The following is a 68,538-nucleotide window of genomic DNA, read 5'->3' as shown; positions in this document are numbered from 1 at the left end:
AGGACTGCTGATGCTTTCCGCAATCCTAATGCCCCCTCTCACAGTGCGTTCCTAGATAAGTGACCCGGCCCATAGTCCACCTGGCCCCAGTGCCTGTGGGGCTGGAGGGGACCTGGCGGGGGTGTTTTGGCTTTCTACCCTGAAGCTAGAAGACAGAAGTGCAAGGGACAGGAAAAAACGCAGGGCTGTGCAAGAGAGGAGGAGAAAGCATTTTTTGAGACAGTCAGACGTAAAGGAGAGATCCTGCAGGAGACAGGTGACATCACGGGACAGATAAGACACTGAGGAACCTGGAAGGCGCGCAGAAGGCCACGCAGAGGGCCGCGGCCTCACCGGTTGTAGTCTCGGGCCACGAGCAGCAGGTTCTCCCGGAGAACGCGCAGGTCCTCGGCGCGCTCTGCCACATTCATCACATAGTGGGGCGTCTCAAAGAGCAGCCGCTCCCAGTAGTCAATCTCCACGAAGAGAATCAGCAGGGACCTCGGGGGAAAAACAGCGAGGCCACTCACGGGACTGCTGGAGGGCCTGGCTGCGGCCCCAGGCGCAGACACAGATGAGAAATGAAGCAGAACATCCTGGTAAAGAAGGCTGAGGGACTCCCTGCCAAACCGCCACAACAGCGGGAAGTGCGGTGCTGTGTGTTTAGGGCATGAGCCCTCAGAGGCAGACAGGGAGCAGAGTGCCCAGGGGCAAGGAGCAGAGCAGACATCCTCAGCTGGGGATGGAGACCCCTGAGAGGCCGCTCCGTCCACACCGTGGGGCTCTCTGAGGCCCAGGCTGGTGGCTCCAAGTGTCTCAGGAGGGAAGGTTGTGGAAACAGCGCCCCACCTGTGCCCACCCCGACTCTGCACACTTAACCAAGTGCTCTTGTAACCCCAGCAGAAGATGGAAGGCTTCTTGTCCGGAGAAATGTACAGAGACAGACAGATGGAGGGTCTTGGACTGGGGACCCCAGGCCCGGCTGAAGAAGGGGGTGTACTAAGAGAAAGGGACATTTAGGGTCACACGCACACTGAATGTTAAGACCCCCCCAGGCTTCTTTTCCCAGCCACTGGGACCAACACCCTCCAGGACAAGGCCCGGAGGACTGTTTTCCATGGCCTCTGGCCAGCCTGAGGGGTGAGCCCCAAGGACAGTCACCGCAGGGGTCCCCTAGAAGCAGCCCACAGCTGACGAGCCCCACAACCTGCTCAGCAGTGTTTCGGGTCCACTTTCCATCTCCCTGCCCTTGAAGATGGACAACCAAGGATCACAAAACATCGGTCTCTGTCCTTTCAAGCACAGAAGGCAGGAGCCAAAACAACCAAAGAGAAGAAAAGCAAATGCAAGGAGAGATGAGGGGATGGGCCGCATAGAAAGGAGGCAGAAAGGAGGCCATCTGCACCAAGTAAGACCAGACAAAAAAGGAGCATCCATGACCCAAAACTCAGAAGAGCTCCTGGAAGTTAAGAGGAGAGACATTAACGAACAAACAAGCCCATTAACAATGAAATCGACAGAAATCTCTCGGAAAGCAGAGAAAAAGACGCAGAGATGGAAGGCAGAGGAATTTGCATGAAAAAAAGAACAGAAAACTCCCCAGTAGTAATCTTTATATTTATTATATGTTGGAAGGATTGTACGCAGGGCGGCGTCGGGTTGGATATTAAAACGGATCTCAGCTGTTTCTTGTTCCTCTCTTAGAGGCAGTACCAGAGGAATCGGACTTGCGCACGTGGCCCCCGCATCCGGCGAGCTCTCCCCCTTTCCTCCCAGCTGTCATGCCCACCTCTGAGATCAGCCCCTCAGACCCCCCTGCTCCTGAACCCCGCCATCTGTCACTTCCGCGGCCCTCCTGCCACTCCTCACCGGCTCCTTGGCATAAGCCACTTGGCGGAACCCCAGCCTGGCTCAGTCTGCTGCCACGTGCCTGCCCTGTGCGCCCATGCAGGGGGCCCAGCAGGGCGGGGCCACATCGATGAGCACCCTGAGGGCTCCCCAGGCTGCCTTCCGTCCTGTTCTCCTGGCCACCGCCAGCAGCACCTCCCCTCTCTCTCGGACCCATCCCTCCTCGTCTCTGTAGAAAGCCCACCTCCTACACCCCAGGGAGACTCCACATACTTCTTGCTGTCAAACCCAGAAGGCTGGGGACTTGAGGCCCACCCAAAGCTTCTGCCATTTAGGACAGAAGAGGCCCTCCCCACCCCCAAGGCCAAGGCCTCCTCCAGGGCTCCGCGTCCTGACACGGAACATGGCAGCCCCTCCAGCTGTCCTCAGCCTGCAGTTCCTCCCATCAACAGTCAAGGAAGGCCAAGGTTCTACCATCTTGAAAAAAACAAACCAAACCTAGCCCCCCAGGACTCCGTAACCCCCTGTGGGCCCTGTGCCCCGTACTCCCATCGACCACGTACCTTCCATGTAGAGCTGTCATCGCAAACTCTGCGCCCTGAGGGCTGCCCCCTTCACCTCCACAACTGCCCTCATCAAGTCTCCACAGGACACCTTGTCCCCAAGCCCCGCAGGCCTCCTCAGGCCTGGCCCTCTGTCCTCTCACCCTGGAAAGCTCCCTGCCTTGCCTGCCCAGGACGCACTCCATAGGTACGTGTGCTTCTGAACCTAGCACCCACTACCACCACCACCCACTACCACCTCCTTGGGCTTTTAGAGGCAAAGCCAAGTTCGGAAACTCCACTTTCTCCAAGGCACCTGTGACCCTAGCGCAATGTGAAACGGCAACTGGATACTGGCCTAAAGTTGATCGAGAGAGCACGCGGCTCTTTCCACCTGTCCCAAAGAGCGAAGGCACCGGGGAATTGCCACCACGTGCGGGAGCCCGGCGTGACTGCGGTGTCCGATCTCTCAAGCAAGGCCAGAACGCAGAACTAGTTTCCAATATAAAAACCAGTAACCAGTTAAACATTCTCAGGGAAGAAAAGAGATCCATGACCATGAAAACCATAAAAATAAAATACCCAAATTAACCAATTAACAAGTGATGTTTATATATAACATTTGCATGCAAATTTATAGATGTGTGTGTGTATATATATATATATATATATAGTGACATCTCTTGCTCATTGGTCAATGTATATGGAAAAATGACTTATAGACATTTTATATGGATTTAAATACATTGAAAGAAAAAGTGTTATTTTTGGGTAGAAAGACTCAAACCTTAAAGATGTTCATTCTTCTTCAGTTAACCTATAAATTTAACCCAATCCTTATTCCCATAAAAATAGGAACAGAACTATTTTGGGCACTAAACAGATTGATTCCAAAGTTCTTATGGGAAATAAATATTAAAAATATCCCCCAAAAACTCGGCAAAGGGAGAGGAATGAGGTCAATAATTGAAGCAGTTTGGTTCCTTCACATGAACAGACAGACATACCAGCGCAGAAAAGCGAATCCCAAAATAGACACGACTCTCCGTGGGAATTTGTTATGTTATATAAATGAGATCGGGTCAGCGGGCTAGCCATCTGGGATTAAAACACACAACCCAGCCGCATGTGCAGCTCTCTCCCTATATCAAACTAAGTTTCAAATAGATCAGACATCTATATGTAATGAATAAAATCATGAAATGCCAGAAGAAAATATAGAATATTTTCAAAATTAAAAAAAAAAAAAAGGCTTGACTAAAAAATCAGGTGATTGGCAAAATCGGTGTGGTTTCTTTTTTTATTGTTCTTTTTCTTTTGTCTTTTTTTCTTCTTTTCTTTTATTTTTTTTTAAGGAAAGTGTATTTTTTTATCACAGCCCAAAGCCCCCACAATCTGGAGGTGTTCTCACGAAAGTCCGTGTTCTGAATATTACTGAAATGCTACTTGGAAGCACAATGAGAAGAAAATTCCAGAAGATTCTGTGTCTGATCTACAGGCAATGTCTGAAATAACAAGAAGAAATGATCTTGCATTTGAGGTGTTGCAAAGGGTCATAATTTCACCTTCCCTGGAGAGGAAAATCCCAGTGAGGGAAATTATTTTCAAGTGAATAGGCCTCTCTTACACGTGAGCGAACAGTGCATTACCAGGCGTGGAAGGAAACCCTCCAAAGAGAGAGAGAGGCCAAAGCCAGGGAAAATTCCTTTTGCCATAGGATTCCAAATCCAGTCAAACGTCCAACAAGGGGAGGGCAGAAGACAACCGTGGCCAATCACATGAGAACTCAAAAGATTTCCCTGCCACACACCATTTCTGGGAAAGCTACTGAGAAATACACTCCACCAAAATGAGGGCCTAACCCAAGAAAGAGGAAGACAAAGGAGGCTCCAGGTGCAGGGGAAAGTTCCAGGCTTCGTAGCAAGCCTTGAAACCAAGCAGCCCTACTGACTCAGGAGGAAAGGGAGTTCGAGCAGGGGACAGCCCTAAGAAAAACAGGAAGCCAGTCAGAGAGTGAGGACAAACGTGATGGTTCTGGGAGAATTAACGTCAGCAAACTGCTAGCAAAAATAACAAGATTATCGGTCCTGAAAACAGCAAACATCAGACAAGCCAAGGAAAGAAGCATCACCAGGAAATCCCTCCGTCCAGCTGCAAACAAGACTAACAAGGTCACGTTAAGCTAAGCACTAGATACGGACTTAACCCCAAACCTGGTGTGAGAGCTATGCCCGCCAGAGAGTGGGGTCTGAGCATTTCTTCAGACTAGAGGCCCCGAACCAGTCCCTGATCAGCACCGCGGCCAGCCCACGTGGGCAAGTGTGCTCCCCAGCACCCCACTCGAATATCTCTTCATTTGGTCATTTTGGCAAGGTCTGCAAAGTAACTGAAGGCCTGTCGTCAGGTTTTAACGTGTTGGCCGACAGGATGGACTTGGATGATGCCATCTTGATGTTGAGCTGAGCTCAGACATCCTGGGAGGAACTCTTTCCACAGGGTTGTGGCTCTGATGGGGCCAGAAGTGTGTCAATTAATGTCCAGAATGCACATTTTATTTTACTGACAGATGGAATCTCTTTTTTTAGAGACTTATTTATTTGAGAGAGGGAGGGAGGGAGGAAGCAAGCACCGGCACAGGCAGGAGCAGTGCATTCTGCTGAGCACGGAACCCCACACGGGGCTCGATCTCACGACCCTGAGATCGTGACCCGAGCTGAAGTTAAGAGCCGGGCACACGAGCCACCCAGGCACCCCAACAAAAAAAATTTCCTTAAAAAAAAAAAAAAATCAGAGGTGCCTGGGTGCTCAGTGGGTTGAGTCTCTGCCTTCGGCTCAGGTCATGATCCCAGGGTCCTGGGATCGAGCCCCGCATCCGGCTCTCTGCTCAGCGGGGAGCCTGCTTCCCCCTCTCTCTCTGCCTGTCTCTCTGCCTACTTGTGATCTCTGTGTGTCAAATAAATAAATAAATAATCTTAAAAAAAATCAGCCTGGGAAATTATTTTGTAAGGTGTTTCCTCATTGATCCTCAGAGGCAGGAAAGGGAAGCCCACGGAGTTTAGGATGACAGTCTGGAGTGAACTGACCCCACAGAGAAAGCCCCTATATGGGTGGGGGACAAGGAGGGAGTGCAGGCCCTACAGACAGAAGACGGACAGGAGTATGTCCCCATGTCCCCTCTCCTGCTGGGGGTGGGGGGACGCATGGCGGCACAGGGTGGTGTGGGACACAGGGACCACACGGCTGTCCTCAGCCAGGGGAGAGACGACATCTGGAACACATTTGTGCCACAGGCAGTCGGTGAAGCCGGTCTGGCCGTGGAATATGGTAAAAGCCCATTGGGACTTCAGAGCCCCAATGTTTGGGATAGAAGGTGGGATAAGAAAGCCCCTTGTGAGATAAAACAGACTCTATCAGGGCCCGGAAGGCTCCGAACTCAGGGGGAGTCGGGTAATTCGGAGAACACTCAGGACACTTGAGAAGCAAGCATATTTCGAGATGTTATCAAGACCCCTGAGCACAGAAGAGTCAGCTGATAAAGCCATCGGCACCTCCCCGGTAGCACTTTGTACAACGGACATTTACATTTCTTTACGGGTGGGATGAGCCCAGGCTTGGCAGAGTCCTTCCCTGGGATCATGGTTGGGTTTTTTGTTTTGTTTTGTTTTTCCCTTCCCCACACAGAATTTCCCTGGCAGAGGCGGCTGCCTTATCTTGAAACCACAAAAATGTAAAGAAGCTTACAGCAGATCCTTCTAGTAAACAACCCCAGAGGGACAGAAACACTCCCCTGCAACAAGCATCTGGCCATTGTTTGGGTTTCACTTAAACCCGGGCCATAACTATTTGGCCCAGAGCTGCCTTGCTAGGCTGTGCTGTAAAGATTATGCAACCAGTATGTCAAGTTATTTCACATGCTTCTTGACAGGAAAGGTCTCCTACGCCTCTCAAATCTCCATGGGCATCCTGCCCCAACGTTGGGCAAATGCACCACGGTGCGGGGACAGGGCACAAGGTCCAGGCAGCCCGCGCTGGACATCCTTCAGGACAGAACACTCAGGAGCCGTGCAGACATGTGCAACCCTTGTAAGTCCATGGGTTTGGAGTGGACTGAGCCACAGTACAAACCACGGCACAGCAGACACCACGGAAGCCACCATGGCCTTCCTTCTCCCAGCACAGAAGGGGGCCCGCCCCTCCCCCACACGCTGGTGCGGGTGACCGTGACAAAAGCGAGTTGCAACAGTCCGGGTTACAGCGTGCGCGCGGCGGCTAGTTTGGCTTCTCTGTGACCCACAGGACCTCCAGGGAGCAGGACGGGTGCTGGAGTTTCACTGTTTCCTGTGTATACGTCCACGTCCTTTTTTCTTTCTTTCTTTCTTTTTTTTAATAGTGAGCAGGCACTATTTTTAGTTTAAATTTAAAAATACCCACTAAAGGGTTTTTTGTTTTTTTTTTTAAATCAAAGACAAAAAAATGTATGAAGTAGGAGCGTCAAGGACGGGGGGGGGGGGGGGGGGCGGGGAGGATAAACCAAACCACCAAGCGTGGTTATCGCTGGGGAGACTTTCTTCTCTTTCCTGTGTTTTGCAAGTTTTCTAAAACCGTCCATACTTGTATGATGGGAAATTAATCATCGTGAAAGCACTTTGGATACACAGTGTACGTGGCATGCTATTTGTGTAGCTATCCACGCCTGTCGCTGGACTAGGGTCCCCAAGAAACTAGTGACGCAGACTCCTTGGAGAGAAACTGAGTCACAGCCGGGGAGCCCGACTGTCGCCTCTCTACCCTGGTGTAACTTCGGAGTTCTATAACATGGGCCTTAGATCACCCTTTGTAAAAGGTTAAACTGTTGTAAAAATTACCATTATTTTTTTTTAAATGATGATACAGGGGCGCCTGGGTGGTTCAGTGGGTTAAAGCCTCTGCCTTCAGCTCAGGTCATGATCCCAGGGTCCTGGGATCGAGCCCCACAGCGGGCTCTCTGCTTGGCGGGGAGCCTGCTTCCTCCTCTCTCTCTGCCTACCTGTGATCTCTGTCTGTCAAATAAATAAATAAAATCTTTTTTAAAAGTTAAAAAAAAAAAAAAAGATGATGCAGAGCATTTACAGAGCGACCCTATCACCTTGCCAAATCTGCTGGGAACGTTCTTGTGTTCCCATAGCTTTTCGAGGCAGTTCCTTTGGAGGGAAATCAGGTTTGTGGACTGTTTGGGCTGCGTGAGGACTTCCACACACGGCATTGTGCCTCGTGACAAGCTCAGAGAAGGATTTTTTGATAAAAAAGGATAAGGATAAGGAAACTGGGCTTAGAGGAATTCCGCCGCACCCCGAGGTCACACGGTGAGGCCTGAGGACCCCAGGGTTCACACTTAGCCCCAAGGACTGGGAGGAGGCACAGGCTGCCCCAGGCCACCTCTCAGCCCGCTGGCAGCTGACAGTGACACTGACGCGCTCTGCCTCTTGCTGGACCCCTGTCTCCTCTCAACTTAAGATGTAAATGCAGACCGATGGTGCTAACCGTTCTGTCGCTGGGATACAACCCTCTGATTCCAGAGGAACAAGGCAGCTTCTGGGCTGTGCACGTTCATGTCAGTGTCACTACAAGTGCGTCTGTCCGTCCGTCTGTCCCGGGGTCACTCCAAGCACAGCACCTTGGGGAGCACCCTGCTTGGGGGGACAGTATGTCTTGCACAATGTCCCAGCGAGGGTAATACCGGCCTCATCTTCTGTCCCCCCAAACTCAGAGTGTTGACTTACGGAGCCGTTAGGATGGGCTGCAGCTTGGCCATCCCTCCAGAACCCATGGGCCTTGTCAGGGCCACTCTCTTACACGCTGCCCTGCCAAGGATGGATCTCCGTCCTCCGACGTCTCCGTCCTTCTCACTAAGGCCTCCGCCTCCCCTGACATGCGGCACTGCTCCTGCACCCCGGTCCCCCCCACCCCATGAGGTATCCTCCTGCCCTGGTACCCCCTGTCCCCTGGCCTCCATCTCCCCCCAGGCCTTTTCTAGCAAAGCCTCTCAAGACGGCCTAGGAGTCGAAGCCAACAGGAAGAGCCCAGGAGCCCGGGAGGCAGCTCGTCTTCCAGGGCCCGGCTGATGACGACGGAGAGCCAAAAGCAATCAAGTGGAAAGTGATTTCCTTCCAATTAGGAAAAACTGTCACCAGACGGCGTGCAATCTCTGTAGACAGATGTCTTACAGAGCGCCTTCATTCGTTTTCTCTTCTGCATCTCACAGCAAGCGGAAGCGCGGCCGAGGGCCAGGGCTCTGCCATCCGCACACTCCCGGCACCTACCTCAGGTCCCAGCGTAGGGAAGGTCCTCGCGGCGCAAATACAGGAATCAGTCACGCAGTAAGGGACTGGAACGGGAAATTTTCCTACCTGGAAAGCTATGGGAGACAGCGTGACCCGCCAACCCTGCCAGGTCCTTGCCTGCGGCCGGGGTGACTTAGCTGGGCCGCCGAGGCCATCTAGTGGCTGCACACCTACATCACGGGCCGGTGTGGCCCTGGGATGGGTTATTTTGGAGAACCAAGGGCGGAGGAATCAGAGGCCAGAGGTGGTGGTGTTCCCCCTCCGTGGCACACGAGAGTTGGAAACCAGAAGGGCACGTGGAACTAAGAGACAGCAGTTGAGCTCTGGAGTGAGCAGGGGACGCGCTCAGTGGGGCAAGGAGTCCCACTGGGTCTCGTACTTGTCAAAGTTGATGTCTAGCATGCCCGGCTTCTCCTGGCTGACTCGTAACAGCGGTGTGTCCAGCCGCCGGATGCAGTCCTTGTCCACTGTTAGCGTCCAGTCTTGGAAGGTTTTCCGGACCAGTTCGTCGATGGCCTGAACCATCTGCTGGTAGGTGTGCGCGCTCTCCTCTCCACTTCCGATGTGGGGCAGGAAGTGGGCACTGGAAAGACACTGAGGGGAGGGACAACGGGTGGCCGGAGCCCACGAGCCACCGTCCCCCGCCATCCGGTCTCGCACACCACGCACCCACCAGGCCTGCGGCTCGCCAGGGAGGCCCGCTCTGACCACTCAGGGGGATCACGGGGCCACACAACAGGGTGAGAGGAGGACACCAGGGCATGAGAGAGAGGGAGTCACAGCATGAAGGGAAGCAGAGGTTCAGCTCAGCAAAAGTTGGCAAAGAAAGGACATTACAGGATGTGAGGGTTGGAGAGGGATGAGGCTGAAATCCAGTATGAGCCCTTGGTCACCACGGTCCAAGCTCAGACACCGGGAAGACACCTTATTCTCACCCAGAACCAATTACATGACGCCAGGCCCCTCGGTAGCCTGCAAACTACATTCCCCAAAAGGCCTTTCAGGGGCATTTTCTCCTATTTCCTTGTGCGGTTCTTGTAGCAGGACAAGGTCCTCGCAGGGCCTGTCTAGCTCTCTTGGTGGCCCAGCTTCCCGGAGGCCCACCCTACTCCTCTCCCCACCTCAATGGCTAAGGCCTGCCATGACCCGTGTCCGCCAACCACACCCGCCATCATGAGCCTCGGAAGCCGTGGCCCCCTCCCCGCCGGCACTGGCGCTCCCCTCCCCCGGCCCCTAGGGAAGACTCTTGGAGAAACTGGGGAGGGGCACGCCCCACCCCTGCAGGCCTGTGGCGCAGTGTGCGACCTCCCCGGGCTCCCCAGAGCTCACGTTCATGACCCTGTCGATGCGATGCCGTAGGATCCGCATCCAGTACGCCTGCCCCGAGTACTGGGCCCTGTAGGGCTCCAGGTACAGCCACTTCTTGCTCAGCTCGCGGTTCACCAAGGCCAGCTCGCTGTTGAACAGCATGTAGAGATCTACCGCCTTCTTGTCGTAGGTGCGCTTGATGGCCTGAGGAAGGGGAGGGGCCTGACCACGCGGCCTGGGGGTCCCACCCCTCCCCAGGCCCCGCAAGGAGGCTTGCTCCCTAGCCATCAGGACAGGGACACTCGGGGAGCAGAGGATGCCGGGAAGGGCACGCAGGGGGCTGGGACTGAAGGGCGCACAGGGGGCGCGGGTGGAGGCGGCCGGTGGGGGGGGGGCGGCCAGGAGGGTGGCAGCACCTCCCGCGTGGCCAGCCTGTGGAAGGTGTCCAGCAGCAGCACTCCCTGCTCCACGTCCCGGACTAACTCAAAGGCAGAGGTGATCAGGTTCTGAGTCATCACCTCCAGGTCCTTGATTCCATTACGAAACCTGCACCGGCAGAGGAGTGTGGGGACTGGCGGCACCGCTGTGGGCCCTGAGGACAACCCACCCGCCCGGCCCCCAAATAAGAATCCCCGGTGCCCACTGAGGGCGACCCCCCCCACCCCGTGCCAGGCACACGGAGCGTTAGGTGCGTTCGTCTGCGCCCCAGAATGACACAGTGTCACGGGTTCCATCGCTGGCTTTGTTAGACAAGGCAACGGGCCTGACAGAGGGACGGGCTGCCGGAAGTCACCTAGCAGCACACAACCCAGAGGGACTCCAGCCCGGACCCTGCGTCTGAGCAGTGGCTCCTTCCTGCCTGGCTTTGCCACCTGCACATGCTGCTTGGCGCTCACCCCCATGCCTCCCTTCCTGTGCCCTGCCCAGCCACCCTGGCTCCCCCAACCTGTTGTAGTCCTCGTGCCAGGACGTGTTCTTCACGTCCAGGATGCCCCCACGGACAGCCCGCAGCATATTGAGATACTTGTGAAAGATGTCCTCGATCTCCAGCAAGTTCCGTGTGATCTGGGGCCCCTGGGCCCCGAAGAAACAGGGGAGCGGAGCCTGCTGGCCGTCCTCCCAGCGGGCAAAGTGGTACTGGCAGTCGCACACCTAAAACAAGGCCCACATGAGGGGGACACTGCTCCCTCTTCTGACCTTGTCAGGCCTGGGCACTCCGGCCGGCTTGGAGTGTCTAAAACACCAGGGACGGGGCACCTGGGTGGCTCATTGGGTAAGCCTGTGCCTTTGGCTCAGGTCATGATCTCAGGGTCCTGGGATCAAGCCCCGAATCGGGCTCTCTGCTCAGCGGGGAGCCTGCTTCCTCCTCTCTCTCTCTGCCTGCCTCTCTGCCTACTTGTGATCTCTTCTCTCTCTGTCAAATACATAAATAAAATCTTTTTAAAAATAAATAAATACACCACCAGGGAGGACCACCAGGAGCAAGGAGCTGCGGGAGGAGCTTTGGCCGACGAATGAACGGCGAGATACCAGGGCCCTGAGACCAGCAACAGTCTACACAGTCCTGGGAAAGAGCCTGCGGGGCTTGCGCCCCTCCCGCCCAGCCGCCCGCCGGGTCCAGAGCCCCCTGGGACTCTGCTCTGCCTCCCCCGGGTCTGCCCACCTCAGTGAGGTCCTTGCAGCGCTGCACAAAGGCGTCCACCTGGGCAAATATGCTGGTCTGATCCAGCACCCAGCCCCGGCTGGAGAACCTGCGTTCGTAGAAAGAAGGACTGAATGCAGGCGGAGGGACGCCAGGGACCAGCCTCCCTATGCAAAGCTAGAACCAGGATTCCAGGGAGGGGGGGCTTAGAAAAAGGGGCCCCGAGATGCAGCTCTCCTGCAGAACTGAGGAAAAAAGGCAAGATGAGCAGACAAGCATCTCGTTCGGGAAGGTTTGCACGTGACGGAATTTCGGGGAGGACGGTTACGAGAAGCCCCAGAACGGAGGGCCAGGAGCTAGGACAGCTGTACCCAGAGAGGAAACGGGGACCAGGTCTAGGGAAGCGGAATCCGTAGGCTTTTGAAAAGCGCAAGGGAGAGGGGCCACTCTGGCCTCAGGAGGAACCGTGGGGGTTAGAGACCCAGCCGGGGTGGGCAGGGACCACGTCTCACTGGGTATGCATCTGCACGGCCCGCAGGTAGTGATCTTTCCAGGCCTGACAGCAAGTGATACAGCCCTGCAGGTCCTCCCTGCTGGAAGTGACATAGCCCTCGAAGATGCGGTCCAGAGAGATGGCGTGGCAGCACAAGCGAATGATCTCGTTGCTCATCTGCAGGAGGGACGGACAGCCCCCGCTCGCAGTCCGAGTCTCCCCGCCGGCCTCAGGCCTCGGGTCTCAGCCTCCCAGGCTTGATTATGCTCCTGATACCCAGCAGGTGTGGGTGGCGGTGGGGGGGACCCCCTGGGGCTCTACCTGCACCCCCCAACTCAGCCCAGCTCACTTCCCAGCGAGCACTCAGCCTGGGATCCGTCCTCCCCGCCTCCCCCACCGCGCTTCCCCCCTTCTCGAAGGCCGTCTTCCCACCTTGGCTACTCCATCCCAAACTGAGCTGTGCGGCCCAGGCCCCAACCTGTAGCACACTAGGGTGGGAGAAGCAGGCAGAAGCCCATGGTCTCTGTCTGACCCCTGAGCCCTCCTCGCCCCTTTCACCGCATGCTTCCTACTGAGTGAACTCCCGGGTCTCCAGCAAATCCACTCATGCCCCCCACGCCCCCTACCCCGCGCACACACACACCTTCCGGAAGAGGGAGGTCAGCCTCTCCCGAGTGTTGTAGTGCGGAGAGTTGACCCAGATGATGCGGATGAGATTGATGAGCTTGGGGAGTTTACTGCAGATGTCTCTGGGCCGCATGTAGGCCAGCTCCTGGTAGGGCTCCTTCAGGATCGACAAGAACGTCAGGTTCGACTGCGCTTGCCGGGAACCATCCTGGCGGTGAGGAAGGACGGGGAGAGCAGACTTGGCCGTGGGCAAGAACCGGTTCAAAGCAAGCACCGCTGACCCGGGGGGAGAGGGGGGGACCCGCCCTGAGCGGCCTCTCTTGAAACCTAGGAGCAAGCATCTCAGCTCTGCAGGGCCACCAGACCGGGGCGCCCAGCTGTCTGCCCTCACTCGAGAGCTAGTTCCCACCACAGTGTCCCTGTGACTCTTCTCACAGTGAGCCTGTCCCCCCGTTAGACCCCATTATCTCGGGCTTTGTGTCCACTCCTCCGGTTCCCCAGCCAATGTCAGAATCCCACATGAGGTCTGTACTCACCAGCACCCCCGCTCACCTCGTTTCATCCAGCGCCCTTACCCTGTTCTCCACCAGGCTTCTAGACTTCTCCACCTGCCGTGGCTCAGCTCCCTTACCCCCGAGCACCACATCCCACGGGGGGAGAGAAGCCCTCCACGCCCACATTCCACAGAGCACCCTGCCTGCTGCTGTCCCCAACACTAACATAATCAGCTTGTCGTACTTGACTGAATTTATTTTTTTGTTGATATTTTATATGATGATATGCCAATCCATTCTTTTTGTTTTGTTTTGTTTTAAGATTCCATCTATTCATTTGACAGAGAGAGAAAGAGAAAGCAGAAGCAGGGGGACAGCAGAGGGAGAGGGAGAAGCAGGCTGTCCGCCAAGCAGCGAGCCTGATGCGGGGCTCAATCCCAGGACCGCGGGATCATGAGGCAAGCCGAAGACAGACACCCAACCGACTGAGCCCCCCAGGTGCCCCTCGAATCTGTGTTTTGTGTATTTATCTTAACAGTTCTCTTGGCTGACCACTGTGGGCTCCCCTTTGACCCCGTGCCATCTGGGGGTCCTGCTTTGTGCAAGCCTGGTTTTCTGAGCTGGACAGTAAGGGCTGGGCTCACAGAGGATGCTCTGTGTGGGTTGGAGTCTCCCTACCTACTCTGTGAGCTCCCTGGGACCCTGCGTCCCACCACGTTTGTACCCTCCCCAAGTGCAGGTCCAAACACTGGGGGTCCGCCTCCACTGTGGAGGACTCCGCTGGCTCCCTCTGCTTGCACCCGACTAACGACTGTCCCCACCGCTATCCCCCCAGCGCTAAGCCTCCGTCCTTAGGCCCGCTCACGCACCTGGATCTGCTGGGCCAGCTTCATAAAGGGCGCAAGGTAGGAGGACTTGGCAAGACGCAGGATGGACTCGATATGCTTCACGCCGTCCTTCACCAGCTGCTTACTGATGCCGGACAGGTCCATGCACCGGTTGCGCCAGAACTCAATCTCCTCCAGCGGACCTAAATTTTCTCCCGTCTCCACAGACTCCTGGGCATTGAGCACCTCCTTTATCTGCCGGGTCCAGTGGATCATGGAGGCTGCGGGGGAGAACACAAAACCCCTTACACTTCTCTGTGCTGCTCCCCAGTTGTGTCCTTCCCTCTGCCACCGACTGACTGACGACGCAGCCCTCCTAACCCGGCCTCTTTCTCTGCGTCGGGCCCTCTCCTCTCCCGGAGCACCCGCGACACCCTGGCACTGCCGGCCACTCACTCTCCAGCCGCTGTACCAGCTCCTTGTCCTTCACCACCACCTCGGGCGCCACGTTCATGGCCTCCGCAGGAATATAGAGCACGGTGTGCCCCTCCAGTTTGTACCGAGTATCTAAGGACAGGACAGGACCGCGGAAGTTCACAGAGGGGGGTGAGTTCATGCCACCCCAGCCGCAATCACAGCTAATGGACTGGGGCCCTGCTAGGATGGTGGATTTCAGGAGACCCACCAAAAGAAACGATGACTCAGCGTTTTTCGGGGCCCGGGGTGGGAGGTGGCTATCAAGAGGGAAAATGACAGAAGGCAAGAGGGAACCCTCATTGAGGTAAAATAAGAGATGATTGCAAAATAAGGTCAAAGAGCTGTACCATGTCCTCCACATTCTCTGGTGTGACACACGCCTTCCCCCCCCGGAACCCCCCCCCCCCCCGCCAGCATCTCCCCTTACCCCACGTGTACTCTTGGAAATATCCAACTCTATTTTGGGGCAGGTCTGGCCCACTTTCTACAGCAGAAAACTGCATCTGTACTGGAAGGCAGTTTCTGCTCCCTGAGCCACTCGTTCAACAAGCACATACGGGTGCCTTCTCCATGCCACGGCGCACGGTCCCCCGGGATGACGCTCCCACCCGCCTCCTTCACCCTCCTGTCAGCGCAACACCGGAGAGAAACGAGGCCCTCAAGGTTTTCTGCTCACCTGTCAGGCAGGCCAAGAATCTGTGCAGATGAGAAGCAAAATGATTCCGGATGCTCTCGGGCCAGGTCGTGTTTGTAAAGATCTGGGGGGCAAAGACCCCACTAAGCAGCCGCAGCAGGGCTGGGATGTAGGAGCCCCGCACAGTCCCAAACTGCACAGTTGCCTCAAAGTTCTCTGGCATGATGGGAACCGGTGCGCAGCGAATGAAGTAGACAATCTGGTTCTGGGTCTGCGTGGAAGACAGTAGACGGGAGATTGGTCTCCAGCCCCCGCATGGCACACAGCAGAATCTGGGATGCCCGTCGGGAACGCCTGGCTGAGTCCTTTATCCCATCCCCTTAGCCTATCCTGATCTTTCCCCAAATGGAATGCGAGGGGCTTCCTGTTTCTTTCGGGGACACAGCGGAGTCCATACCCAGACCAGCGGGGAGGAAATGCAGAGAGCACGCCTTGAAGGTAGGGACTGTGTGTTCTGCCCTGCTTGACTCCAGGACCTCGCACGGTTGACGGGACGTGTTAGATGCTCAGTGAATGTTGGGCGGGTTGGATAGAAGGAAAAGAATAGAATGGAGGAAGCCCTTTTAGCCGTAGGAAGGGCAGAAACGAGAAAGAAAGGAGGTCAGAGGCGGCTGTCCAGGGTCTCCCATTTCGGCGGCACACCCCTGCTGCCCAATGTCTCATTCACCCCTCGGTCTGGTTTCTGGTGACTCTGTGTGGCTGGTGCTGATGTTCACATTCAGACATGGTGTGACCTTCCTGTTATGCCCTTAAAGTTCCTGACTTCTACATGCCTAGAAAAGCCATTCCTCCTGAAGATCAGATTCACTTCTCATGTGTGCCTGCTTTTGTACTGGTTCTTTATAATGTGTGTGATTTTTAATAATGAAAATAAAGCACAAAGAAGAAATTTAATAATCACCCATATTCCCACTACCCAGAGTTAAATTTTGGCATTTCGAGGTGTTTTTTTTTAAAAGCTTAACACCATTATTTCTGTTAAAATGATATACATATGTAATGCCATATGATTTTACTCAGGGGTGGTATTTAAGAAACAAAACAAACGAGGAAAGGGAAAAAGTGTGAGAGAGAAACCAAGAAACAGACTCTTGGGGCGCCTGGCCAGCTCAGTGAGAAGAGCGGCGAGTCTTGGTCTCAGGGTCGTGAGTTCGAGCCCCACACTGGGTGTAGAGAGTACTCAAAAATAAAATCTTTAAAGTCTTACTGTTTAGGGGCGCCTGGGTGGCTCAGTTTTTAAGCATCTGCCTTCAACTCAGGTCATGATCCCAAATTCCTGGGATCGAGCCCTGCATCGGGCTCCCTGCTTCAGCCAGAAGCCTGCTTCTCCCTCTCCCACTCCCTCTGCCTGTGTTCCCTCTTACTGTGTCTCTCTGTCAAATAAATAAATAAAATCTTAAAAAAAAAAAAAAAGAAAGGAAGGTGAAGTAAGGCCTTAGCATTTAAAAATGATGCCTTAGGGGCGCCTGGGTGGCTCAGACATTACGTGTCTGCCTTTGGCTCAGGTCCTGATCCCAGCATCCTGGGATCGAGCCCTGCATCAGGCTCCCTGCTCAGCGGAAAGCCTACTTCTCCCTCTCCCACTCTCCCTACTTGTGTTCCCTCTCTTGTTGGGTCTCTCTCTGTCAAATAAATAAAATCTTTAAAAATAAAAATAAATAAAACAAAAATGAAGTCTTGTCATTTAAAACATGACGTACATGTATTATAAATAACTGAAATACAGAAGAGTGTGACAGCTAAACTGTCATCTACAATTCCACCACCCGGACACACTGCTGTTCTCTTTACAGAAAATGTTATTCTAGACATCTTTCTACAGACCAACACGAACAGAACAAATTAAAGGTCATTGCAGAAAGGATCATGCTATTTTTTATTAAAAGTATTAGATTTAGGGATGCCTGGGTGGCTCAGTAGGTTAAGCCTCTGCCTTCAGCTCAGGTCATGATCCCAGAGCCCCAGGATCAAGTCCCACATCAGGCTCCCAGCTCCGTGGGGAGTCTGCTTCTCTCTCTGACCTTCTCACCTCTCATGCTCTCTCTCTCTCTCTCTCAAATAAATAAAACCTTTTTTTTAAAAAATATTAGATTTAATTTTACTTGGTTTATTTTTTTCCTTTCTTTTTAAGATTGTATTCTTTATTTGACAGTGAGAGCCCGTCCATGAGTAGGGGGAGCAGCAGGCAAAGGCAGAGGGAGCAGGAGACTCCCCGTTGAGTGGGGAGCCCAGTGTGGGACTCGATCCCAGGACCCTGAGCCAAAGGCAGATGCTCCGCCGACTGAGCCACCCAGGCGTCCCTACTTGGATTTAATAGAATAAAGACTCTGGTGTGAATAAAACACAGGCATCACCGAGCTTCAATAAGTGTTTCTTCACCCACGAGAGAGACTTCTTTCTGAAAGACCTTTTTCTAAAATCATATGAGATTATTAAAACTATTGAGGTTCAGGGCACCTGGATGGCTCATTCGGTTGAGCATCCAACCCTTGGTTTCAGCTCAGGTCACGAGCTCAGGATCCTGAGATCAAGCCCCGTAGTGGGGTCTGCACTCCTCCCAGAATCCACTTCTTCCCCCTCTGCCCCTCCCCCTACTTGCATACTCTAAATAAAATAAATAAAAACCTTTAAGAATTTTTGAGGTTCATTTTCCACTGCCTTTCAACGTGAGGTCCTAGTGACTGGCTGTTTTGAGAAACAAGGACACCAGCACCTCACCCCAGGTCTCCTGCTCAGCCCTGCTCTGTGCGTGTTATTTTGTTATATTTACCCTCTCCAGCGGCGGCATTTGCATGCCACAGCATAACTGCAATGCCCGTGGTCATTTAGTGCTGGTGTTTACTTAAATGAATTGAATGCTCGTAGATTCTCTATTCCCCAGTTCTTTATTTGGTTCATTTTTTTTTTTTTTTTAGATTTTATTTTTAAGTCGTCTCTCCACCCAACGTGGGGCTCAAATTCACAACCCTGAGATAAAGAGTTACGCAATCTTCCAACGGAGCTGGGCAGCCCCCCATCCCCCCACCCCCGTTTGGTTCATGGCTAACCATGGCTAGTTCATGAAGGGACTAGATTTCCACGGATTACTTCATTTCTGTTTTATACGGCAGGGTTCTTTCAAGGTTGAAAAGGACGACGCACTTGTTACCTTCGTATTTGACCATCCCGGCTGGGAATGAAAACGTCGGGGGCCCACTGCCCCTCCTGGAGAACTCTGCGAGGCTGTTCTCCCGGGAGATCGGAGAAGTCTGCTACCAGCCTCCTCTCAGTAGACCATTTGTATTTTTGACTAGAGGGCTAAATAACTCTTTCCCAAATTTTTATTTTGGAAATAATTCCAACTCACAGAAAAATTGCAAGAAAAGTGCAGTGAACAACATTCCCGTCATCTGGATGCACCGACTGTTCACGTTTTGCCCTACATGTGCTCCAGGGCGACTCTCTTACTCTCTCCCTCTCCCCACCAAGCTATTAGAGAGTGAGATGTCGAGCCACACTGCACCCTTAAATATGTTAGCACACGGCCCCCCGAAATGAGGATCTTCTCCAATATACCCCACACTGTCATTACCACACTCAGAAAATTAAACTTCCTATAATGCCTTACACGATACACCAGACATACTCAGCTCTCCCAGCGGTCCAGATAATGTCGTCTACAGCTGTTCTCTGCCACCCCGGACCCAACCCAGGATCGCACGTGGTCATCTGTCCTCAGTCCCCTCTAATTCTGCAGTCCCCGAGCCTTTGTCTTTCCTCTGTGGCATTGATCTTTCCAACGGTTCAGGCTGGTTGTTTTCCAAAATGTCCCTCGATTTGGATTCCTCTGATTGTTCCCTCATTATTCGATTCAAGTTGAATATTCTTGGCAGGAATGCCACGTTGGTGATGTTCCTAAAGAATTAATTTCCTTGGAGTTTAGCGCTTGCCTAAGATGTGTGTTGGCATGACACGTCGCAAAACAAATTTCGCGGAAGGAAGTACCTGCTTTCAAGCCCGCGATTCAGCCCCTACTGCGGGTCTGGGACATTCTTTGTATCTTACCTTGAAACTTACATTGTTTCCTTCCTCCCGGCTCTGTGTTAGATCACCCTGTCTCGTTAACTTTTCCCTAATTATGTTGTCATTGGCTTTCTCTTCCCCGCGCCCTGTAATTATCTCGAGCCTCCCTTTTGCAGCAACTCACACTTGCAGCAACAGCCGGTCAGTGCCTTGCTGTTTCTAACCCACGCGTTTGCGAGCGTGCAGCTTTATTTCCTAAGATCTACAATCTCCCTTTTCTCTCTCTCATATGGCAGCATTTCGTCTCTCTGTGTTTGAAAAATTGAATTCACACTCTTAGTAAGTCGTACTGGAACCTGGTGCTGGTGGATTTCCTTCTGCTCCCCTGTTCTCTGCCTGCTTTGTTCCAGGTTTTTGCCCTCCATGTAAGACGCTTCCCGTTGCCATGTAATTTCTGTCCTCATGCTTGAGCAGCTCCGCGAATCCGTCCTGCTCTGCTCTGCCGTCTGCTGGGTGACTCCTTGATGTCCTGCTCTGAGAGCCCAGTTCCTTCTCCCCACCTCGAAGTGAAAGGGAAAGGACTAGGTCTTTTACGTCCTGTTCACTTCTCTCTAGCCTAAGAGAAATACATGACGGGATGGGCAGGGGGTTAAGGCACATCTCAGACAGTGTAAAATCTTTGTTAAAAATACCTGGGCTCCTTCTCCCTTTCCAGAGTTGTTCAATGTCCAGCTGAAGTTCCCATCTTGCTGGGGGTCCACCATTTCCATGGGGAGGACGGTGTCCCTAACTCAGTGCACAGACCTTTCATTGGTCACCCCCTTTTTAAGTTGATTAGATTAGATCACGCTTCTTCTCTACTCTTGGGCGTGTCCTTCTCTTTCTCTTTCTTCTTCCTCCCCTTCCTCTTCCTCCTCCTCCTTCTCTTCTTCTTCTTCTGGTTTTACTTCTTGCCCATTTTATCAAGAGTAATAATTTTTTAAGGAACTTTCAATGGGCCGTCTTATCCCAAAAGTACACCCGGAAGTCCGCGATCTTAAGTATATTTCAGCACACCAAATAAATTTTCTTCAGCTTCATTAAGGTAGAATTGACAAATAAAAAGCTGTATATATTTAAGGGGTACAACTTGATGTTTTGAAATACATAAACATTGTGAAAGGATCACCACAATCAAGCTAATTCATATGTCCAGCATTTCACGAGGTCCCATTGTCTTTTCCTGTGTGTGTGTGTGTGTGTGTGTGTGTGTGTGCAGTGAGAACACTTAAGATTCACCCTCTCAGTAAACATCATGTATAACACTGTATTATTTTTTCCCTAGATTCCACATATAAGTGAGATCCTACAGCATTTGTCTTTCTGACTTATGTCACGTAGCATAATGGCCTCGAGTTCCATCAGGTTTTTGCAAACGGCAAGATTTTCCTTCTCGTTGCTGAATACTATTCCACTGCATGTGGACAGAATTTTGTTCATCCTTCCATCCATCGACAGACACCCGGGCTGTCCCCATGCCTTGGCTGTTGTAAATAGCGCTGCTGTGAACTTCTTGAGGCAGTCATTTCATTTCCTTTGGCCGTGTACCCAGAGGTGGATGGCTGGATCACAGGGTGGTTCTATTTTTAAATTTTTGAGGAATGTCCACACCATTTTCCGTAGTGGCGGCACCAGCTTACAATCCCTCCGACAGCGCACGAGGGTTCCCCCTTCTCCGCATCTTCTCCGACATGCGTTATCTCTTGTGTTTTTGATGCCAGCCATTCTAACAGGTGGGAGATGGCATCTCGCTGTGATTTTGATTTGCATTTCCCTGATGAGTGATCTGGAACGCTTTCTCCAATACCCGTTGGCCATTTCTGTGTCTTCTTCGAAAAAAAGTCCCTTCAATCCTTCTGCTCATTTTTTGATCAGATTGTTTGCTCTTTTTGCCACTGAGTTGTAAGAGTTTTTTTTTAATATATATTTTGGATATATATTATCAGATTGGATATATATTATCCTTACCAGAGCTAGGATTCATACTTATTTTCTCCCATGCTTTATGTTGCCTTTTCATTTTATGGATGGAAGAAGCCTTGCTAGGCAGAAGCTTTTTAATTTGATGTGGTCCCACTTGTTTGGTTTTGCTTGGTTGCCTTTGGTTTTGGTGTCAGAAATTCCACACCCTCTGACCAACATCTCCTTGTTTCCCCCTCACCCCAGCTAAATAGATTTTTAATGGAAAACAAACTCCCAGTCCTATTCATTGAATAATCCATTCTTCCCCACAGATTTTTAAATGGAATTTTTATAGAAAATGATTACATATATGCGTCTATATTTGTGTCTTTAATGTTGTACCTATGATATATATTCCTGGCCCAGGACAACTCTGTTTTATTTTTATTTTATCTTATATTAATTTTATTTTATGGAGGCTCCATGCCCAACACAGGGCTTGAACTCATGACCCTGAGATGGACTCACATGTTCCACCAACTGAGCCTGCCAGGCGCCCAGCTCTGTTTTAATCACTACAGTTAAATACGAGATTTTCATATTCACAGCTCTCCTTCAGTACTTTCCTTCTTCATCGTGTTCTTTTGTCCTTTTCCTGCATTTTTCTGGATGTATCTTAAAATCTTTACACAAGAGATCTGGGGACTGTGGCACTTTGATTGGAGTTGCGTTAAAATGGTGCATTTGTTTGGACAGAATGATCTTTATAATCAAGATTCCCACTTAGAAACAGGATATGGCTCACTGTGTAGTCAGATTTTCTGACAAGGCCTGCCACACAGTTGCTTTCTTTCATATAAATCCTACACATTTTTGCAAATTTTTGTTCCTTTTATGAATGGGATCTTTTTTTGTTTCTCTTTTTTCCCATGTCATCTTATAGCTGATGATTGCCCATGGAGAGGAAAAAGCGACAGTCTGTTTTTGCTCTTGTTTAATCTGGAACATTCCACAAGTCGTGTCACCGCACTGGGCCACACTCGCGTTCTTTATCGTTTCGACTTTTGTACGTGTGCTGCCAATAAAAACAATGCAAAATCCTCTCTCTTTTCCAACACTTTATTTCAAAAACACCAAACATGTAGGAGAGTTATGAGAATTTAACAATAACGACCTGTACCCCTGCCACCCAGAGCCTACTGCGAATGTTCGACTATACACCTATCCATTAACCGTCTCCCTCCTGGTGGTTTACCCCTCGCTAGCAGATCTTCCACATCGTCAACGGTTATCTACCTAGTCTGTGCAGCCCTTCGCTAGCTCCCCGGAGCGAGGCCGGACCGCTAGCCTAACATATGAGGCTGTCCACACACTGCCCCCCCCCAACCATTTCAGGATCATATCCCAAAGCTCTTCTTCGCACATAAAGTGTTCTTTACCAGAACAGCTCTTATCAGACTCGCTGAAGCCCTATTTACCTTTCCTCTCCAGCTGAAATGTCGCCTCCGTCGCCGAGCCCCTGCAAGCTGTCTGCTGGCTCTCTCAGTTGCCCCCATCAACCTCCTATAAAGCCCTGCCCATGGCATCATAACACAGTCAATATTCTGTACATGTCCATCTTCTCCACTAGACCATGAGATCACCAAAACCAAAACCCTCCTTATTTCTCCTCTGTATCCCACTGCCAAGCCGGGTTCCTGACACACCATGAGGCTCAACAGACCTCCAGTCCAGGAGCTAAGACTCCAAGATGACGGAGATAGGCACGACCCTCAGCTCTCTGGCAGGCCGCCTCAGGGTCGGGGAGCGGGTTACCCACCTGCACAGGCATGCCCAGATCTAGCTTCAGCCCCATATAGGGGTCGATGTAGATGGTGAGGATGACCTCTGAAGGATCCTGGGCAAAGTGTTCCAGAATGGCATCGTGCTCGGCTGTCCAGACGGCATCCGCTAGTCCCGTCAGCACAGCTCGGGACCGGAAAAGGGGCTTCTACAGAAGGAGAGCAGAGAGCCGAGGCAGGTACAGCTGTTAGGATGAGTCATTTCTCCCACTCACAAGTGCCCATGAGGACATGGGAGACGGAGACGGGAAGTCAGAGGGGTCGGGAACAGTGAACAGAAGGCTGACAATGAACTGAGTGATAGGCTTCAAGCTTCTAAAGAAACAAAACAATCATATTCCCTTGCTTCTGCAAGTAAAACTAGACGAGATCACTAGAGGGAAAGTGGGGGAGAGTATCTTCCTGAGAGATCTCCTTTATGCCTGTGGTTGTAAAAACACATCGTCAAGCAATCCTCAACCTCAAAGTAAAACTAAGTCAAGGGAACCTGTAGGATATTAGCCTAAAGCAAGCAACCAGGAGCAAAGATGGCATGCCACAAAAAAAGATAAGGCCGCAGCCTCTCTGGGGTACCGAAGTAAAAGGAGATATCCCGGGAAAGCCAACTGGCATAGGAGAGAAGAAGAAGGGAGGGGAAAAGACAAGACTGGGAAATATCAAAGAACACATCAATTCAATGAAAAATAAATTATAACTGATAACTTGGAAAAATTTCATCTGTAGAGCTCCACTAATAAATTCAGGAAACTTGGGGCACCTGGCTGGCTCAGTCAGAGGAACACAGGGCTCTTGATCTCAGGGTCGTGAGTTCAAGCCCCACTTGGATATAGAGATTACTAAAGAAAATAAATAAGCTTTAAATATTTTAGGAAACTAGAAGATGCGAAGATGAACGGGGGGAGTCACCTTGTCCTTCTCCCAGTTCTCCTGGAAGATGAGAAGGAAGTCTCTTTCACTTAACATTTCCAAGTCAAGAAAACTTGGTGCTCTAAGAAGGCCCCACATAAACACGCAGACAAGCCTATGAGGTGTGAGTCATGTCACGTCATTGAACTCAGAAAGCGAAAGTATGAAAAAACGTCCAATTTCACTTGAAATCAAAGAAATACAATTAAAAATAGCAAAGATAGGGCGTTTATGGCTACACTGCTAACACGCAGACCTGGAAAACGCTTGTAGCTCGTGTGAGGCCAGAATGTGCAATTCATCTGGAAGACAGCCGAGCGGCACACACTGAACTAGCCCCAGTGTGACTCCAGGTGGGGAGACAAAGAAGCAAAAGCTTCGAGGACTGTCCCTCACTTAAAGCCCTTCTCCTCCTGCAGGGGGGTGGGGGGGGGTTGGGGGGGGCACAGACAACTTTGTCCTTTACTCAGTGGAACGGATTTATGGTGAGCAGGAGAGAGTAAGCAGAAGCAAGTGACAGACTGAACAGAATTCCTCATACTGGGGTGCCTGGGTGGCTCAGTGGGTTAAAGCCTCCGCCTTCGGCTTGGGTCATGATCCTGGGGTTCTGGGATCGAGCCCCACATCAGGCTCTCTGCTCAGCAGGAAGCCTGCTTCCCCCTCTCTCTCTGCCTACTTGTGATCTCTCTGTGTCAAATAAATAAATAAAATCTTAAAAAAAAAAAAATTCCTCATTCACCATTTTAACAACTGAGCCTCTGATTCACCGGTTATCAGGGAGGAATATCTCGGCGGAAAAGCCTAACTTACCACATCCACCTCGGCCTCCTGGAATTCTTCCTTCTCTACCTCGGGTTCCTCCAACTGTGGCTCTGGGAAGAATAAAAATTCCAAGATGAAGGCATTCCTTCAAAACTGAAACCCAGAGTCACCCCATGACCTCCCCCTACTCCACTGCTGGGTGTGTCCCCGAGAGCACTGGAGGCAGGACTCCAAGAGCCGCTCCGAGCTCCCTGCTCCCAGAAGCATCCTTCCCAGCAGCCAGAAGGTGGAAACAACCCAAGCGCCCATCGACAGACGATGGGTCTACAGAGGGCAGTGAACCGGGACTCCACTATGAAAAGAAACGGAGGTCTGCCGCCGAGCCTCATCACGGACAAGCCTTGAAAACATGACATGAGGTGAAAGAAGCCAGTCCTGAGAGACCGCGGGCGGGGTGACTCCATTTGTGTGAAATGTTTAGAATCAGCAAACCCACAGAGACAGGAAGTGGACTGGTGGTCAACAGGCTATGTGGGGGAGGGGCTGCTAAAAAAGCCTGGGCTCTGGTGTGGTGAGGACACAGGGTCACCCAGGGGTGCCGGGGTGGCTCAGTCGGGTGAGCATTTGACTCTCCATTTCAGCTCAGGTCATGATCTTGGGGTGGTGAGATATAGGCCCCTACCAGGCTCTGCACTGAGTGTGGAGCCTGCTTGAGATCCTCCCCCTTTCCCTCTCTCCCTGCCCCTCCCTCCCTCCCGCACATGCACTTTCAGTCTCCAAAACAAAAACAAAAACATATCGGGTTATCTGGTGCCAATTTTTCAAGGCGCTTGATGTGGCTTTCTTGGTGGGAGCTGATGAAATATACGCTTGGTGGTGCTGGTTGAAAAGCTTTGTGTACTCCCCAAATCAGGGAAGTGCTCTTGAAAGGGGTGAATTTTACAGTAAGTGAATTCTATCTCCATTTTCTTGAAAAACTGATGAGGGAGGAGGAGCAGAGTTGGGGGGGGCATGAAGGCGGGCAGTGCGATGTTAAGGTTATCCTGGGGGGTTGGGGGGGCATTCAGCTTCCGGCCTTCCTTGATCTTCCCATGCGGACAAGTCCCACCCACGGAAAGCAGCCCCTCTCCAAACCAAGACCAGGCCGAGGGCACTCATTCCCACGGCACCCACTCTGCTCACTCATAATCCCCAGAAGGGCCTTTTTCTACCTCCAGATCTGTAGCTGACACGGGAGATGGGTAGAACCAGTGGGTTTCCCATCTGCCGTGGGCTAAAAAGAAGAAATGAGATGGAACCAGAGAACCTTGGGGGACAGGACCCTCCAGCTTCCAGAAAGAAACACTAAGAGGGAGGTGGGCCTGGGGGGCTCCGTTGGTAAAGCAGCTGCCTTCGGCTCAGGTCATGATCTCAGGGTCCTGGGATAGAGCTCCACATCAGTCTCCCTACTCAGAGGGAGGGAGTCTGTGTCTCCCTCTTCCTCTGCCCCTCCCCCTGCTTGTGTTCAAGCTCCCCCCCCCTCTAATAAATAGAATCTTTACTTAAAAAGCTTTTCAGGGGCGCCTGGGTGGCTCAGTGGGTTAAAGCCTCTGCCTTCGGCTCAGGTCATGATCCCAGGGTCCTGGGATCGACCCCCACATCAGGCTCTCTGCTCAGCAGAGGGCCTGCTTCCTCCTTTCTCTCTCTGCCTGCCTCTCTGCCTACTTGTGATCTGCCATATAAATAAATTTTTTTAAAAAATCTTTTAAAAAATAAAAAATAAAAAGCTTTTCAAATAAGAAATACGGAATTATAAACCTGTCCTTCTTTTCTTTTTAATATTTTATTTTTTAAGACCTTATTTGACAAAGAGAGAGCTCACAAGTAGGCAGAGAGAGAGAGGGAAGCAGGCTCCCTGCTGAGCAGAGAGCCCGATGCAGGGCTCAATCCCAGGACCTGAGATCACGACCTGAGCCGAAGGCAGAGGCTTAACCCACTGAGCCCCCCAGGCGCCCCTCCTTCTTCTCTTCTTAATGGGAATGGAGAAACACTCAAGGAAGGAAAGGTTGTGAATACAGACCGTTGGCCCACCTTTACCAAGAAGTGTCTTCGACCCTCTTTCCACCCATCTATGAGAGCAGATAACACCTGCTATCACAAATACCACAGACCAGGTGGCTTATAAACACCAGACACTTATTTCTCACACTTCTGAAGGCCTGAAGTCCTAGATCAGGATGCTGGCCTGGTCCCTGAGAGCCTTATTCTGGGGCACAGGCTTCTCGTGGTGTTCTCACATGGAAGAACGGAGCCAGGATCTCAGAACCAGTTTCCTAAAGCACTTATCCCAGCCACGACATGGTATAAGCACTTCCCATGACATAAGCACCTCTCAAAGGCCTTGCCCACTAATCTCATCACGTTGGGCAGTAGGATTTCAACATACAAATTTGTTGGGGGGCGGGGAGGGGGGAAACCACAAACACTCGGACATGGCAGGCCCCCTGTCTCCAGTGGGACAGGACTCAATCCCTACCCAACCCCAAAGGTGACAGGGATTGCTGTGTGCTCTGGGGCTGGCAGAGAGGCCCCAGGCCTCTCTGAACGTCTGCTGGGGTTATGCATCAAACAATAGAAAGGCTTAGAGCTCAGGGAGCCCCAGAATCTGTATTTGCTGGTTAGTGCTTTCATCTAGAATCTCCTTCCCTTCCGCCACTGGAGGATTCTCCAAACTGAACCTCCTGCATCTCCTGCTTCCCCCCTGTGCTCCAGGCCACCCAAACTCTGGGAGCCGGTCCCCCTTGCAATGCTTCCAAGAGAATTGGCGGTTTCTAGCATCTGGATCCTAGGACCCCGCAGATCCCGGACCCTTCTCCCACACCCATGTCTAATCTCCCCACTGTTAATATCAAAAGGAGATTCCGTTCCTCTCCCTCTCGACAAGCTGCCAGCCGTGAGAAGAAGCCCCATGGAAAAGAGGAGGCCTGTGCTTAGTTCATAGTCGTATCCGCATGGGCAGGTGCTCTAAGGGACAGCCCAGGGACACCAAACCTTCCAACCCACAGGGCCGGAGTCCCTTGGATCTAAGCCGCAGGAGGCAGCCTCTTTAAACTCTTCTCCCCCACCCCCATGGAGACATCAGGCTGCTTTTCTCGTGGCCCTGAACCCGACCCCCTGAGCCGACCGACGCCCCTGCCAAAATGGAAGGCAGGGCTACAGAGCTTGAAACAGATGGGAGAAAGCAGCCGTCAGGCTTAGGATTCAAAGGGTGGCAAAGCAGGCGGTCTCCATGGTGATGGGCTTAATGGGAGAAAAACATTATTTGTTTTGCCACCCAGGGTGAAAATGGGAAGAAGGAAGAGATCAAACCCTCTTCGGTGTGGTAAGAGGAACCCCGAGGCAGAGGCCAAGTTAAAGCACCGGCTGGTGAGCTCTTGGTGCCTTTGCGGGGGAAGGGGGACACAGAAGAAGGACCCCAGCAGCAGGCCTGAGAGTCCACCGACCCCCAGCTTCTAACCCAGAAGCAACAGCCCTCGGATCCTCTTTAAACGCAAACACTCTGCCTCCGAGCTCGACCCCAGAAGGTACCCACCGGGCTCCTCCTTGAGGGCCTCAGGCTCCGGCTGGGGCTCCGCGGAGGGCAGGAGGCTCTCCTCAGCCTGCGAGGCCAGCACCTCCTGGGTAGTTTTCCTGCGGGTGCCTCCGCGGCCACTGCTTGCCCGGGCGCTCACTTTCTGCTTCTTCTCCGCTTTGCTGGACATGGTGTGGGCAGGACCTGCAGGCATGCGGGCAGCTGGGGGTCGACCACCTGAGCCACCCCTACCTCGGCCCCCCATGCCCTGTCCGCTCTAAATACACAAACTGGGACCCCCCCCCAACTTCGTATCATAATCTCATCTGGGGATACCCACACCCTGCGCCGTGGACCACAAGGCACCTTGCAGACCCCACTCCTTTCCCTGGAGAATCCCACTTTCTTCAGAGCATTCGGTCGAAAAGCAGTGAGTCCCTTAAAGGCTTTGGGAATGAATGGAAGCTGAAGACAGTAGCCTCTAACAGACACCCCGCTAAGAAGGGTTTAGGAACCTGTCTCTCTGCCCAGAAGTGTGAGAACAGAAGATCAGGAGGGAAAAAACCTATAAGCTGCGATGTTATACACTCCCTCAACCACCTTACCCCTCAAGGCCTCGGGTGAGGGAGACAAGGCCCAGGGAAGGGAAGACTGCCCCCGGGTTCCCCGCCCTGTGTCTCCACGTCAAGTCCACGAAACACACCAGGACGATTTTCCCATGTAGCTCCTTTCCTCCCAGCTTACTAATAACCTCCTGCAAGGGTGGGGTGGGGAGATGGAAAATTTTCCTCCTACCCACACTAAAATGTGCAACCTCCTTAAGCCGAGGAAAACCGGATTTGTGACATGTCGCTTTAATTTTTCATTGCTGGGGTGGGGGGAAGGAACCCTGTTTTGCGTGTACTGAAGAGGTCTCTGGGCATAGCTGACCCAGTCACTCTGGGCCAACCTGCAAGGAAGACCAAGATCCTCCCGTTCCTCAGGCGCTGAGGACAGCCTGCGGGAAGCAAGGAGGAAAGTCACCCAAGGTGCAATTCCGCCTTGTGTCTGCAGGAGAAGGCCCTGCGGGAAGAAGGCCTCGCTCTCGCTCTCGGGAAAGCGGGAGCACCCCTGTCGGCTGTGGGAACCACTGGGGCCACGTGGGGCCGGCTGCCGGGCATTCCTCCTGCAGCCAGCTCCAGGCCCACAGCCACTTGTGGCTGTCCTCCCGCCCCACGGGCTGCCCCAGGCAGGGATCGCAGGTTAGGAGTTTCAGACTGAAGGATGTGGACTTTGCTGGAAGGAAAAACGTCCTACTGGGCCCACGCATCGATAAAGCCAACGGCAGCAGCGCTGCGGGTCTCCAGAGAAGCGTCCGCCGGTGCTTCCCGGCCTCGGGCTGCAGCCCCAGGGGCGTTCGCGGGCCAGGCGAGGGGGCACCCTCCCCACAGGGCTCTTCCCCCGGACCGCCTGGAGGGGCTGCTCGGCCGGCCTGGGGACCCGCGCCAGCGCCCGGGGGAGCCGGCCCTGTCCTCCAGCGAGCTCCCCCGCGACCACCTTGCCTACAACGGTCACAACTGTCCCCCACCCCAGCCCCGCAGCGGCGTCCCGACCCCAGCGCGCCTTCCTCTCCCCTCCCCCCCACACCTGACCCTGCCGCCCTCTGCCCCAACCCGGCTGCCCCTCTCCCCCACCACGGCCCCTTCTCCCCTCTCTGCCCCCGACACACACCTCACGACGCCGACCCTGTCCACCCTAGGCCGGCCGACAGCCCCTCCACCTGGGAAGGCTCCCGGCTAGCCCCGCTCCCGCCCGCGCCCGCACGCGTCGCCAAGGCAACCCCGCGCGGGGAGGGGCGAGCGGCCGGGGCGCGAGCCCGGCCTCCACGGCGCAGGCGCAGGGCAGCCCCGCTCCGCCGCCCGGCTGCTGGACCCGGCCCGCGTGCGCCCCGCGGGGACCCGCGCCCGCAAGGGCCGGCGAAGCGGGGCCGGCCATCGTGTCCGGCAGGCCGGGGCTGGCCGGGTCTGGTCCGAGCACGGGCCGCGCTGCCGCGGGACCCCGGAAGGCCGGGGGCGTCCCGGCGCCCGGGTCCGCGGGCTCGCTCCCGCGCGCGGCCGGCAGGTGGCGCCCGGGGTCCCGCCACGGTGTTGGAAGGCACTCCAGGATTTCAAGGCAGCCGCGGCTGCTGCTGGGTCCGGGGGAAAAACCGGGGCTGGAGCACCCCTGCCCTCCCGCCCGTTTCCCTCGCCGGCGCTCGGACCGGGGTCTGGCAACGCCGGGCGGCGCGGGGCGGGGGAGCTCAGGGAAGAACGGAACTGGAATTCCGGGAACCGGCGGATTGGCTCTGGGAAGCGTCGCCCGTTTTGGGGGGAACGGGAGGCGGGGACTCCCTGGGGAAGGTGACCGGGCCGGGGACGGGCTCGGCTCTGCGTGAGAACAAAGGCTCAGTCCTGGGGAAGCGAGAGGAGAGGGGACGTGGGGGTGAGGGGGGGCAGACCTCGGCTGGGGCTAGGGGGCGCTGCGGGCCCGGGGCCGCGAAGGGAGGGCCTGGAACCCTGGGCTCTACCTGCGGCGGGAGAAGCTGGAGCGCGGAAGCCGAGTCGGGGGATGGGAAGGCCCCCTCCCTGCTTCCATCAATAGTGCCTAATTAAGACAAAGCCAGCAGCGAGCCCACTGATTGCATTTCCATGAGGAGCTAAATTGATGACATTTTCTTTGCTGGATGCGGAGGGGGAGAAGCTGGCACCTCAGGTCCCCCCTTTTCTGGTTGGTGTTCACACCTGACGGGTCTCTGACATGCCAGTCTGACACCACAAGGCTCTGCGGCCTCGGGGGCTCCTGAAGGGCCCTTGGGTCCATCCACACCCAACCCTGACCCCACCATCCCACCTGTCCTGATTTCCAGAATGAACAGCACCTGCCCTCGGGACTCCCCTCCCCGCGCCCCGTTATCCTTAGGGTAGGCGTCTGGGCGGCTCTGATTTGGGGCTCCCTAGCCCAGGCCGAAGTCCTATCGCTGAAGGTTGAAGTTGTGAGGGGTCCTGCCACGCCCCAAACCGGCTGCACTGCAAGTGGGACTAAGTGGGTGATCCTCGAGGTGACACCATTGGGCCCCATCCCCCAGGGAAAAGTCCCAAAGCAACGAAGATTTGAGGGGAGGCGTGGGATGCAAGGTCTTAGAGGCAGGGCTCCTGGCTCCCACAGGAAAGGAACGTTGTGTAGACCCCGCTTCTCTTCTGACTGCCCCCCCCACCTTGGCTGTGCCTAGGGATCCCAGCCCCCTACATTATGCTAAATAGGTAATCAAACATCTCGCTTTGCTAATTACCGCTCAATCCGATTAAATGCTGCTGAAGCTCATCAACAGAGGTGGGGGGGGAGGGGGCTGAAGGGGAACCAACCACAGCTGGGGCGGGGGTCTTGTCCCCAGGGGCTCCAGAGGCCAGCCAGGGCACCAAGACGAAGGACCCCCCAAAGGAAAGGGACAGAGGGGTTGTACCCGTGAGACCTTTACCCTTACTGCATCCCCCAACCTCAAGGCTTTCCCTCCTCCCAGACCTTCGTTACCCCTAGAACCCAGGCATCCGGCCATTCCCACAGCTCCCCACACACACCCCTGCCCCAGATTTAATAAGTTCTGTTCTCTCACTGTCAATATTTGATGTCTCAGAGCCATCTCCACGGAGAGAGGGGGACTCTTCCCTTGCTTCCCCCCCTACCTTGGCTGTCTTTTGCCCACCCCAGTCTCTTTGTGCCCCCAACCTTCTCCAACGAGCTGACTTAATGAAATGATATTAAAGTCTTGAGCAACTCCCACAGAATGGTTGTTATGGTGAAGGGAGTGGGCAGGACGCCTGGGTCCCTGAGGGGAGCAAGGGCTGAGGGGGGGGAGAGCGAGCCAGAGGCTAAGGTCTTGAGGCCTCAGTTCCCAGTGGGGAGCAGCAGATCTGGGGTGAGCCGGGGGCTGGACCTCTGGATCTTGGCGGGAAGCAAAGGGAGTGAGGGCTGCGGGCCCAGGAGAAGATGGGAAGAAAGGACATTCCGGGGGTCGGGGTCTCAGCCTGTTGTCCAGAGCATCTGTCAGGGACAGAGAGGCCGGCGGCAGGGCAGGGCCTCTGTGCCAGCAGCCTCCCGCCGACTGTGCCCTGGGCCGGTCCATGAGAACCATAGTAGATCCCTCTTCAGCCCTGACTCATCCCTCTTCCCCCCTTCTCCCCCAGCGGACCCCCACAGGTGATTTGTAGCTGATGCCCTCACAATGGTCAGGACCAGGAGAGAGCCGTTCTGCAACAGGATGAGCTGAGAGCTTCCAGGAGAGAAGAGAAGGAACAGAGGCCAAGAGATGGGGAGCCAAGCTCCCCCCCTGCCTCCCCCCGCCCATCCCCATCTCACTCCCCTGGGAACCCTGGCCCAGCCCCAGTCCCCTTGGGGTGGTGGGAATCCAAGGACATTTGGCTGGGGCTGATTGATGAGGGAGGAGGCAGCCACCGGGCACTGAGGCTGCTGTTTGCTGAGCACACAGATTCCCTCCCCACTCACCAGCTGCCACCCCCCCGAGGCTGTTAGTCTCACCAGCACCAGCAGAAGCAGCAGCATCCCTGGCATTGGAGTTGGGGGGGAACTGGTGCCTGAATTTCTGAGGGCATGGGCAGGGGGGTGGAGGAGGGGGAGAACCAGGACCCCAAATCCTTCAATTTCCCATGAGAATGGGGGGTCCCTGGGATCTGGTGCCCTGAGCACTCCTCTCAGGCCACCACCATCCTCGCTACCTCTCAGACATCTCTCCTCCTCCTGCCCCTCCTTTCGGTGCTGCCCCCAACTCTCCAAGCCTATTCCAGCCAGACCCCTTTCTCCAAGCCACCCTGCGGCATTTCCCCCAGCCTGCCTACAAATCTTGAAACTTTCCCTGAGGGAAAGTTCGTGATTCCCCAGATAGCCCCTTAGGAAGCTCCATTTTTCATTCTAACTGAAATTCCGCTTAGGATGTTGACCATTTCCCATCAGAAATTCCCACTGGAGTCCTTTGCTCTATGCCCCTTTCCTTGACCCCCCCACAACATAAACCACAGGCATGCACATACACACACACACACACACACACACACATACCCGTCCACCTAATTCACATCCTGCAAAGTGTGAGACTGTCTGCAGCTCAGGTCCCAGAACAGCCTCTGCTGTTTGGGATGGGGATGGGGACAGCTTCAGCCTCTGCGGTCCCCTCTCTGGGTCCCCTGACTACCTCTCTGCCTGCCTTCTCTGGACCCTGTACCACCCTGTACCAGCAGCCATCCCCACAAAGCTCAGAGCACCTTCCTTGCCCTCCCAGAGTTTCAAATGTAGTTGAGGAAAACACAATGCACGCACAAGACACAAAGGCAAGGAAAGGAGTACCAAGTTAGACCAACTTCCTAAATGTGGATTCTAGACCCTGCGTGACCTGCTCCCCTCCAGGCCGAGGCTGCAGAAGGACGCGACACAGCTGGGGTGTCTGCAAGGTTGAGAGGTCCTTCTCACTCGCTCTTCCGGACATGCCAAGATCTCACCTCTGCGCTTTGCATTTGCTGTTCCCGTGTCGGATGTGCCCTTCCCAGAGTGCATGCCTCCCTCCACATCACTCATGGTCAGAATCACATGTCACCTCTTCGGTGGGACCTTCCCGACCTCCTAACCTAAGGCACCTCCCCTGTCACTCTCCATCCCCTTTGTCCTGTTACTCTGATTTGTCTGTGTCACCTGTCACTGCCAGCAATGTTACCAGGTTGTCCCCAACCCAAAGGTGGGCTTGGCGACAGCGGGGACTTTGCTGCATTTACTCTACATTCCCAGGGCCCGAAACAGGACCTGGAACAAAGTAGACACTCAATACAATGTTGAGCGAGGGAGCGCACGACAACAGCCAATATGAATGCCTTCCCGGCCCTCTGTTCCTTTCGAGGTAGTCGTTACCCCGGGGAGCGCATTGGCGTGTTTGAACCCAGGAAGAGAATAGGATGGCATGTGTGGTTCTGTGTGAAAGTCACCAGGGCTTTCCAATAGCCCGAGAGCCACCCATGTGGCGGGCTGCGGGTCCCCTGCTGTCACTGCGTGCCTGCGGAGCGGGGAGAGTGCAGAGACGCCCCGCGTTCCGAGGGGGTGTGTCCCGGGATGTTGTGCGGAACACGCTGCCTCTCTCCCCAGCTGCGCATCTGTCCCCAGGTGTCTTCCCGTCGCTCAGCATGTTGTGATGTCTTGGCTGCTTGGGCGAGGTGTTTGTCACTAAGACTGTTTATCCCTACTTCTCTTCCCTCTTGTCCCTCCACCTGTGCCCCTGGATGTCTGTTGGGGGGGGCTGGTTCTCCCTTGGCTCCCTTGCCCCCGCACACACACGCAGCCCTGCCCCAGGCCCGGACCCCTCCCTTTCTCACTGGGCCCTGTTGCTGGGCTCTGAGTTGCCATAGTGACGGTTGCCAAGTCCCTGAGGCTGATAGCCAGCGATGGGGCTGTCGGCTCCATCCACGCGGGAGGCTGAGGGGGGCTTCCCATTGTGTGGAGAAGGGGATGTCGCCATGACAACCAACCCCCACTAAGGGGCAGGGACCAGCCCTTCCACCCCCCTCAAGCCTCCCCACCTCGGGTGGCTCCAGCGCGGGCTCCGAAGGACAGGAGTAAATTCCAGACAGCCCAGCACCTGGGCTCAGTCGGCAGCTACCCTCCCGGAGCGCCCGCACCTCTCAGGCCCAGGGCATCCCGCTCAGACAGGGGGAGGGGCCGGGGTCCCATTGGATAGAGCGGGACAGGAGGACCCCTTGACCTCCAGGCAGATGGGAGACAGCAGGAGGGGACCTAAAGTCAGGGGAGGGGCGGGAAGGGCAGAGGTTGTGACCCCTGCTGACTGGCTCTGGAGATGCTTGGTGCTCCTGATGGCTGCTTTTGTGGCTGGAGAATGGGGCTGGGTCTAGGGGGCTGGGCACCCAGGGTTTTTTAGGGAGGAAGAGCCTGGGGTATGGGTCCACGGGGAGCCGCGGGGCAGGCGGCTTGATGCCTGGGCCCCTGGGTCTTCTGGGTAGTCACGCCACTTCAGCCCACACTGGTACCCGGCAGCAGAACTCCCCAAGTCAGGGTGCCTTGGGCAGGGGTGGTAGGGGGTACACTTGAACCCCTGAGCATGTTTTCTCCACTCTGTTTCTGACTGTGACTTGCCTTGTCTCTGGTGCTTTGGTTCAGCAATAGCACGTGTGGACATGGGCTCACATACGTCCCCACTGGATGTCTCAGCAACTCCTGCCCCAGCCTGGGTTCCTCTCTCCCTCCCCTGGAGCTGGCTGCCTTCCTCGGCATTCTCACCCAGCTCTGGCATCCCACGCCCCCCATACTGCCCACCTCAGCCCTCCAGCCCACCCAGCCGGGCATCCCACCCCCCCCACTGCCCACCCCACCCCTCCAGCCCACCCAGCCCGGCATCCCGCCCCCCTGTACTGCCCACCTCACCCCTCCAGCCCAACCGGCTCCCCACCCTCCCCCCTTGGTTCCATGGGATCCAACTCTCATATTGAAACCCTTTATACCTGCCCTCCCTTCCCAACTCAAGCCCAGTCATTCTCCAGACTTCTCATCAACTTTTGAAGTTTTTTATTTTTTTTTATTTTTTATTTTATTTATTTATTTATTTATTTAATTTTTTTTTTGGTTTTTGTTGTTCAAATTTCCCTTTTACAGTAAAACTATTGAGGCGACTGGCCATACCCCGCCACCTCCCCCCATGGCAATACCAACTTCCTGTTCTCTGGAAGGAGCTATTAGAAAAACCAGGAAGGAGCTGGGAACTACAGCACCAGAGAGATGACTGGAGCTCTGGCGGACAAAGTGACCGTCGTGGCTGGTGACTGAGATGGCCGACGCTGTGCCCAGGGGCAGCTCCGATCTCGAGAAACAGAGCTGGGAGAAGAAGGCAACACCCGATTTGTGCACTATGGGGCAGGTAGAGAGAGGCACGCGCTGGTCGCTATGGAAACAGTGGCAGCAGCTAAGTACCACCGTCCCTAGACCAGTCAGTAGGCCACCATTTTGGTCACTGAGAAGGGAGCTGTGTCGGGTCTGAAGGGACGAAGAAGTGTACGATGTGACGAACAAGACAACCCTCTGGGTTACTGGGGACAACACGTGGGTTCTGGGGATAGTCCTGTTGATTAACAGAGATTATACTGGGCTGGGGAGAGGGAAGCACGAGACAAACCGGGCCTGCCCCAGCCTACGGCAGTCACCTTGGCTGTCCTACAAACAGCCCAGGGAACAGGGAAGGGAGGTCCCGGGAAGTGCCACCGGAGACTAGGAGAAATGTCCTCAGGCCACCCTGTCCTCTACCAGTCGGTTCCAGCTTCCTCCTGAAACAGGAAGTTCTCTCTGCCCCCCCCACCCCACACCTCACAGAGTAAGAACCATCCGCAGCCCCACACCCGCCCCCCAAGACTAAGCCACTTGGAGTTCCAGCCAGACCACTTCCTGTTCCAGAAGCGCGACTTCCTGTCCTGGATGAAGGCACTTCCGGTGCCTGCGGCACCGCTCCTGCCCCCTTGGCCAGGCCACGTCCATCCAGGGTCCCCCCCCCCCCGCCCGCCACCCCTTGCCTGGCCAAGTCACTTCCCGGGCCAAGCGGGCCCCATTCGGCATCAGGCCCAATCCACATGCGTGTCCCAACCGGGTCGGATCTTGCTAGTGGCCACTGACAAAACAGGACACTTCTTCTTGCGGCAGCTGTCACGACCCAACCACCCCAGACGGACTGGAGAGGAGGAGGCACCGCTGCCCGCGCCCGCAGCCGGGCTGGAGGCCCCAAGCCTTCCCCATAAGGCCCCCGTTTTTGGCAGACTGAGGGGAATGGGTGGTGAGAGAGGTCAGAAGGGGGAGCTGAGGGGGGGATGCTGGCGTCCCCCCCACCCGGGAGATGGGAGAGGCCGAGGAGAGGAAGCCAAGAGGGTAAAAGGAGACGCAGGGAGGGGGTCACTAGGGAGAGGAACAGACCTAGAGACAGGAGAGAAAGAGAGAGAGAGAGTCCGAAAGAGAGAGAAAGAGAGAGAGAAGAGAAAAGAAGAGAAAAACAGTGAGAGGCAGAAAGGAGAAGGTGCCAACCAAAAGGTAGACTGTCCCCGCCCCTAGCTCTGGGTGTGTGGGGGCACAAGGACAGCTGGGTCACGGTCAGAAGAGGACACTTGAGTCTCTGCAGGGGACCACGCAAGGCCAACCGAGGGCGGGAGTCGTGGGGAGTCCTAAACGTAGGGGAGGGGTCCACAACAGCGGGGGCACAGGAGCTTGTGGGGCGAGGGGCCGAGGGGACGCTAGAGGTGTCCCTCCAGCTGTGACTCACTGGAGGGGGACCCCCGCCCACCGAGAAGGGCTGGATCCAGGAGAGCCACGTAGGAGAAGCCCTCATACCTTGTAGTAGATGTTGGGAGGGCTCTGGGGGGGGCCCATCCTGCACGATGTACACAGGATGCCCATAGTCACCACTCACCTTCTCATAGTGGGGACAGAACGGGGGGTCTGCGGCCCCACCGCCCCTCAGAGCTATCCCTAGCTCCCCAGGCTCAGCCTCTCGAGGCCCCATCCCACTGCCGCCGCCCAGGCCCAGAGACCCTCCCCTCCCGAAGGAACCAGGACCAGGGTGGCGACTCTCCGAAGGCTTGGCCCGCCGTCTCCGCCAGCACATGGCACCCCCAGCCCCTGCCACGCCCAGCAAGAGCAGCGCCAGCCCCCCCCGCTGCCCCGGCCACCGCGGGCATGCTGGGAGGGGGCAGGGGGCCTTCAGCACCCCGGGAGGTTGCATTGCTGGTGGGGTCACCTGGCAGGGAAGGGGTGGAGGAGGAAAGAGGGGGAGGGGCTGAAGGAGCCACCTGGACATCTGGACACCCAGCCTCGGGGGTCCCCGTGGGCTTCCCCGGCAGTGCCCAAGCCCCCCTGGGGACCCCACCTCCCTTCCCCCTAAAGCCCACTCCGAATCCAGGTGTGTCCAGCCCTTCAGCTCGGCGCCAAGCAGTTTCCCCACTTCTCTCGCAGCTCTGATTGAATTGGCTAATTAGTTCTAATCGAGTCTTTTCCTCGTTTGGCTTCCACTCGCCTCCCACCCTCCCGTCCTCTCTTCTCTCTCCTGTATCACCACCCTCCCAACTGAAGGCAGAGGGAGAGGGTGAAGGCAGGGCAGCTGGGGTCCAAGAGCACAGGACACAGGGTAGGGGGGAGGCAGGAGGCTGGACCCCTCGCTCCTACCTGGCATGTTCTCCTTCCCGGGGTCCAGGCTGTGGGCTGCCCCCCCGGTCTCGCTCCATGGGCATTTCAGACACAGGCTTTCTGGGGGCGGCCCCTCCTCGGGGACCTGGAGATAGGGAAGAGCCAAGAGAGGGGCTGAGACGGCAGCCCCCGATCAATATGGGACTACTCTAACCTCCCGCAGCTCCTGGGAGGTGTGCCCCGGCCCCTACTCACTTTGTCCCACTCGGAGAAGCACCTTCATGCCTCTGGTAAGGCACACACCTCCCTGCAAACTCTCCAGGCCTTCCCGGGTCCCGTCCGAAGTGGCTGGGAGAGGAGAGCCAGAGGAAGAGGTTGGCCGCCCAGAGTCCAGCCCTGGTCCGTCCCCATTCCCGGACCCAGACAGCTCTCCGGGGGTGGGGCGGGGGAGATGGGGAGGAATCAGGGGTCTCTCTGGGTTCCTCCTCTGCCCTCGTCTCGGGGGCACCTCCCCCAGACCCTGCCCTCTGCCCAGCAGTACCAATTATGTAGTAATCGTGGTGCGAGCGGAACTCGTGGCCCCAGAGGTTAGGGCTGTACTCCTGGAACTTAATGGTGAAACGGAGATCCAGGTCCGGCCGGTCACAAGTGAGGAGCAGGTTGGGGGCAGGGGGTGCCTCACAGCGCCGGCCCTGGGCACCCCCGACCAGGTACAGCTTGTAGAACTCGTAATTAGGAGACGAGTGGGGGCCAGGAGGCCGGGCCCGGGGGCAGAGGAGGTCTAGCCGGTCCCCGATCTGAGGGTAGAGCACGTAACCGCCCTCTGCCTGGAACCTGTCAGAGGGCGAGGTGGACAAGGAGAGCGCTGTCAGAGGTCTGTCCCCCCCACCCCGCCCCCGCCAGAGCTTCGTCTCCCTCACCCGCACATCCCTGCAGGCCAGCCTTCACCTGTGGGCATGGCCTGCTCCCCCAGGTCAGGCGCTAAGGACTCAGCAGCAGCGGGAAGCCAGGCTCAGAGGTCGTTGGCCCCTTGGTGTGCCCAAATGCACTCTCCAGCCCGCCCTCGCCACACGCACACTGCCATCTCTCGCTCCATCACTAGCCCCGTTGCCATGGCAACGGGATGCCAGTTACCAAGGAGCTGGCCTCTCTGGAACCACACAGCCCACCCATCCCAGGTGATTTCACTATTCCATGGCAGTCAACCATGGGGGCAGAGCCTCCCCTCCCCCAGGGCATCGCTGAATTTGAGGGCTCTCAGGGCAAGAGAGGGGTGGGGGTGGGAAGGGAGGGTTACCCAGTGTGGAGGGTAATCCGGACCGGTGTCCCAAGTTAGCCAGGCAATGTGACAGGAGTTAAATGCCTGGTCTGGCAATGGTCCTCAAGGAGGCTAATGGGAAGCAGGGTGTGGGGGCCAGCTGCCCCAGACATCTCCCTGCTCAGTACCCTCCTGCCCTGGGGCTCAGACTTCCCAGAGAAAGTCCCCTATTGCTCTAGGACTGACTTTGCTAACCACAGCCTCCAGGACCCACACCTCCTCTGCCCATGACTGCAGCCTCTCCCTGTGCATGAATGGGGATGGGGTCTCAGAGTTGGGTCCCCAGGGAGCACCGCCGCTCAGGATCTTCCCAGACTCCTAAATGACCACTCCCTTCCATCCCCCATCACAAGGAGCCCCCAGAACACCCTACCTCTCCCTCTGCTCGACCCTATCAGAATAAGCCTAACTTACAGCCTCGGGCTGGACTCAGACCGCAGCTGGGAGTTGCTGGATAGCAGACTGAGAAAAGATGTTTGGGGTTTTACCCAAAGAGACACAGCAGGGAGGGAGGCTGGGGAGTCAAGAAAAGACAAACAATAATCCTAGTTCTCCTTCAATGAGCATATGTTCAAACACCTTACCTCTCTAATCCTCATAAAAGGCGGGAGGACTGAGGATACAAACTCAGAAAGGTTAAGTGGCATGCCCAAGGCCACACAGCTGAGAGCACCAGAGCTGGGACTAAGCCCTCAGATGCGGTGGGCTCCAAGCCCACCCCCTTCCCCTTCCCGTGGCCTCACACAGCCTCCCCCGGGGAAGTGGGAAGTTTGCAAAACACAGAACTCTTTTGCTCAGGGGGGGAGCGGGCTCCACTTCGAGGCCAGGGGCCTGGATGACCTCCCAAGGGTTCCGGATCTACCCAGTGTGACTTGAAGTTTCATGTGACCCCTGGCCTTTTTTTTCAGAGCAAAGCAAGCAAGCCAGGGGAGGATCTGGTGGAAGAGTTTGCAGCAAGGATGGGGGAGGGGGCAAGGGAGTCCTCTGGACTCTAGATGCAAGGGAGAAAAAAGGGGCTCCAGGCTTCTTCCAGGAAAAAAAAAGAAAGAAAAAGTCTCCAAGCCAGGAAGGCAGGAATATCTTCTGGTTGGGAACGCCATCCGCCAAGGGCTCACTGACCCTCTGGCTGTGGGCAAGAGTTAATGGACAGACGGTGTGGAGGGAGTCCAGAAGCCTTGGGTGAGTTGTCCCCAGGGCCCCCACACGGAGCCCCCTTCCCTCCCCTCCTCTACATCGAGTCCCTTCTGGGGAGGGAGGCACTCTTCCCTTCCCCTCCGCGCTCCACGGCACCTACTCAGCGGCTCTCTCGAGAGCTGACATTAACCAGGCTCCCTCCAAGCCCAGCCCCCGACAGGACACAGGTCCCTCGCAAACCCAAATAACCACTCCACCAGCCTCCAGGCGGCTACCCAGGAACTTTCGGATCCTTGCCCCTGTGGGGTCCTTCCAACTCCCGACACATGGCTGTCGCCACCCACATCCAGCTCTGTCTGTCTGCGACCCGGGAGGGAGTCTGGCTCCCAAGATCACCTCTGTCTCGCTCCCCATCAGCTCGCATCAGAGCACCAGCACCCCTCCCTCCGGCCTTCTCCCAGCTCCGAGAACCAGCCCCCCACCCACCCACCAAATCCCCAATGCGCTCCTACTCCCTGCCCGAAGGGTGTGGGGTCTCCCCAGCCCGGGGCCACTCACCTCTTATTCGCCGAATTCCAGTAGACGGGCTCCAGGCTGAGCCCAGACACCAGCCTCAAAACGCCGAGCAGCAGCAGGGCCCCGACTCGCACGCCCCCCCGGCCCAGAACGGGGGGCCCCCATGACCCCGCCAAGGCCTGGGGGGCGGGGCACCAACTCCCCCAAAGTCGCTCGCCCCCTGCGGTGACTGCCTCGGCCGGCCCGGCTCCTCGGCCCCGACCACCCCGGCGGCGGCCGGCCACCGCTCCCACGCGGACCCGCTTCCTGCTCTGCCCGCGCCCCTGCCGCGGAGCGCTCAGCCTGCTAGAGCCCTTCCAGGGGCCGCCCGCGGGCGCCCTACGCCCCCGGCCCGCGCTCCGGCACCCCGGGATCGCGGGGCCGGCCTAAGTGGGGGACTGGGGCAGCCGGGGGCCGGGCGGGGGCGGCATGGGGCGCCGGCCGAGGGAGCGAGGGAGGGGCGCGAGCCGGAGCCCCAGCCTCGCCGGGATTGAGGGCAGCGGGCTCGGGGAGGAAACCAGTGCCGAGCCCGGGAGGGGGTAGTTAAAGGAGTGGCGGGGAGGGGGAGAGGATGGCGGAGGGAAAAGCCGGAGCTGGAGCCGGCGTCGGAGCGGCGGAGGAGCCCGCAGCCCACGCCCCTCGCACCTCCCTCACCTCGCGCACCTCCCGCGCGCCCCGCCGCCGCCGCCCCCCGCGCCCCTCCGTCCTCGCCCCACCCCTCCCCGCCCCCCCGCCCCCCGCCGCCGCCGCCGCCGCCGCCCCGGCGCCTCTGCCCTGCGGCCCGGGGGCCGCCCGGGCGGCTGGAACCTTCCGCGCCCAAATCCAGAAAGGCGCTCGCCCTCGCCGCCCCGAGGAGCCCGGCCCCTCTCGCTCCCGCAGCCTCCTCCCCCTGCCCCACCACCCCAGCCCAAAACGCCGCGGCGGCTCCCGGCAGGTCTGGGGAGAATAGTCATAACCTTGAAGGTTCCGCACTTCACTAAGTGGGCTGAGTTGGTCGTCACGACTACCTGTGCGAAGTGGGAGGGGCAGAGCCACAGGGCGCCCATTGTAGGGATGAAGAAACTGAGGCTCTGGATGGGGGGCGGGTACCGAGACCGGCCCAAGGTCACACGGGGAGTGGGCGGTACAGGCGGCCGGCCCGAGTCGCCGCACTCCTGCTCCCAGGCCCTCTCGCGTTACCTGGGACGGGGCGCGAGGCAAGAGTTCGGGGGTAAACTGGGGCCCTCGCTGCCTGGCGGCGGGGAGAACCGGAGCCGGGGGAGAGGAAAGGGAGTACCTACAGCCCCAAACCCACATCAGCCGGAAGGGCTGTTTCCAATTATCCTGGGGGAAGGGAGGAGAATTTGCCTTTTCGGGTGTAAGAACCCTCGCTTTCAGCACCTCTGGGCAGAGGTGACATTCCTCTCCCCGACCAGCCTCGCAGGCCTCGGGTCGCCTCGCTCTGACGGTGAGGTCCCAGTCAGATCCCCTGCCCGCGGGCTCTGCAGAGTCCCCTTCTCAGTGTTCGGCCGGGGCGGGGGGTGGGGAGCGGCCACTGCCCGAAATAACACAGTCACCCCCCACCCCCAAAGCGCGCAGATAAATGGAGACACAGGACCGGTGACAGCTGCCGACTGAGCCGCTCCCGCCCGGGCCCCGCGTCTAGCGGGAATACGGAATGTGACGTCTGTAGCTTCTCGGCACCTTTACTCCCTCGAGTGTGCCCTTGACTCTGGCTACTCAGTCGCCTGCCTCCTGGGGGGAGTCCAGGGGTGGAGAGGCAGGCGCTCCCGCTCCCCTTCCCCCAGAGCTGAGTAATGGTCCCTCTGCTGCTGGGTGGTGGCGGCTAGCGTGGATCGCGAGGGAGCGGGTGTCTTGTCTGTCACCGTCTGCACGGTCTCACGCAGTCACACCCAGCAGTCTGACACACAGCGCCTGCCACTCCTGCTCAGCCACGCTCACCCTGACCCCTGCCGCCTCCACCTTGGGAGTGAGATTTCAAACAGGTTCCCCCCTTCAGTTTACTGAGTCGCCTAGCAACCCGCCAGTCAATGGCATGGAGCCCCACCCCCGCTCCCTTGACTTCACACCGAGCTTGGCAGTCCCATTGGCTCCTGCCTAGTCCCACCTCTCAACCCTGGTTTGGGGAACAATATGACAGCCCCTTGTGCTACTGGACAGGGGAGCCCATAGGTACCCCTCCCAGCCCCATCTCCATCATGAGCCTCCCAAAAAAAGACACAAAGGCTCCCGTAGGGTATAAAAGCTTTTTTTACAGAAACTCGTCCCCAGATTCCTGGGTCCCTCCCTGGCCCTTCTTGCCCTGGTGAGCATCGGCCATCCCCGCGCCCGGGCCCCCCCCCACACCACCAGAGCTGAAGCTGACATTCAAGGTGGACGTGGCGCATGGAAAGCAGGGGAAGGTCCACCTCCTGCTCCCCTTCGTCCTCGCTCTCCACGGGTTCCGGAAACACGCGCTGACCCGAGGCAGTGGCCAGCAGCGGCAGGCTGGGGTGCAGGCTGCAGGGAGAGATAAGGCCGGCAGGGGTGCGTCAGCGACCTGCCGCCCTCCCCACCCCCAGCCCCAAGATCCATGGTAGTGGATCACCTGACTCCATTCGTGCAGTCCTTCTGGGGCAGAAAACTCAGCACTGGCTCGGGCTTCCCGTCCGGTCCAGCCCCGCTGGTGTCCCACACGGACACAGCCCCGTTAGTGCTGCCGCTCACTAAGAACTGCCCCGTCCTGGGGAAGACAGACGCTTGGTGACATGGACTCCTCACCCTCCCGGGGCAGGGACCCGTCACACCCAGGGGCTCTGGCATCCCAGGGGCACTGGGACCCCAGGGCAGGCAGGACCCGGTCACTCACGGATCCAGATCAAAGTAGATGCGCTGATTGGTGGCCACCTCTCGACTCAGGGACCACAGTGGGTGACTGGGCTGCCGAAGGTCCCAGCACAGCAGCTCAGCATCCTGGAGACACAGAGCACAGGGGCCTGCAGTCTGGCCCTCCCCTGCCCACCCCCCTCCACCCCTTAAGACATCCCTGCTTCCCACAAGGTTTACAGACACTCCCTTAGCTTGGGTTGAATTTCTTCCCACGGCTGCCCCCCAACACAATACAGACAACATCCCCACCCCTGCCTTCTGTGTACCCTCTCTGGACTCTCAGGGTGTGACCCCTACCTTGCGGGCTCCTGAAAAGAAGCGGTTGCCATCAGGGTGAAAGCAGAGGTGAGTGACACCTCCCTGGTGTCCTCCCAGCAAGGCAAGAGGGGAGCCGTCGTCACTGGCATACAGACCCAGGGTGCGGCCGTAGGAGCCGCAGGCATAGAGGGGCTGGACGGGGCTGAAGGCTATGCAGGAGATGATGCCACTCTGGCCCTGTTTTTTGGCTAGAGAGGGAAGGAACAACGCTGGGCAGAGGGCAGGACTGCTGACACTAACCAAGCTAATCAGAGGCGCACTCGGTCTCCTGTCCCGTGAGCCCAGAATGAATGCCTCCCCTGTCCCGTTTGTCACAGCAGGATAAAGACCTCCGAGGCTCCCCAGCTCCTTCTATCCCCACAAAGGACCTAAACGCTCAAGACTTATTTCTTCCTTCTCAAATCTGTGTCTTCTTGGAGGGATGGAAAGCTGAAGGCTTACAGGAAAACGAATCAGCTTCACTGCCAATTTCCTAGATGTACCAAGATTTTGGACAGCGAAAGGGACGCGGCCGACAGGGCCTAGGCTCAGGAGGGAAGCAGCTCCTTACCCCACAGCTTGACCCTGGGAAGGTTCCACGTTCCCTAACCTTTCTCCTCTATGCACGGAGTACAGCCTGCCTCCCTGGGCTGTCCAGAAGAGGATGGGCCACACCTGGTCCCCTGGCTCACACAAGGGCCCTCTGGACACGGCAGTGCCCTTCTTCCTCCTCCCCTGGGAGGCACAGATGCTTACCAAATGTGGCTCGGACCTCGCAGTCACGGCCGGGCCGGGCCGTGGAAAAGACGCGCACAGCCCTGTTGAAGCCACAGAAGAGCTGGGAGCCGTCCGGGGAGAAACAGAGCGAGTGCGCAGCCGTCAGCTCGTCCTAGGGGCAGGAAAGCACTGCAAACAGGCCCAGCAAAGCCTCCGTTGTCCCCATGGAGGAGAAGCAGGGCCAGGCTAAGCCCTGGGCCTGGGTGGGGAGCTCCCTACCAGGTGGTTGTAGGCCCGAAAGGAAGCCCGGAGCTCTCCGGTGAATGCATCCCAGATGTGAATGGGGTTCTCCCGGCTGCTGCTGGCCACGCTGAGAGAGACATGGACACTGAGGTCCCAGTGCTGTCAAAGGAAGGGGAGGAAGCCAACTGACCGGCCCTCTCTGCTCGCAATTCAAGGGCACACCAGGCTGTCCTCCCCTAGAACCCCCTAGCGGCCCTAGCTCCCTCCCGGTAGAGGATCCCCTTGAAAGGGAGGCGGGGGGGGGGGGGACGGGATGGGAAGGGAAGGCAGGGGGCAGGCAAAAGACATCACTTACTAGGAAGTGTCTGGCTCGGCGGAAGACATCAGAGAAAACCAACAATAATCATATATAGTGTCGCCTTCTACCATGCGGAGGACAGGGGCCTGCGCAGAGATGCAGGGATGCCTGGGTCACTGGCAGGAAAAGGGGGCAGAGTCACGCCTCTAGCAGGGTCAGGACAGAGTGGCACTGTCAGCACTTGACCAGGCACAAGGCAGACGGGGTTAACGGGAAGAATCCTGATCTCTGTGTCTGAGGGTCAGCTCAGACCTTGAGGTCAGATGTGGGCTGCCAAAAGCCCCACAGGTTTATCATTTTGCTTTTTAAACACTTAGGAAGAAGCAAAGAATATCCCCACACAAAAACCAAGAACCAACCATTGATACACTTCCTGAGCACCTACTAGATCCCACCTGATCCTTAAAAAAATTATTAAGTGGTTTGGGGCGCCTGGGTGGCTCAGAGGGTTAAAGCCTCTGCCTACGGCTTAGGTCATGATCCCAGGGTCCTGAGATTGAGCCCCACATTGGGCTCTCTGCTCAGCGGGAAGCCTGCTTCCTCCTCTCTCTGCCTGCCTCTCTGCCTACTTGTGATCTCTGTCAAATAAATTTTAAAAATATTTTTTAAAAAATTATTAAACGGTCCAAACATGCAAAGGATTTTTTGGTTTTGGGGCTTTTTTTGTAAGACAGCAAAACAAAGTTTATGGAGCGATGGTACAAAACCCCTGAAGAGGGAGGGGACTGGAGAGGGCTGCCCAGCAAAGAAGAATTTTTCAAAAACTCTTGTGACTCCTCCAATCAGTTTATAAAGTAAAACATAACAGTTAAAACTTCTTCCCAAGGAAACCTGCCCTCAGAGGTAAATAAATTCGTCATTCTCATACATCTCTTTAAAAATACGTTCTTATTGGGGCACCTCATGGCTCTTTGGGTTAAGTGTTCAACTCCAGATTTGGGCTCAGGTCACGATCTCAGGGTCCCAGGATCGAGCCCTGTGTTGTGCTCCAAGGTCACCGTGGAGTCTGTTTACTCTCTCTCCCTTTGCACACACACGGTCACTCACTCGCTCTAACAAATAATAAATCTTTAAGAAAAAATACATTCATACAAAAAACACCCCAAACACCAAGTATACCATTGTCTTGGACGCCTTTCGGTTCAGTGCCCACGGTGCCAGACACGTGACCTCCCTTTGTGACCAGGAGACGTCACCACAGTGCCGTGTGAGCTCTAACTCGGGCCCCTCCGCTGCGGGACAGCAGTGCGCTCACTGCCCTCCTCTGCTGACGGCCCTGGTGTCTCCCGTATTCCAGCAGGCGTGCCCGGAGTGTCCCGGAGCATGTGTGCGAGGCCAGCTCCGCGCATGCACGTCGCCCCCTCCACTAGATGCGGTCGCACTCCAGCCCAAGTGCCCATCGGCAGCCCGGGGCTGCCTGCTGCTCCGCATCGCGTGGAACTCAGCTGGTCTGGGAGGGACCCGGCTCCCGCCTCCTTGAACCTTCCGCTCCCCCTGGGCTCCACAGCCAGACATCTAAGCCTCCCATCTGAGCACCAGCCTTGACCCCAACCTCTTCACTCCCTTTCCCCTCCTGGTCCAGCCTGTCTGCAACCGGACAGCTGCTGGCTACAGAAGCCCTGCCAGGCCCGCCTCTCGGGGCTCTCCTGAACGTGTGTGCTCCCTCCCGGTGCCAGGCCCAGCCGCTGCCGTCCTGCCAGTGTCACCACGTTGCAGCAAGTACTCCAGGCCGCTCCACGCTGCAGCCAGGTGCAGGCCCCAGAGACCTTGCTAAGCTGGAATTCTGTCCGGCAACACACTCCTGCTTAAAATGTTTAGCGAGCCCGCATACCCTCAGCGCGAGCCCCAACCACCTTACCAGGGGACGACCCCCTGCTCCCCTCTCATGGCTCATCCCTCCGGACTCGCTCCTTTAAAATCTCCCTCCCGTTTTGACTCCCAGTCCCCAGAAGGTACCAACTCACCCCACCTTCGATCTGCAGACATTCACTCGTGTCCAGGTCTGGAAGGTTCTCCCTTCACCTCCCTCAACAACTCCTTCTGGTTGAATCCTAATCACCCTTCTGGTCTCTTAGAGGCTTCTTCCAAGGGGAGGCCCTCCCCAACCCCTCAGCAGAGCAAGCTGCCCCGCTCCGGGTTCCTACAGCCCTCCGTGCCCCTCACCCCGCACCATACCCGTCTAAGGAAGCAAGGATCCTATTCAGCTCACCCCTGTCTCCCCAGCACCCAGTCTATCATCAGCAGTCAATGCCAAACATCTTAATGAGCGAAGACAGGAAACTGTTCCAGTAACATAAGGCCCCGACAATAAGACCTCAATTAAAGCAGGGGCAGCGGTGTGCGCAGAAGCAGATGGATCCGAAAGCTTGGGGCAGGGGCTCGATGGAATCTGGCCATTAACTGGAGGTCGGAGGTCAGGGAAAAGGAAGATTAAAGCATGAGACCCGGCCTTCTGGTTTGGATACCCCAAGTCACCGAGATGGTGGAAAGACTTGGAGTGCACAGGAGAGCCATGAGGTGCCCGTGTCCTCGGTGGATGAAGGAGACTCAGACAACGTAGGCCTCGAAGGAAAAGTCTTTACAAAGAGAGGGCACAATGGTCTAAGTATGGCTTCTAGGAACGAGGACAGCACCCCCTCCCCGAACCTGAGATATGCGGGGCACAGAGGATGTGGGATCTCCCCTGGGTAGGGCTAGAGGGAGTGAAGGCCTCGGGCGAGATCTCCACGGTAGGAAGAACACTCAGGGCCGAGGCCGGGGAGTTAGCAACGGAAGTTCCAGAAAGCTCTGTGAAAAGTCAGACACGGGAGGAATTAGGAGACTACGTTGGGAAGAAGAAACGGCTATCGGGAAACACTGCAACTGGGCCTCCCCCAATGTCCCCGCCCGCTAACTGTCCCTTTGCACACACTGAGCTTGCAGACACAGCCAGTGACATTCTCTAGGAGTGGAGCTGTGACGGGCCTGGACGTTCACACTAACAGCGCAGGACACAAAGCAAATACCAACGCTACCGACCCAGGGTCTTTCTTGCTCTTAAGATCTCTCTTATGAGAAGAATCTCCATCAAAACACGCAAAGATGGGGGCGCCTGGGTGGCTCAGTGGGTTAAAGCCTCTGCCTTCGGCTCAGGTCATGATCTCAGGGTCCTGGGATCGAGCCCCACATCGGGCGGGCTGTCTGCTCTGCAGGGAGCCTGTTTCCCCCTCTCTCTCTGCCTGCCTCTCCGCCTACTTGTGATCTCTGTCAAATAAATAAATAAATCTTAAAAAAAAAAAACAAAAACACGCGAAGGTGGCCACTGGACAATTTATGACACAAAACTCCTGGAAATCCGACCGTCTGAAACAGGGGACTGGGTACAGGAATGACTGATCCAAGGCCCCCAGCAGAGCATCAGACACCGGGACACGGACCGTGGAGACCACTTAGGACACGACTGTTAAGAAATAAAGCAGCGGCTATACGACCACTGTCTACAGGCTCACAACCTCGGAGAACGCTTCCGAGAGGTACAAGCTTGGAAAAAATGGACAGGTCAAGGTAAGGGCTGACTTCTGTAGAGCGGTGGCTGATGACTACGGCTTTCTCCCTTTCGAGCATTCCTGTTCCTCGTAAACCGGCCGGTGCGATCCGTTCCCAGCCGGCCACATTTCCAGACGCTCTTCTCAGCAGCCCCGCTCCCGGGCTCTTGCAGGAGAGCCCAGCACGCCTGTCCGGCCCCGAGACCCCACTGGCTTCTGCTTCAAGAACCACGGGCAAGTGCAGGGAGGCGGGACCTGCTCCCTGCCTCACTCCCCACAGATTTCCAAGGTTCTCGGTGACGTTCACTCCCGCTGCGGCCCGAGAGCTCAGTCCTCTCTGTGCCCAGTGTGTTCTCCCCCCGATGTCAGCTTGGTTCGCTCCCGCCCTTCCTTCACGTCTCTGCTCAAACGTCACCTTAACAGTGAGGTCTTTCCCAACCGTGCTTTTTTAAAATTTGCAGTCCGCGGCCCGGTCCCCCTGCTCACTTTATTTTTCTTCAAGGCCCCTGCCAGGTAAACCATTTACTTGGTCATTTCTTTATTCCCTATTCCCTGTGCGAGGTTATTAGCTATTACGCAAAGAGGATGCGGACTTGTGTGTGTCCGTTTTCCTGACTAATCCGAGCACCTGAAACAGGGCCCGGCACATAGGATGAGCTCCACAACAATGTGTTCACCAAAGGAATCATCGAGAGAGCGAGTGGGTCCCTCCAACACTGCTCTCTCCCAGTGGCTTGCCTTCCGGAGCACCCGCAGCCACCGCCTTCCCGTGTCCTCGGCCGCCACTCCCACAGCCAAGTCCTGCGCCCTGTCACACCCCAGCCTCTGCCTCTACCGTCTCCCACCCACCCAGCTGACTCGCTCTGTTTCCGCCACAATTATTCTGCTTCATCAAGAGCGCATTTCCAGTCCATTTCCTGGCCTGCTTTACATTCGAGTCAACTAGCTACACAGCCCATCCCGCGGAGGCTCTCAGGACCCCTGTCCTTCTCTGCCGCCAAGCCCAGCTCGACGAGCCCCTTATTCCAGGCCTGACTCAACTAATACCGACAACCAGTGTTTACTGAATATAAAACAGGCCCCGGTTTGTCCATGTTACGTTAATTCCTTTAATTCCCCCAGCTACCCTGTGACCTGAGCGCCACGACGCCCATCCTCACTTTACCAACCGAGAAAATAAGCCCGTTCACTGGCTGCGGGGAGACAGGTGCGCAATGCAGTCACGGGGCCTCACTTTAGATGAGTGGCAGCGAATTTCCAGGGGGCACTGAGCACAGAACAGCCACGCTACCACGTTCCTTGCTGCCTCCGATCTCTGCCTCCCCGGGACCAATCATTCACACCTTCTCCGCTACCCCACGCACCCGCTTCCTTCAAATGATAACCTCCCTTTATGCTGCCGAGAAGCCAAGTGAGGAGATGTGGAAGTCCTCCGACCACCAGCGAGTTGCCTCTCTTCCTACTCCAGGGGAGAACTTTGCATCTAACAAGGTTCTCTGCTCCGCTCCGGATCCTGTCCTCAGCCTGCCGCTCAGGGACCTGTTCCCCGCCCCTCCCAGCACCAATTCCTCCCTGTTTCCCGGCTTGTTCCTGACCCTGCGGAAGCACCCTGTTAGCCCTTCTTTGGCCCCATATTCCCTCCAGTCACCACTCCATTTCTCAACTCCCTTCCACAAGAAAACTTCCCAAAGAATCGTCTCCACCTTCTCTTCCCCTCGCCCTACTGGGCTTCTGCCGCCGTCACTCCTTGGAACATGTTCTTGCCAAGGTCACTGTCTTCTTGGGTGGTTCTCTCAATCTGTCTCAGCCTCAAGAGCATTGGACCTGACTCTTTGCCTCTGCTTCTGCTGCCCCTGCTGCCCTCCACTCCGTCTGCTGGAGCGCTTGCTCCAGCAAGCTTGGCTAGTCCCCAAACTTTGCTAGTCCCCTCCATCCCCAGCTATGCTCCAGACTGGATCTGTTCACAAAACACCAGGTACCATCCACATGCACCTCCGCTTCCCAAACTACACCCCCAACCCCAACGTCTCCCTCAGCTTCACATTTCACAGATCTAAGGACCCCTGACTTGCCCCCATACCTCTTCCTATCCGTTTCCTCCTGGGTCAATCGTGCCACCACCTACCCGGCTGCAAACACCCGGACCCTTGATTACTTCCTTCCCTGCACCTCCACGTCCTACAAAACACACCTCGGATCCATTCACGCCTCGCCATTTCTCCTGCCACCACCGCTTCTCACCCAGATCGTGACAGACACATTCACTTTTGCTCACCATAATCTCTTCTTTAAACTTCCACCATCATTCCGCTCCTCCATTTTAAAACTCTCCTCCAGCTTCCCAACTCCGAACGGCCGACCCACCAGATGCAACACAGCATGGGTCACGGCATCCATCCTCACTTCCCCCCTTGCTGACCTCAGTCCACGCACGCCGGCCTCCTTCCTGTTCCCTGAACACACAAAGCTCCTGCCCCATTCTGGGTCTCTGTAGTGTCGCTGCGTCTTCCCACGAGGCTCCTTCTACAGCCCTCCATGCTACTCATCCCACCGTCCCTCACATCTCAGCTCAAAAGTCTCTTCTTCTGAGGGCTCCTTCCTAACCACTGTACCTAAAGTGATCTCCTCTAGCCAGTCCCTCCTCATCCCGTTTCTTTCCTCCACGGCATTTATCACGATGCGGGATGAACCTCGTTCTTTATCGGTTTGTGCCTGTGTCGTCGAGCTCCCCACGAGAAAGTAAGCCAGCTCTTCATCTGCCACCTTCCGCCCTTTATCCCAGCGGCACACACAATAACTGACAGGTCGGTGGTCATTCAGTAAACATCCGCTAAGTCACTGAAACGCTGCCCTAAGAAAGCCGCTACTCTCTTACGGAAAGCACGTATTCCTGACTAAAGGAAACTTGGACGCCTCTTAAACACCTGCACATCCTGGACAGGAAGTGCCGCCTGCGTACACTCATGCAAAAACGTCCTGTGTGTGAACAGGAAACACGTGGACGCAACTTTCTCCACCCACATGAGGGACTGAAATGTGCAGTGGCCGGTGAAGGGGCACAGGTAGCTCCTCCCCTTACCATCTCCGAACGTTCCAGCTGCTCGCCCTCATTGTACAGCTCGGGGGGCAGGTTATAAATCCGCAGGACGTTATCAGCACTATTGGTCAAGATGCAGGAACCATCAGGGGCCCTGTAGGAACAGGGAAGAGTTAGAAAGCTGGACAGGGCTCTATTTCCCAAGCGCAGGGCTAAGACTGAACCTATGCCTGGCATAGGTAAGCCTCCCAACGCGCAAGGCTGACAAAAGCAAAAGAGACAAAACTCTACGTGAAACGTAAAGCCAGTCCAAGAGGACCTCTTACTTCTCCCAGATAACTGGGGTTTTTATTTTATGGCAAAAATCCTGAGCACGGTTATCTCCCGGCCCCATTATTCTAACTTACCACTTGCAGCCTTTCAAGAAGTTCTCCGGTTGGGTGCTGAACTCTGACCAGGAACCACTGAGAAACCGAGGTAGCTGGGAGAAGCTGTAGTTCCAAGTGCTGGAAGGAAAATGGGGGAGGGGGACAAGAAGGGGGTCGGCAAAGCAAGAAGGAAGCGAGCCTGCACAACCCGGGCCAAGGACGAGTGGTGCACTCCCACGCATCTGCCACTCCCGATCTCCTCGGGCCGCGACGGCCCCCATCCCCACTTACGGGTATCCCTCGTCCTCCGGGGCGGGGTCCTCAGACATGCCTTCCCCGGCCTCCCCCGGCCCCGACTCTGGCGCGTTCGTCTCTTCTGCAGGAAGGCTCACGTTTTCGCAAAGTTCGGGCTCCTCGATTCGAGGGCTCAACTCGCGAGGAGGAGCGAGGCCTGCCTCCGGGGCGGGGGAGGCAGAAGCGGAGCCGCCCGCCCCCGCCTCCTGGGAACCAGCCGCGGGATCCGGGGACTGGAGCGGCGGGTCGTCCCCGGCGGGGGGCGGCGGCGGCAGCACGGCGGGATCCATACTTCCGACGGCCGAGGGGGCAGGAGCGGAGTCCTGGTCAGCAGCAAGGCAGTCCGCGGCCAACCCGGGCGCCTCGGGCGCGCTCATGCTGCCGAAGAAGCGCGGACGCCGGCCTCGGCCGCAACCCTCGTCCCGCTGGACCCACAGCGCCCCGAAGTTCGCTCGGCTCCCGGACGCAGACCTGAGAGCCCGCGGGGCCTTCCGCCTTCTTCCGGGAGGGCGCGGAAGACCCCCGGGAGGCGAGCCAGACCGGTGGACGCGGCGAGACCGCAAGCACAGCGTCCCTCAGCCCCGCCGGTCGCCGAGAGCCTCTCGCTCTCGCGGGATTTGGCCCCACCTTTCCATTGGCCCTCCGCATCCCCGATCACATTTCGCGGGCGACCCACGGGACGGGTGGGGCATGCACGCAACAGGTCACGCAGGTTCGTTCCCATCGAGCCGCGGGGCCCCTGGTGGCTGCCGGGTGTTGTAGTCCGAGAGCTAATGCCTCGGCGAGAAGTGTCTGAGCTCCCCCTGCCGTCTCGGTCGCGCACTCTTAAAGCACCCACTGCCTCCCTCACCCGCAGAGGGCGCGAGCGCTGTGTCCGATTTTACAGGTTTTGACCCTCTTTTGCTTCTCATGCCACCAAATTCCTGACTTGGATCTCTTTCCATTCATTCGTTCGGTGTTTATTAGGGAGCCCATCCTTGCTCCCAGTCCTGCACTAGCACTGGGAGAGACAACAATGGATAAGATGGGAGGCAAGGTCTCTGCCCCTAAGGCTCACGCTGCTCTGAGTTTAAGGCGAGGAGAAATCTTTGCGGAGAACTTTGTGGGGCTGTGAGGGAAAGTCAGCAGGATGGGGTGATGCAGAGCATCTGAAGGAATTCGCTGGATTCGGATACTGAGGAAGTCCTTCCTAACAGGTGACGTTTTAGCTGCCGGGAGAGGAATGACAAGTGCAGAGGACCCTCTTCCTTCCACCTTCGCATGTGACACGGCGGCAGGAGTCTTCTAAAATGGTGTCCACCAACTCAGCGCTCGAAGCTCCGGCCTGCCGAACTTCCCCACCCGCAAAGTCGAGCGGCGACAGCAACCGGCCCGGCGCGAAGCCCGACTGTGTCCCCGCCCTCCTCTCGGATTCCATTCCCACCGCCTCCGCCCGCCGGCTAGCGGCTTGCCCTTACTTGTCATGGCGACTGTCCAGCTTTGTGCCAGGAGCCTCGCGGGGGTTGCTGGGATTGGGATTTTCCCCTCCCATGTGCTCCGACTGGCGCTAAAAGTTTTGAGCCTCTCAAAAGTCCAGAGCCACGATCCTGGGCGCAGGTAGCCGCTGGGCTCCGGGGTTACCGGGCGTCCGGCCTCGGAGCGTGCTTCCCGGGACGGTGACACGCTCCCCCGAGGTTCGGGTAAGCTCCTGACTGAGCCAGATGAGTCCCCTCTGAGTCACCGGCTCTCGGCTCCGTGTGTTTTCAGCTCGGGAGAGTCGTGGGGGGCTGGGGGTGGGGCACTGGGGACGTAGCGTTCTGTGGGGCTGGAGCTTTGGCTGGCGGCAGCAGGCTAGGAGTGCAGTGCGGGGAGGCCTGGGTGGCGGTGATGGAGATGTTAGGACCAGCCGGACTCGCGGCTGGACAGGACAGTGGGACCTGCAGCGGCCTAAGGGGTGCCTCGCCGCCCCACCCCTCCCAGAGCTAGGTGCGGGAAGCCCTGAAACAAGACGCACAAAGCATCAGGATCTGAGATTTTCGGATCTCGGGATCCCGGGGACCGGTGGCCCCGGATTGTCGAGCCCCCCGCCTTCTGGTGGCACCCCGGGCTCCATTCCGCTGTGGTTATTCGGGGGCCGAAGCAGGAAGCCCGAGCTGCGTTGGTTCCCCAACTTCCGGACCTTTGTCCTTCCCGGAGGGGGCTTCCCCGCCGGCCCCGGCTCCGCGGGACGGAGAAAACCCGGCCGGACCGCCAGTCGCGGGAGTGGGAAGTGCCCCACGCGAGGCCTGCCCGTGCAGCCGGGGGCTCGGCCCGGGAGGCCCGCGAGCCCCGTTATTGTGCGGCTGCACCTCTACACTCCTGCCTGCGCCGCAGAGCTTCCGGTTTCTTTTTTCCGGAGCGGCTCACTGTCCTCCGACTGCGGGGAAGCAGAGAAAATGTCACGGAGCCGGGCTCCACTTCCGCGCGGACGGGGCCGCTCGCCCCCTCCTCCACTTTTTCCCCCCTCGCGGGACCACTCCGCTGTCAGTCTGGGGCAGGAGGGAGGGTCTGTTTGAACGCAAACCTCGGTCCCTCCCCCTCTGTGAATGGTGCGCTCCGCCGCGCGGACGCGACCACTGCGAGGGACGGGGCTCTCAGCGCGCCGACTGCAGGCCCCGGGGGTTTTCGAGAGCGGGTGCGTTTGACACTTGACTGATGACAGTGCGACGACGCGCCGTTTGTTTGTGGCCGAGACACGGTCTCTTTAGCATCCAGCTCGCGGGTTCAGCCATTCGGATTTCCTACGCAGCGCGAACGTCGTGGGGGCGGAAGGGGCGGGCCTGGAGGGGGCAGGGCCCTCGGAGCCGAGGGGAGCGGGAGGGAGCCGGTGGGAGCCGGAGGGGCAGGGGTCCGGCCTCCCGCGCGTGCGTCCTTCCCGGCGCGGTGCTTCCAGCCTGCGCCCACTCACCTGCGCACCTGCTGCGCACCTGCTCCGTGCCCGCCTGTGCGCGCGCCGCGTGTGTGCAGCTCGTTCCGAAATCGAGGCCGCATTTACACCCACTGCAATTAGACGAGTTTTGGCAACTCACTCCCAGCCTGTCAAAATAAACGTTTTCATCGCCCCCGAGAACGTGCTCGTGCTTCTCCCCAGTCAGCCGCAGACCCTCGGCTTTACTTTGATTTCCGTCACGGGTTTTGCCGGTTGGAGAGCGTAGTGTAAATGGACCCACGCCGTCTGCGCTCCTTGGCGTAGGCTTCTGGTGGGCAGCACCGTGCCTGCGACGTCCCTCCGTGTCCCTGAACGTATCCGTCATGTGTCGGTGTTCTTGGTCCTTTGTATTAGCACATCTCATCGCAGGACTAAAGCGTGGATCCTTTATCCGTTCTCCTTTCGGTGACCATTTGAGTGGTTTCCTGTTTGGGGTTATTTCGAATAAAGCTGCTATGAATATTCCTGTGCAATTCTCTTTGTAGTCCTATGTTTTCATGTTTTGTTTTTGTTCGTTTTGTTTGTTTGTTTTTTGGATAACTGCTTGGGCATGGGGCGTGGAATTGCTAGGTAGGAGTGGAGACCTAAACTTGATGTTTTAAATTCTCATATTTCGCAGTGGTTGTCCCGTGTTCCACTCCCACCAGCAAGAGCCGTCCTTCCTCACATTTGGTTTGTCAGTCTTTCTAATGTGGCGCATCATTGTGGGTTTTTGGGTTTTTTAATATTTTATTTATTTATTTGACAGAGAGCGAGATCACAAGTAGGCAGAGAGGCAGGGAGAGAGAAGGGGAAGCAGGCTCCCTACTGAGCAGAGAACCTGATGCGATGCGGAGCTCGATCCCAAGACTCTGAGACCATGACCCGAGCTGAATGCAGAGTCTTAACCCATTGAGCCACCAGGCGCCCTTATTTGCTTCTTTTTAATTTGTGTTCTGCTGCGGAGCAGTTCTTTATATATTCTGGATAGGTCTCTTATCAGTATCTATGTTTTCTCCTGACCTATTGCTTGCCTCTCTGTCAGGGTCTACGAAGGAGCAACAGAAGATTCGTCTTCTGTCTTTCAAACGTTTTCTGTGACTTGTTTAGAAAATCTTTGCTGACCCTAACATCATGAAGATACTCTAGGATATTTTTTTTTTTTTGAGAACCTTTACAGTTTTAGGTTTTAGGTCTGTGAGCCATAATTAATTAATTATTTTTTATAGATTTTTATTTATTTATTTGACAGATCACAAGTAGGCAGAGAGGCAGGCAGAGAGAGAGGAGGAAGCAGGCTCCCTGTGGAGCAGAGAGCCCGATTCGGGGCTCGATCCCAGGACCGTGGGATCATGACCTGAGCTGAAGGCAGAGGCTTTAACCCACTGAGCCACCCAGGTGCCCCTATTTTCTGTTTCTTTGTTCTTCTTTTCAAACATTTGAGGAAGAAACAATACCAATCTTACTAATTTCATGATTAGTTAACTAATTTAATGATATTCTGAGAATCCTGATACCAAAACTGACAAGGATGTTAAAAGTAAAGAACATTCTTGCTATATTTATATATATGCAAAATCTGACAAATCTTAGCAAATCAAATCTGATAATCTATAAAAATGGTAGATACATCCGGACCAAGTAAAGTTTATCTCTAGGTAAACTCTAGACTGCAGTAAGGTTGTAACATTTTAAAAACCAGCCAGTGTAATTTGCCACATTAAGAGATTGAAGGATAAAAATCCTATGATCATTTCAACAGATGCATAAAAAGTAGTTGACATTATCCAACACCTATTCATGTTTTTAAAAAGAAAAGAGAAGCCAACCTCCCCGCAAAGTAGGAAAAGGGAAACTTTCTCAGTCTGATAAAGGGCACCCCCAATCAAGTTACCATCAGCATATAATCGTGACAGACTGAATGCTTGTTTTCTAAGATCAGGAACTAGGAAAGAATCTGATTCTCATCCCTTCAATATTATACTGAAGGTATTAACCAGGCTAATAGAAGTTCCATTGAAAAATGGTCATGAGGGGCATCTGGCTGGCTTGGTCGGTAGAGCATACAACTCTTGATCTCGGGGTTGTAAGTTTGAGCCCCACGTTGGAGGTAGAGACTACTTTAAAAATAAAATCTTGAAAAGAAAAACTACCACGAGTGATAAGTGATTTTAGCGAGGTCACAGATTTCAAAAGCAATATACATGAATTATATTTTTATGTAATAGCAACCATTGAATCTGAAGTCGGGTAATGAATTGTTAAAACAATGCCACCTGCAAAGCACCCAAAAACATGGCATACCTGGGGATAAATTGAACAAAAGATAGACAAGCGTTCTATATTCAAATTGCAAACTACTGCTGTGTGAATTTAAGGAAGATTTAAATAACAGACTACCCTATTCCTGGATGGAACACCCAATATTGGTGAGATGTCAGGCTCTCCAAAATCATTTAATTTGATCCCAGTCAAAATCCTAGCGGGTCTGTTTGTAGAGACTGACAAGCTGATTCCAAAATGAAAATGTAGTACAAAGTTGGAGGTCTTAAACAGCAGACTTCAAGAGTACTATAAAGCTACTGTAGGACAATAGCCGTGAACAGAAGACAGCCCAGGAAAAGACCATAAGTGTAGTCAAATGGTTTTCTAACTTTTTTATGTGTTTGAAATTATCCATTATAGGTCTTATGCAATTTTCTTTTTCAGTTTTGTTTGTTTTTTGTTTTTTGTTTTTAGAAAAACACTGATGAGAATAACACAACACTCATAGTCTCACCAAATAATTATAACATTTAACATTTTGGCTTATTTGTGTCCCTGTTTTAATCTACAAGTAATGTATGAATACCATCCTCTTTATTTTTCTTCATTAATCAAGCTAGAACCCTTTGACCAGTACCCCCTGTCCCATGAGCATACGTATCTCCCCCTCTCTGAGAGCATCACTGTCATATCTTAGTAAGTTTTTATTCTTGCCTTTCATATTTTCACATATATATGTTTGTAAGCAATAAATACAGTTGACTCTTGAACAGCATGGGTTTGAACTGCATGGGACCACTTATACATGGCTTTTTTTGGATAAATACAGTATAGTATTGTGAATGTCTTTCTTTTTTCCTTGTGATTATCTATAGTATTATCTATAGCTTGCTTTTTTTTTAAGATTTTATGTATTTATTTATTTATTTGAGAAAGAGAGAGAGAGAGCACGAGAAGGAGGAGGGGCAGGGGAAGAAACAGGCTCCTCCCTGAGCAGGGAGCCCGATGAGGGGGCTCGACCCCAGAGCCAAAGGCAGACGCTCAACTGACTGAGCCATCCAGGCACCCCTGTCTCTAGCTCCGTTAAGAATATAGTATATAAGGAGCCCCTGGGTGGCTCAGTTGGTGAAGCATCTGCCTTGGGCTCAGGTAGTGATCTCTGGGTCCTGGGATCGAGCCCCTCATTGGACTCTGCTCAGTGGGGGAGTCTGCTTCTCCCTCTCTGTCAAATAAATAAAATATTTTTTAAAAAATATATAGTACATAATAAATATACAAAATGTGTGTTACTTGATTGTTGTTGTTGCTTTTTTTAAAGATTTATTTATTTGACAGACAGAGATCACAAGTAGGCAGAGAGGCAGACAGGGAGAGGAGGAAACAGTCTCCCTGCCGAACAGAGATCCCCACGCAGGGCTTGATCCCAGGACTCTGGGATCATGACCTGAGCCGAAGGCAGAGGCTTTCACCCACTGAGCCACTGAGGGGCCCCTTGATCGTTTATGTTATCGGTAAGGCTTCTGCTCAGCAGCGGGCTGTTAGCTGTTACATTTTGGAGCACTCAAGGGATACACATGGATTTTCAACAGCACAGGGAAGCGCCGCCCCAACTCCCACATTGTTCAAGGGTTGACTATAGTTATTTTGCATTTGTAATTCACATAAACTACTTATATTACTGTGTTTGGCTTTTTTTTTTTTTTTTTGGTCCCCCTACAAACTAATTTTTTAAATTATTTATTTATTTGACAGATCACAAGCAGGCAGAGAGGCAGGTGGGGGTGGGGGGGAAGCAGGCTCCCCACTGAGCAGAGAGCCCCATGCGGGGCTTGATCCCAAGACCCTGAGATCATGACCTGAGTGGAAGGCAGAGGCTTAGCCACTGAGCCACGCAGGCGCCCCATTGCAAACTATTTTTTAATCAGCCTGTATCTGAGCTATGTCGAGTTCAATACACACAGATAAATTCATCTCCTCAAACTGAGGCAGTGAATGTGTCTTGTGGGCATTTCATGTAGTAGGTATTTCCCTACCGATACATAGTAACGTTTCTCATCATCTCACAGAGAACAACACTGGCATCAACATACTTGTGCAAGACTCGGGATGCTTCCCAATGGGACAGTCTTCTAAGGGGGTCTGCCTAGACATGGTTTTGCGAAGTAGTAAGTTGCCAGACTCTGCCTTATTACTTTACAGAATGATCTTGTTTTTTTGTTTTTTGTGTTTTGTTTTCCGGTCATAGCTTTCAGCGAAGAAAGTTTGTTACACCAGACTCCGGATGTATTTAGAAGCCTAATTATTTAAAGCTTGGGTGTGGCTTTGGACAGCCGAGGTTCAAATCCCTCGCCCTGCCCCAGGAGAGGTTTCTGAACCTGGGTAAGTGAGTTAATTCCTTCAACCTCCTCTCCTGCAGCTGAAGATGATACCTAGGGTACTGCCTTCTTGAGAGGATTAATGGGATAAGCCACTGGGAGCAGTGGGCCCCCATGGGGATGATAAGCAACCCCCACTGTTGGGATGGTGGTGGGCTGGGCGCCTCAGAGGAGAGTCTGGGCTGAGTTGGTGGCCTTCCCACCAGGGAAGGTCCTGCCTCCCCAATCGTCTGGTTCAGCTTTGGAAAATTTAATGGCCCTTGATTCTCACCCCTGGGAAGGAACCTGCTCTGAAAAGGTTTTCTAGTGATTCTGCCTGCAGTATAGAACTAATAAAATGGGACAGTCCTGTAAACGCACACGTTTGTTGAGCTCTTATTATGTGCCAGGCACTCGTCTCAGCTCTACGCATTACCCATGATAAGTAGGGTACTATTTTAAAGCAGAGGACACTGAGGCCCAGAGAGGTTAAGTAACCTCCCCAAATTACTCTGCGATTAGGTGGTGAGCCTGGGATGCAGGCCTAGCCTGCTGCTCCTATCTCCAGTCCTGGGTACTTTTCACCAAGCACATAGAGATGAGCAAAACTCCATGCCTGTATGTGAGAAAGCTGAAAGGCTAGCCCTTGGGGTAGGGGAAGTTGCCTCGCAAATGTTAGGGAACAGTACAATGTCCAACTCAGGGCTTTTGACTTCTGAAGTTCCCTTCCATGAAAATCTCAAAGTTCCTTTGATCACTCATGGGGGGCGGAGGTCCTGGTCCTTCCCCACCAAGCAAATGTTCGGGATCTCTCCCCCTGCCGCCCCCTCTTGCCTTCCTCCCTGCACGGGCATTTCCATCCCTCACTCCCGCCAGTTAGCGTTGGTGGCTGTGATAAGGAGCCCTTTGCCAACCTCCTCACTGGAGAACTTTTTTCTTTTTTTTTTTTAAAGATTTTGTTTATTTATTTAACAGACAGAGATCACAAGTAGGCAGAGAACCAGGCAGAGAGAGAGAGAAGAAGGGAAGCAGGCTCCCGCCTGAGCAGAGAGCCTGATGCGGGGCTTGATCCCAGGACCCTGGGATCATGACCTGAGCCGAAGGCAGAGGCTTTAACCCACTGAGCCACCCAGGCGCCCCTGAATGGTCATTTTTAACAGAAGCTCAGTCGTTCACCTGTGTGTGTGCTGTGGGCGGATCCCTTCCCCTCTCTCTGAGACGAAGCTTCCTCACCTGTGGGGGTCACCTGTTGGGGGGGAGGTTACCTAGGGCGGCCAGTGTGGTTCTCGGGACAAATGAATTAACACACATGAATGGATTTCACAAACTCTTGAGTACATAAGAAATCAGGCCCAGGAGCAGGTGAATGTTGGGAGGGCGGGGGAGGCTGATGGTGGGAGGAGCCTCGGGGGGTAGGGGTGATGGGCTTGTCCCCGCTCTACAAGACACAGAGGTCATGAACAGGGACATCCACAGGGGGCGTGTTTTTTCCGCAAAACTCATGTCAAACTTGGGGAAGATGTCAGGAGGCGGTGGAAGCATAGCCTGGTAGGTGCCCGGGCCGGGGCTGGGATCACCCCTGTGAACTGCTTGCTCCGTGGACAACCCCGGCTCACGACCTGGGCACAGCCATTCGCCTGCTCACTGCAGTCAGAGAGCCCGACCAGGCAGTCTGGGTGGCCTGGGCAAACACCCCTGAGGAGCTGTGAAGATGAGGTCCCAGAACGTGCCTTCCCCGAGACGGTGGCTGACCCCAGGGTTCCCAGTAGAGGGAACCACCAGCGCAGGGTAAACCGGGCTGTGTGCTAGCAGAGAAGGCTGCCAGTGGCTGGAGAGTGCTAGAAGATGAGGTCAGAGAGGCAGGCCGGGGAGTCCTGAGCTGGGGGTGGGAGTGGAGATGGCAGTCCTTCAGGAAGCTTCGTGATGAAGGGGGTCAGGTGGGGAATGTGGGCATCCGGGGAGGTATCGCGCCCCCCCCCCCAGTGGAGGATGTGGGCTGACATGCTTCATCCTTATTACCAAGATGGAGGGCAAAAGTAGGGTACCCTTGGGCGCCTGGGTGGCTCAGGGGGTTAAAGCCTCTGCCTTCGGCTCAGGTCATCATCCCAGGGTCCCGGGATTGAGCCCCCCATCGGGCTCTCCTCTCAACAGGGAGCCTGTTTCTCTGTCTCTCTCTGCCTGCCTCTCTGCCTATTTGTGCTCTCCGTCTGTCAAATAAATAAATAAAATCTTAAAAAAAAAAAAAAAAGTAGGGTACCCTTTCAGGAAGGCTGTGGACCCCCTGGTGGGAAGCCTGGAATTCCCTCTCTGGTTATCTTTGTGCCTTGAGGACAGGTGGGCTGGGCTGCGCCATCGAGGGGCTGGGCAGGCGCAACGCCCCGGCTCCTGGGGAGGCCGAGGCCAGGGCCATGGCATCTTGGACCTGGTATGGTGTTGGTGGAAGTGTCCACCCTGCCTCAAGGGTTGGGGGTCCCGGGATTGGATGTGTCTCACCTGGAACCCCCACTTTGCTCTCCCCAGTGGCCACACTCCATTCCCAGGAGCTGCGATGCAGGACCCACAGTCCGAGCTCACCATCGACCCCCCTCTAAGCCAGGAGACATTTTCCGAATTGTGGAACCTGTAAGTGGAAGGCGGGGCAGGCTCCTCACCAGCCTCCCGGGACCACTTCCTGTCTTACCCGTCCTGCCCATCCACCCCGATCCCCAGCCCCCTGGTAGAAGCCCTTGGTGGTGGGGGGGGGGGGCGGCAAACGCCAGTGCTGACTTCCTGCTCTTGTCTTCCAGGCTTCCTGAAAACAATGTTCTGGTAAGGACGGGATGTAGGGAGAGCCGGTGGGGGGCTGCGGGGCCAGGGGCTGGGGACCTGGCCCTCTGACTCTTGTCTCCGCACCTGCAGTCTTCCGAGCTGTCCCCTGCAGTGGATGAACTGCTGTCAGAAGGCGTGAACTGGCTGGGAGAAGGGTCCAATGATGCTCCCAGGATGCCGGCGACTCCTGCGCCTGCGGCCCCCGGACCCGCCCCCTCCTGGCCCCTGTCATCCTTTGTCCCTTCCCCGAAGACCTACCCTGGCGCCTATGGGTTCCATCTGGGGTTCCTGCATTCCGGGACAGCCAAGTCTGTTACTTGCACGGTCAGTGGCCCTCAGGGGCTGGTTTCCATGGGAACGTTGGGTGCCTGGCCACACGCCCCCTGGCTTTTTCTGTTCAGGACTTTGGGGTGCCTCTCCAGTCTGCACTTGCTATCAGTCTTACCTGTTTAGTCCGGGACCTTGGGCCTTCGTCCTTCCCATCATATGGGGCTCTGGATCTCTCCCTCGTTTCCTTTGCTCATTCAGCCCTTGGCTCTTTAAAGTAAGCTTCTAGGATGCAGACCCTCTAGCCCGGCTGTGTCTGGCCACCCTCTGCACACCACTCGCAGCCTCCGGGGGGTGCTTGGGCTGTTTGTCTGTCCCCTGACCCTTCTCCTTTCCTTACAGTACTCCCCCTCCCTCAACAAGCTGTTCTGCCAGCTGGCAAAGACCTGCCCCGTGCAGCTATGGGTCAGCTCGCCACCCCCAGCCGACACCTGCGTCCGGGCCATGGCCATTTACAAGAAGTCGGAGTTTGTGACGGAGGTGGTGCGGCGCTGCCCCCACCACGAGCGCTGCTTGGACAGTAGTGATGGTGAGCAGGGCGGGGGCACAGACCGGGTGGGGCCCGTGCCCAGAGATCCCAGACCCTGACTCCTCCCCAATGGCTCTGCTCCCAGGTCTGGCCCCGCCTCAGCATCTCATCCGGGTGGAGGGAAACCTGCGGGCCAAGTATCTGGACGACAGGAACACCTTCCGGCAGAGCGTGGTGGTGCCCTACGAGCCGCCCGAGGTCTGCTTTGGTGTCTGAGCTCTCTGGGGGGGGGAGGGCTGGAGGGGTTTGTCAGGTGGGACGTAGGGGAGCTTTCTCCTCCTTACTCAACCTCCCCACGGCCCCTGGAGGGGTGCAGAGCTGGATGGGTCATTCCCGTTCCTCGGTGGGGGAAACTAAGGCCTGCGGAGACTACAGTCCTGCCCCCAGGGGCGTGGCAGCCTGACCGCGGGCCTGTCTGCTGTCTCAGGTGGGCTCCGACTGCACCACCATCCACTATAACTACATGTGCAACAGTTCCTGCATGGGGGGCATGAACCGCCGGCCCATCCTCACCATCATCACTCTGGAAGATTCCAGGTAGGTCCCGTTCCTCCCTTACTGACACCCGTCCTTCCCGCTCATTCACATGTGGACTCTTCCCGGCTGCCTCCCTTGCTGCCTCCCTCGCGCCCTCTGCCTCCCCCAGTTTCCTTTCTGTAGCTTCGGAATCTCTCTGGCCCTGTGGCTTCTTAATATTCCTCTGGCTCAGTCTCCACAGAGGATGTGGGTGGTTGGGATTTGGGGTGTGCTCGGTGAGAGGGCTCACCTCTCTCACTGCTGCCTGCTTCTGTCTTCTTGCCTGGGGTAGTGGTAACGTGCTGGGACGGAGCAGCTTTGAGGTACGCGTCTGTGCCTGTCCCGGGAGAGACCGGCGCACAGAGGAGGAAAATTTCCGCAAGAAGGGGGAGCCTTGCCCCGAGCCGCCCCCCGGGAGCACCAAGCGAGGTGAGCACGCAGGACTAGAGGAGGTGGGGGGAGCGCAGGAGGGTGCAGTTCGGCTCCCAAGGTGTCCTTCTCTTATCTTCGCAGCACTGCCTCCCAGCACCAGCTCGTCTCCCCCGCAAAAGAAGAAGCCGCTGGATGGGGAGTACTTCACCCTTCAGGTACCCAGTCTCCGGTGGGGACAGGCAGTCTCCCAGTGGGACCGGAGGAGGGAAGAAAAACTGTGAATGGGGCAGACGGGAGGCTGGGCCCTGGTCCTCTGTCCATCCTTCCCTCTGCTCCTGTCCCTGATCCTGGAAGTGAATATTGCTGGTTTGAAGATGGATTTCGAGCCCTGCGCCTAGAATGCTGGCTTTTTTCTGGGCTGCTCTGCCTGCAATTAGGCTCCCTGCCTTCAGGGGGCAGCCGTCCCTCGCTGCGGATTACAGCTTACCTCAAACCACCGTGAATGCCCTTGGGCTTTGCCTTCACGCTTTTCTCTCCCGCTCCTCCCCTGGCACAGATCCGTGGCCTTGAACGCTACAACATGTTCAGGGAGTTGAATGAGGCCTTGGAGCTGAAGGATGCCCTGAACGGAAAGGAGCCAGGGGGAAGCAGGGCTCACTCCAGGTGAGTGACCGGGGCCCTCTCCCAGCCCCCATCCCCTGCCCTCCCACCTTGGAAAGCGAAGGATTCCGTTCTCATCCTACCTTCAAGGTCAAACGGAGCTGACGCCCTCAGGATGGGGCCCACGGGGCCCACCCTGCCCAGACTTGCTTCTGTCTCCCACAGGTCAATCCCACAACCCCATTCCAGCCTTGGGAGGTCCCCAGACCCTTCAAGGGGTGAACAGTGGGGTACCTCTTTGTAATTTCCAGCAACCTCTAGCGCAGAGCTGGGGGCTCAGATAGGGGCCTGATAACCATGGGACTGTATTGGACACAGCGGGGTTGGGACAGACCCTCCAGCCCAGCCAAGTATGAGCAGGTCCATGTGGCCTTGCGACTGCCCTTCTTGGGTTCCGTTTCCTTGCTTGTCGGGGTGGGGGAAGATGGAGAGAAAACATGGAAGTGCCCCAGGTGCTCAGCCAACATGTCTGTAGCTGGCTGCAGCCATTTTAACTGAAATTTCCCTTAGCCTACATCTAGGACAAGGAGCCCCAGCCTCCCACTCGCTGATGTCACCTCTCCCCGCCTTGTCTCCCAACAGCCACCTGAAGGCTAAGAAGGGGCAGTCCACCTCCCGCCATAAAAAACCGATGCTCAAGAGAGAGGGACCCGATTCAGACTGATGTCCCCTGCTTCCTGTGGCCCCCGCCCCGCCCCTGCTGACCCTTCCCCACCGCCCCCGGCCCTCCATCCCTGGCATTTTGGGGACTTGGAACACCTGCTTGGTGTGTTGCCTGCTTTGGTACAGGTGTAACCCACAGAAGCCCTGGCTTCTTCCATACGCCTTGCCCTAACACGCTCCTAAAGGAGGTGGCCTCCAAGGTCAGTTGGTTGGGGGGGACGTAGGACGTTCTGGCTGGTTTTTAAAGATTTTTACTGTGAGGAACCATGGGAAAGGCAGGAAAATGTTCCTGAATGTCAGGTGCGTTTTTGAAGCCATCACAGACTGGCTCTGAGCCCAGTTCTCTACCGTTTTAGCCAGTGGTTGAAATTTCCTAATTTCATAGCTCATCTTTATGAAATTCTGATAACCATACCTACCTCACGAAGTTTGTTGTGAGGGTGAATGAAGTGATGTATGTCTGACCCCCCAGACAGCCCTTTTCTCCCATGGTGCCTATGCCTTGGTGCCTTTGTGGGTGTCGTCAGTTCCCTGTCCCTGCTGATGGGTGGGGTGACAGCTTCTGTGACAGGGGCAGCTGGCGAGGGGTCCCCTCCTTGCTGGCCCGGCCAAATCCTGTCTAACCTCCTGGGGAGCCCCGGCACCCCAGCATCTCATCCCATCTCGCATCCCAGAGGACTGATTGCATCCCTGGTGTCGGGTCTGTATCTGCCGAGGGCTTTTGCCTCCCTGCCTGGTTCAGGGTGAATTTCTTCTGCACTCTGCACTCACCACCCATACCCCCTCCTCCTCTTCCCCTTTTATATCCCCTTTTTGTACCAGTGTCTCATTTTACAATAAAACTTGCTATCACCTGTGCGCCCGCGGGGCGGGCACCTGGGCTGGCTGCGTGGGGCCCGCCGCATGGCAGGGGTGAGGAAGGAGGGGACGCTGGGAGACAGCCACCTGAGTGTCCCGGGAGCGTGGGCTGGGGGGGCGCCCAAGGTCGGGGCTCCCGGAGGAGAACAAAAGCTGGAGACTGGGTCAGTCTGCGGGCTGCATGACAACAAGGGAGGGGGGGGGGACTCCATTCATAACTCGGGAACCAACTGTCCCTCCTCCCCTCCCGCCAGGCCTGGCACGAGGTTCTCTCCTGCCCCTGCTTCTAGGATTGGGCCGCTGCCCCCCTCCGTCAACCTCTCACCGAGGATTATGGGATTTAAATGTCTGATTTAGCAAGACTGAGCCTCTGGGGTCGCCATCTGCTCCACAGGAGAGGAGCAGGACACCTGGGTCCCCGAGGGGAAAGGCGGCGGGCGCCGTCGGATGAAGAGAGGGAGCAAGGGAGGCCTGCCAGCCTGGGTCCCAGGAAAGTGGGGGCGGCTAAGGTGAGGGGTGGGGTGTGGGGCCGGGGCCTTCCCGGCATCCCCTCAAACTGGGCCTGACGCCAGGCAATTCAATGAATTGAAGCTTTAAACTCTGCCAAGAAAACCTTTCAAAGGGCTTCTTGGAGTAGGGAGGAGAGCTGAGGTTGGGGAGCCCAGCACCCCCGCCTGTCCTATTCCTCGGTGCTGCTGGCTCCCAGGGAGGGGGGCTGGGGACGAGCTCTCCCCGTCACCCTCTGCTGGCCAAGCCAGTGCCTGGAGGGATGGCCAGACAGTGGGAACATGGCTTGGCCCACCTCCTCCCTAGAGGTGTGGGGTTGGGGGGGCGAGGTGCTAAGGTCCGGAGAAGCTTCTGAGGCCACTGTCTTCTCAGCCTTATCAACCAGGCTTCGAGTGCCTGTGGGAGCACCGTGGCTTGCCCCAAGGATCCAGCCTCCCTGGCCTCAAAACTGCCTTCTTTCTCTTTCTCACCGGGGAATGCCAAGCACTCCCCAGGAGAACTGAAACCATATCCTTGAGAGACGGTTCTCCTCCTTGGCAAACCAGAGCTTTCGAAACTCATTTCGTCTCCTCACTCTGCTAGATGGGTCACCTTGGAGCTCCCTT

At 55.8% G+C, this 68,538-nt stretch overlaps 4 protein-coding genes across 7 annotated transcripts in view; 1 reads left to right on the top strand and 3 right to left on the bottom strand.

The window, feature by feature from the left end:
• The window catches only part of DNAH2 (dynein axonemal heavy chain 2), a 77,290-nt gene extending 48,823 nt beyond the window's left edge, over positions 1 to 28,467 (bottom strand). The window contains exons 1-14 of the mRNA XM_032839816.1: positions 28,275 to 28,467; positions 24,752 to 24,813; positions 23,014 to 23,184; positions 15,234 to 15,462; positions 14,537 to 14,647; positions 14,123 to 14,361; positions 12,776 to 12,967; positions 12,152 to 12,309; positions 11,661 to 11,748; positions 10,944 to 11,149; positions 10,414 to 10,543; positions 10,019 to 10,201; positions 9,069 to 9,283; positions 334 to 480 (exon numbers count right to left, since the gene is read on the bottom strand). Coding sequence (XP_032695707.1) covers positions 334 to 480; positions 9,069 to 9,283; positions 10,019 to 10,201; positions 10,414 to 10,543; positions 10,944 to 11,149; positions 11,661 to 11,748; positions 12,152 to 12,309; positions 12,776 to 12,967; positions 14,123 to 14,361; positions 14,537 to 14,647; positions 15,234 to 15,462; positions 23,014 to 23,184; positions 24,752 to 24,813; positions 28,275 to 28,467 — 2,324 coding nt within the window. The remainder of the gene's footprint in view (positions 1 to 333; positions 481 to 9,068; positions 9,284 to 10,018; positions 10,202 to 10,413; positions 10,544 to 10,943; positions 11,150 to 11,660; positions 11,749 to 12,151; positions 12,310 to 12,775; positions 12,968 to 14,122; positions 14,362 to 14,536; positions 14,648 to 15,233; positions 15,463 to 23,013; positions 23,185 to 24,751; positions 24,814 to 28,274) is intronic.
• An 8,646-nt stretch (positions 28,468 to 37,113) lies between these two features.
• EFNB3 (ephrin B3) lies at positions 37,114 to 41,650 on the bottom strand. Its single transcript, XM_032839981.1, is given in 9 exon segments — positions 37,114 to 37,679; positions 37,681 to 37,965; positions 37,967 to 38,049; positions 38,475 to 38,517; positions 38,519 to 38,580; positions 38,691 to 38,783; positions 38,977 to 39,269; positions 41,446 to 41,543; positions 41,545 to 41,650. Coding segments are annotated over 9 exon segments (1,023 nt in total). The 5' UTR covers positions 41,569 to 41,650; the 3' UTR covers positions 37,114 to 37,637.
• Positions 41,651 to 43,678: 2,028 nt separating this feature from the next.
• On the bottom strand, positions 43,679 to 53,620 carry WRAP53 (WD repeat containing antisense to TP53). The gene is given in 11 exon segments (XM_032840027.1): positions 43,679 to 43,783; positions 43,785 to 43,941; positions 44,030 to 44,164; positions 44,291 to 44,394; positions 44,608 to 44,816; positions 45,364 to 45,496; positions 45,604 to 45,694; positions 45,923 to 46,011; positions 52,529 to 52,640; positions 52,894 to 52,992; positions 53,146 to 53,620. Coding segments are annotated over 11 exon segments (1,599 nt in total). The 5' UTR covers positions 53,526 to 53,620; the 3' UTR covers positions 43,679 to 43,693.
• A 1,037-nt stretch (positions 53,621 to 54,657) lies between these two features.
• Positions 54,658 to 67,427, top strand: TP53 (tumor protein p53). Of its 4 annotated transcripts, none has more exons than XM_032840031.1 (11): positions 54,658 to 54,827; positions 63,214 to 63,315; positions 63,480 to 63,501; positions 63,604 to 63,825; positions 64,171 to 64,357; positions 64,443 to 64,555; positions 64,785 to 64,894; positions 65,166 to 65,302; positions 65,387 to 65,460; positions 65,802 to 65,908; positions 66,488 to 67,427. In XM_032840031.1, exons 2-11 carry the CDS (start codon positions 63,242 to 63,244, stop codon positions 66,567 to 66,569), a joined length of 1,128 nt encoding a protein of 375 aa, XP_032695922.1. In that variant the 5' UTR covers positions 54,658 to 54,827; positions 63,214 to 63,241; the 3' UTR covers positions 66,570 to 67,427. The 4 variants fall into 4 exon arrangements, with proteins under 4 accessions (XP_032695922.1, XP_032695919.1, XP_032695920.1 ...); XM_032840028.1 differs by having other exon boundaries at positions 63,592 to 63,825; XM_032840029.1 differs by lacking the exon at positions 54,658 to 54,827 and adding an exon at positions 57,439 to 57,472 and having other exon boundaries at positions 63,592 to 63,825.
• Positions 67,428 to 68,538: the final 1,111 nt, after the last annotated feature.

The sequence above is a fragment of the Lontra canadensis genome, unplaced genomic scaffold (genome assembly GCF_010015895.1).
Source record: "Lontra canadensis isolate GAN:19392208 unplaced genomic scaffold, GSC_riverotter_1.0 scaffold110, whole genome shotgun sequence".
NCBI classification, from domain to species: Eukaryota; Metazoa; Chordata; class Mammalia; order Carnivora; family Mustelidae; genus Lontra; species Lontra canadensis.
Note: the sequence above shows the minus strand (reverse complement) of the source record. Positions and strands in the feature narration are given on the sequence as shown.

Coding starts and splice junctions, on each gene's coding strand:
- TP53 (XM_032840028.1), top strand. CDS start 63,242: ATGCAGGACCCACAGTCCGAGCTCACCATCGACCCCCCTCTAAGCCAG. Junction 65,303..65,386: donor CCCCGGGAGCACCAAGCGAG/GTGAGCACGCAG, acceptor TTATCTTCGCAG/CACTGCCTCCCAGCACCAGC. Junction 65,461..65,801: donor GGGAGTACTTCACCCTTCAG/GTACCCAGTCTC, acceptor CCCCTGGCACAG/ATCCGTGGCCTTGAACGCTA.